The sequence below is a fragment of the Quercus lobata genome, chromosome 1, assembly GCF_001633185.2.
Source record: "Quercus lobata isolate SW786 chromosome 1, ValleyOak3.0 Primary Assembly, whole genome shotgun sequence".
Taxonomy (NCBI): Eukaryota; Viridiplantae; Streptophyta; class Magnoliopsida; order Fagales; family Fagaceae; genus Quercus; species Quercus lobata.
The window spans coordinates 27,851,480-27,923,568 of NC_044904.1; the positions used below are offsets into that span (position 1 = coordinate 27,851,480).

The following is a 72,089-nucleotide window of genomic DNA, read 5'->3' on the forward strand; positions in this document are numbered from 1 at the left end:
CTGAATTCATTCACGATGCGCTCCTGCCATTTCAGTATTTGAGACGCGTCTTTAATGATTTTCCTTTACGAGACCATTTAAATCCAACGGTTATTGACGATGTGGGAAAGTGGAGTGGGTATATTCTCGTTTACAGATTTTCTTGAAATTTGGATAGATTAAACGCCTCCCGTTTTGCCCTTCATATAAGAAGAAAGGCAAGAGGTTACTTCTCTTACACGGAGACCTTTTAATCCTTTTAAAGTCTAAAACCCTTAGCCTCCCCTAGAGTTTCCCTTATCCGCTCGCTTACACCTTGAATTGTGATACGTCCGAGATAGGAGCGGGAATGAAGAGACCATACCCTTCCCAGAAATGCCATGTTCTTCTGAAGCTCAAAATGGCTTGGTCAGGGCAAGGATGGCAGAGACTCAAGATACCTCTCATCCTCCCTTCACCCAAAATCTGAAGTAGGGGCTCGTCTTTTCAAACTTTTGGTGCGACTGAGCTGGGGTCACCCATTATCAGTACCAGCCGCTCTCTTATGAGCATAGCTAACATGACACCAGCGTGTTAGGAGTCAGGACTGACGCAGAGACAAAGTATCCCTGCTTCTTCCTCTCTTCCTTCACTGGTGCCTCATTTTGCCTCCCCTTCTTCTTCTTTCCCATCACCAGATCCATCCTAGTGCTTTTCCTTCTTCCTCTTCTTCTCCTCTTCCACCAAGGGAGGTCCTCCTCTCAATATGGGTGCTACTGGGGCAAAATTTGGAAAGACTTCGGAGCAGAGCTTAAAAAGACTTCTGGTTGTTTGTTTGTTTGTTTTTTTATTATTATTTTTGCAATTCGTTTTCTGTATAGGCTTGTTTAAGCCCTTCATTGTACGCTGTAATACCTCTTTATATTAATAAAAGTCAACATTACTTTATTTTGTATATTCTACCTCTTCTTCCTGAAATGGTTATGCCGTGAATAGACGTACTACCATATGACTTCTTTTTTATTTTTATATTCTGAACGATGCTTAGGGCCGAAATCCCAGTTAATAAAAAGACCTTGCTCTATGCTTATTGAAACTATCCGGCACAATAATGCCGACTTGAACAAATGATATTTAGGGAAAAAACCTTTGTTTGAAAGAAAGATGTAATTCTGTACTTATCGGGCTATTCGGCTTGATAATGCCGTCCTAAAAAAAAAAAAAAACAATACTTAGGGCTGAAACCCCTGCTAAGGAAAAGATGTTAAGAAAAAGATGTTATTACGAACTTATTAAAGCTGTTCGGCACAACAATGCCGACCTGAGAAAGCGGTACATACCCCAAAATAGTCGAGATGACAGCTGAATGCTCGGTGCGGTGTAGGAGGTAACCATCCGAGGATGGGTGGTTCAAAGGTGGACCGTCCATGTGGGCCGCCAAGTACTTAGAGTGTTTCGCCGCCTTCCTAATGGCTTTTGTAGCCTTGGTCCTTTTTTGGTATCCAATTCGAGGACCGAGGTACGATCATGCCGAGCTCAAACGCTCGTTTACATCAATTCCCTTAGAGCTGAGGCTCTAAGGACAGATCGGGATCTTCATTATGCCTAGAACTTAATCCGACTTTTAGTAAATGATCTTCCTGTAGGTCTGAGTAACCTAACATTCTTCTTAAGTAGTTGGTTTCCCCATAAGTTTGAGTCCGAGGACCATGAAATACCTTGGTTCTGTCCAAAACTTAGATTTATTAAGTAGTTGGTTTCCCCATAGGTTTGAGTCCGAGGACCATGCAATACCTTGGTTCTATCAAAAACTCGATTTTTAAGTAGTTGGTTTCCCCATAGGTTTGAGTCCGAGGACCATGCAATACCTTGGTTCTGTCAAAAACTCGATTTTTAAGTAGTTGGTTTCCCCATAGGTTTGAGTCCGAGGACCATGCAATACCTTGGTTCTGTCCAAAACTTGATTTTTAAGTAGTTGGTTTCCCCATAGGTTTGAGTCCGAGGACCATGTAATACCTTGGTTCTGTCCAAAACTCGATTTTTAAGTAGTTGGTTTCCCCATAGGTTTGAGTCCAAGGACCATGCAATACCTTGGTTCTGTCCAAAACTTGATTTTTAAATAGTTGGTTTCCCCATAGGTTTGAGTCCGAGGACCATGCAATACTTTGGTTCTGTCTAAAACTCGATTTTTAAGTAGTTGGTTTCCCTATAGGTTTGAGTCCGAAGACCATGCAATACTTTGGTAATGTCCAAAACTTGATTTTTAAGTAGTTGATTTCCCCATAAGTTTGAGTCCGAGGACCATGCAATACCTTGGTTCTGTCAAAAACTCGATTTTTAAGTAGTTGGTTTCCCCATAGGTTTGAGTCCGAGGACCATGCAATACCTTGGTTCTGTCCAAAACTTGATTTTTAAGTAGTTGGGGGACTTAACCCCTCGGCTATGGCGTGGGACCTTGGTTTAGGGGGATTACCTCCTCGGCCAAGCCCCTAGAACCATCTGTGCTGCTGATGCTATGAAGCGCAGCCCCTAGTGAAGAAATGTAGCTCTTAGTGGAACTTTACGCTAGAACACTACAACTAGCTATTGGAAATGACAAGGGGACTGTCTCAACCTACCGCCTGTGCCAACACACAAGCCTTCCCCACAGACGGCGCCAATTGTAAGGACTCAATTTGTAACGACCCAAAATGATATTGGGTTCGCATGTAAAAAGGCCCAAACAATATCACTTATAGAGCGTGGGTCTGAAAGGTTAGGCCTTGGTCACCGGACGGTAGTTCGGATTGGCTCTGGTCAGTGAATCTCGTCCGAGGAGTTTGGGGAGCTCTATGCTCTTCTTATTCTCCTTGTTTCTAGGACACCATGGCTGGGAGGACGAGTTGTCCCCCCACCCCCCCTTTTTTCACACTGCCTCTCTTATCCTTTTATACGGGCATTTACCCTCTTTCCAGCGTCCATGTGTAAGCTCAATTTCCTAGAACTTAAGAGTTGTCCTGTCAGCCCATACCTAGAGTGGTTGGGGGGAGGTTGCAAAAGTTGAAGAGTATGGTCCTGTCAGGTGCAGAATACTTTATTGCAGTACTGGCAGCCTTTTACTTGTGCTGTTTCCGCACTGTGATCACTCTTCCTTTTAGGGGCATTTATGGCATGCCAAGTAGGAGCTCGTCCTCGGCCATTTCCTTAGGCCGTCCTCGACTCTCATGGTGCGTCCTTGGCCCTGTATCTCCTCGGCACAAGCCTTGGGCTTTAACATGAAATGGGCTGGGGTCACAAACTCTCTGGCCCCACAATATATATATATATATATATATACATATAAAAGGTAAAGATTATCACATACTAGTTATTGCACATTCACCATATAAGCTAAAAATTTGTTTTGAAAATACGATTTTAGTTAATATTGTTAAATCATGTTTTCAAAATACAATTTCACAATTTCATTATTTTATTTGAAAATGTGTTTTGAAAATATGATTTCATAGAAGATATATACGAAGTGTGCAATAAATAGTGTGTAACAAGATATATATATATATATATATACATATATATATATATATATATATATATAGGATTGGAGTCTTAAAGCAAGTATCACTAAATCTAGGGACTACTACATATACAATTGTAACACTTTAGCGCCCCCACACCCCCCCCCCCCCCAAAAAAAAAAAAAAAAAAAAGAAAAAGAAAAAGCTATAGTACAATTGGCCTTAGTTTACTTATGGATTTGGGTTGATATAACTCTGATACCAAAATTTCACATAACAAAAGTTAAAACAAAAACTTCTTTTTAAGTGTAAAATAGAGGAATTAAACTGGATACAAGATTCTCCACACACACACACACACACACAACTCTGGATAGAAATAGGGCTGAATGCTATTATGTTGTTAAATTATTGGCCAAACCGAAGGTATAACAAAGATCCTTCCTAATAACCGGTTGGATATAACAGCCTTTGCAAAGGGGCACAACCCCATCCACCATGGAAGAGTATAGCCATTAGCCACCATCATTGACGTCAAAAAATAAATAAATAAACAACCAGGCTTTAATTAGAGCTACAAAACCAAATATAATGAGGTGGCCTTTTTCCTCTGTTGGTTTTTGTTCGCATCAACTTTTTATTTTATTTTAAATTGTTACTATAAATGTCACTTTAAAGTGGCCATTTATCCATGTTTAGAAATATTCAATAAGAATGCAATTTAGAGGGAGGAAAAAAAAGAAGAAAAAAGTAATAGGCAGAGAAAGAACCCGATTCCTTTGGTTCCACCGGTAACAAGAGCGGTCATTCCTTGAAGAGACCACCTGCTTTCTCTGGTACCCATTTCTTGCCCTGCCATTTATATATCTCTCTTTGTCGCTGCAATGTTTTCTGTGTAACTAGTGGTGTTTTCCACTTCTCCGAATGGGTTATATTTATATTGCCTGAAGTAGATCAACACCTAATGGTCCATAGATGATAAGGCCTATTAGGACTTTAATGACTATTTTGTGGCACCGAGAGAAAAAAATAAAGTGGGCATTATAGTCGTCTCTCATCAGATGGTGAAAGATTAAAAAATTTGTCAGTATTTACATATTTTTGTACAAAAGAGTTAAAATTGTTTAGAAATCTGTATTGTTATTATCATGTAAATTTACATTAATACAATTTATTTTTTATTTTTTCTTTACCTATCTTGTGAATGAATAAAGAAAGAGAGTAAATAATTGTTATTTTGAGTGAAAAAAGAATTAAAATTAAAACTTTAATAAAATATAGTGTAATATAAAGATTATAGTGTATTTTAAAATATAACTTATATTTTAAGTATGTAAAATTTTTTTTTTCTTTTTTAAATCTACTCTTATAGATAAAAAATATCTGCACTAAGTAACTTCGCACTAAATAGTGCATAGTAACTTCGCACTAAGTAGCACACTAAGCAAATAGTGACATCTATTGTCATCATGTAACTTTACACTAAGAATTTGTTTGGAAATAGATTATTTAGTTGAAACTGAAAATTTTTTGCTGAAAATATTATTGATAAATGTAAAATGTAGTTGAAATAGTACAGTAAAACTCATTAATAGTACCAAAAAGTGCAGTGAGACCTATAAATAATAGCAAAAATATATTGAAAAGTAAAATAAGTCGGCAAAAATAATAATACCAAACACATAATAAATTTTGATTTTTTTGGTTTTGTGCTTAGACATGGTGGATGGGCAACCCAGTTCTCTGAACCACACTTTTTTCCAACAAAGTTTCATTTTACGAATTTACATTATTATTGGATCTTTCGGGGAGATATACGAGGAATCAAAATGGAAGATACCATGAAACACTTTAGACTTTTATGTCTCGGCTCAATATTAAATAATAATGGTAAATAAGTCGAACCTGGCGGCTTGGGTAGAAGACATGTTGTGATGGCGATACATCGCAACGTACGTGTGCACTGGACCAACTTTTCCATTTAACGTGCAATTTGGATCTCACATTCTTTCAGCACTTGCGACTTTTGCATTTGTTCCATCTTAAGCATGAAAGGGCCACGTCTCCCTAGAATGCATAAGGCCAACATAAGTTCCATCTACAAATTTGGTAAGTACTAAGTAAGGGATAAGTACCATTTTAGTCCCTTATATTATCCGCAAATTTTCATTTTGGTTCCCAAAAAATTTTCATTTCCCATTCTTTGTGTCTAAAATCGAAAAATCGTTTTCATTTAATCACTAGTGTCATCTTAATAACAAAAATAGTCTATAGGGAAAACAAACTGCACCACTGGCAAACTTGAAGCCACATTATAATTAGTATAAAAATTTTTACTTGGCATTTAAAAAAATGTCACATTATTATCCACATCAGTTTTTAAATTTAAAATAATTTCTTCGAATTTTTTTTAAAAATGTTTTCATTTTCCATTTAATTTTTTTTAGAAACAAACATAAAATTAAACACAAACAAACCAAAAAATAAAAATCACACGCAACATCACAACTTTAGAATTTTTCATTTTCTATACCACACGGCCACAAACTTTCATTCCCCTCTCTTTGTCTCTCTCTCTCTCTCTCTCTCTCTCTCTAAGTTCAAGTTGTATTTTTGAGATATGGGTATTAGTGATTTTGAAATATGGACATTCTATTTGAGAATAGACATATGTCCACATAAATAGATGTAATTAGTAGGATTTGCGAAACAAATATATTTCGACAGCTCATTGTTTTATGCCATAAATAAAACAATAAAAACCATATGACCCATTGTAAGTGTTTCATTTTATATTCTATCAACAACAATATGTCACTATAATAGTTTTGATATAGCTTTGTACCATGCATATAGGGTTTTTTTGATTGCATGAACGATTTTCCTTTGTATGCATAGAACAAGTGGATGGAATCAATTGAGAGATATGTTTAGGATAGCATGCCTCTATCATGGGCCAGTGGGGGAATGTTGGCATTAGGCCATATGATTGCCCCAAAAGGCGCCCATGTGAGACAGGGAAAAAAAAATCATAACTCTAGGGTTTAGAGCAAATAACTATTTGATTATCTTATCCTAGACAAATAAATAAATAAAAATAGGGTTGAGAAAAAGAGTAACCTCCCTTATAACCAACCACTCATAGAGAAAAAACCTTAACATTCTCTCTCTCTCTCTCTCTCTCTCTCTCTCTCTCTCTCTCTCTCTCTCTCTCTCTCTCTTTGAAGTGCTCTCCTTATTTTCAAGTTCCATCAAACATTAGGCCTTGATTTGGTCTATGCACAGGGGCAGAGCCACATATGTTTTCTCATTCAAAATTTTTCAAAAAAACCCTCTAGCAGTAGGTTAATACACTCAATTTTTTAAAGAGCTAAGCTCCCCTAAAAACAAAGCTCCCCCCCCCCCCCCCCTTCCCCCCATCTCCAACACATTGACCAAATTTGGTTTATCCAATACATTTTTATGCTTTTTTCATTCTTCAATATCTCTTCCCCCCCCCCCCCCCAAAAAAAAGAAAAAAAGATGTATTTTTGCAAATAAAAAAAGTGTGTAATGTCATTTATAAAATAGGAAAATTCCAATTGAGTTTCTTTTTTACAAAATTTTTCCAAAATCTACCTTCCACATGAATGAATCCCCCTTTATATATATATATATACTATTGATGATGCAGGAATTTGCCTTGTCGGTATGTCCCTTGTCACTATGATGGACAACTTGTAAAACCTATGTCACAGAAAGCACTCAACAGATAAGGGCATCGATTTGGGGCCTGCCAATGACCTTTTGATGCTTAAGTTACCTTATTCTTTCTGGAAAAACTGTAATTTATATAGCAGTTGTGTGTTCATGTCTTTTTACCTGTCTTTCTGGGCTTTATATAGCCTCAAGCTGAGTTAATACTTAGTATACCATTATGTTGCAGTTGGAGTAATTAATGCTTATTGATTGCAAATTAACTCCAACGTTTTCTGTTAGTAACCGGTCCTTAATTCTGCATTATTGGACGATGGTAACAATTTTTTGCTATTCATTGCTTGATCATTGACCGCTGCCTGGAATTAATGCACTTACACTCATCCATACTCTTACTTGTCACTGAAGTGGAGGGTTTGCAAGTAACAAATGACCATTTGTATGCTATTCGTCAATTGTCCCCCTTATTCCTTTATCGTCTATTGCCTAGACAAGCTAAGGAATATGGAAAGTCAGTCTTTGGCGGATCGCCTTGTTTATGCCCCGAGATTCTCGTCCCATCATATTTATTATGGGGCGACATCTCCGTCAGCTAATTGCCACGTTCCTTATTTGTGTTAGCCGCATGTGTGTGTTTTCCTTGAGTTTCCCACGCATTGAATTCATTTCCTTTTTTATCAAAAAACCTTCTCATATTCTTCTTCTTCGTTATACACTGAGCTTGGAGTTTGAAACTAAAAGAAAGTTCCTACACCTTCCGTATGGTAAGACTCATTTTCCTCCCGTAATGGTTGATTTTGATTTCATTAAGAAGGAAATTCCCTCCATTTCATTCTTATTCGCTAGGCTAGGAGTGTTTCTTGAGTCTTCTGGTGGGCGTTGTCCCCACATTGGTTTATTTGTACCTCAAGATTGTGGGGCTTTTAGGCCTATTTTGATTAGCCTTTACCCTTTGATTCGTCACTCTTTAATTGCCCATCATCTAGAGATGACTGTCATAGAGTACAGAGATAGCAACATTAGGTCTAGTGAGTTAGAAACTGGTTTGTCATCAAGTGGTGAGTCCATCGATAAAGATTTCGAGATTGTAATGTCAAAACCCCAATCATATTCAATGTTAGGACATATGCGATTCACTTGTTAGGAACATATGTCACTACTTTATGTAATTGGCTAATCCTTTGACAAAACGCACTTTACTTATAATTGGATAGATCTAGGATGTGTTTAATACTTCAAAAAACCGTGTTTCATGATCAAGTGTTAAAGCCATGCAAGTTTGTCCAAGATTCAAGTACCAAAAGTGTTGTTTATTAAAGCTCGATAGCTAGCCATCTATCGAGACTTGAAGAGCTGTTGAAGCCTGTATCTCAATAGCAGCTTGATAGATAGGCATCTGTTGAGGTTTATGAAAAACAGAATTTCAATTTTGTTTTGACTCTAATCCATGATTGTATGTTTAGGATTTCTTTTCTCACAACCCTAGACATATAAAAGGATTATTTTAAGGGCCGTCAAAGTGGACACAAGTTGCACAAGTGTTGAGCAAAATTTGTTCAAGCAAATTGTGACCGAAGATAGAATTTGCCCTAATTCATCTTTCTTATGAAGAAATTACTGTGTTTATGCACCGTTGGGTTTTGTGACCAAGCATCTTATTGATCTTCATCGTTTGGATAAACTGAAGAAATTTGCAGCTAACAACCTTCTCTAGTTGGTTATTGAAGTCACATACTGAGATTCGCGCAATTAGTTAGTCACGTACTGGGAGCCGCGCATTGAAAGGAAAAATTGTCACTACAGAACAAGTCCAATTGGGTATTGGGGTAAGGGTTCAATTATAGGTTGGTATAAGGTACTGGATTCCCTTACTTGTAACCGCTTGTTGTGATAATAGTGAATTCTCGGGAGTGGTAACCTTAAAATCACCCGGTAAGGTTTTTGCCGTGTTGGTTTTCCCCATTCATAAACAAATCACCGTGTCAATTTATTTTCTGCTGCATACTTAGTTTATTGGTGATTTGTTTGTACTACCACGTATTTGCATGTTAATTTGATAAATTAATAAACTTAGCTAATTAATCAATTAATCTATCACAAGGGGTCAATTTGTTTTTGGCCTATCATTCGAAACCCTTCTCTTCTTCAAAAACTCCTTTTTCTTCAATCCTTTTTCATGCTTTCTCCGAGTCTTGCCTTTTAGAGTTAAGGCATTTGAAATCTATCTATAAGAGGTTTCAATTCCCTGAAAGGGGTAGCTATAAGATTACCTCGTCCAAATGAAAAAGCATGCACCTTTGCTCATAGCGAGGTGAGTTTTTATGAAGCTACCTTTTCATGTGGCCTTCATTTTCCTGTCCATCCTTTTATTATGCAACTCCTTTCTACTCTCAATGTTACACCTGGTCAGCTCTTCCCTAACGTACGGAGGACAATCATTGGTTGTATATCGATCTAGGTATCTATCCATGATGGGGACATGATTACCCTAAATGAATTTCTTTACATGTACCATTTGAAACCTTCCACCCATTATGGATGTTTTGACTTCTACCTTGGGATAAGGAGTCTAGAATTGTCTGTAGCTTCCCTACTACCTTTTGTGACAAGAAGTGACGATATTTCTTCATTTTTGGATTTGGATGGAAAATCATGCTTGACGACCTATGGGGTGAGGTCCCGTGCTTGCTACGGAATGGGAAATCCCTTCTCTTGGTGTGTCTCTCTTCCTTTTCATTAAACTAGCTGTTTTAAGTTTAAAATATTCTCTGACCCTTTTTTTTTTTTTTTTTTTTTTGTAGTTTCTGATCATCCCTTGTTGGAGGAACATTACCAAGGATGAATTAAGGTTGCCCTTGATTTGCCTTCACAGTTGACAATTTCTACGAGCTAGTTGATCCTCGTCGTCTGTACAAGTGTTGTCTTGGACCCAAGCCTTCCACGTAAATTTTGAGGAAAATTGGATAGGAAGAGAAAAGTAGGTTTGAATTCTTTGTCCTTTCTTATTTTACCTTACATGATTTCACCTTTCTAACCTTCTTCTTGCAGAAATGGCCACCAGGTATAGTAAAGACAAATACGCCCGTGTGAAGAACTTGAAGAATGAACCTCTGTCTCATATTACCCTTGGATCAAAGAAATGTAAGCTTGACGACAACTCCTGCCCCCCTGTCACTTTTTGTTACTCAGTCCTCTCCCACGCCTTCTCTTGAGATGATGACCTTCAGACCTCTAACCACACGTTCTAAAGGGAAAGCCAAGGTTGGAAGGAGTGTTTGGGAGGACCCTGCTACTACCTTTGGACAAGCTCACAATGTCATTACTGACGATGAGCTTAAGGGTCTCTCGTCCATCCCTTCCCACGAACTGGTCAACCGCCATATTCACAAACTAGTGCAGGTATTTTACTTAGTGTTTCTTTATTACTCGTTAAGTATTTACACCTGTTAAAAATTACTAACCCTTCTTTCGTTTTTTCAAGTTCTTAGTGAGTCTCTTCATTTGACGATGGACTACTTGAACAGTGAGGAGAAGGTAGTAGTGGCCAAGTCAAAAGTTGATTCCATTAGGGTCGAGAGCTCAAAGTTAAACAAGGATTCGATTGAAGCTACGGACCAATCGACAAAGGCCAAGAAGAGGGTAAAGGAACTGAAGGAAGCACTGAAGGTTGAGAAAATGCTCGTCATTCAGAAAGACGAGGAAGTTCAAGCTGCCCTCCTGAAAATAGATGAGGAACGTGAGAAAGTGATTGCTATGTTCATGAAGTCCGATTGCTTCTCCGACATTTAGTTCAAGCAGTACTTCAAGGGCTTCGAGCTTCTTTATAGGTGGATGATGAAGCACCATAGCCATGTAGCGGATTTTGCAAATCTATTCTTTGAAGCTATTGATACTGAGATCCTTGCTGATGAGGCCAATAAGAACGAAGGTGAAACCATTGTCGAAGCTACTGACGTTGTTGAAGGAGAGGGTGCTGCTACAGGAGGAGTTACTGATGAGGCTCAGAAAGATGCGGGCCATGTTGAGGAGATCACCAGTGCTCCTTAAAGTAAAAATTTAAATAATTTTATTTTGTTTTATTTCAAAGACAAATGGGTGCCTCCTGTTATGAGGCTTTTGTTTGAGAAACAATGGGTGCTCATCTTGTTTTGAACTTTGAAATTCTCCTACTTATGATTCATGCTTGCTCTTTTATTACCTTGCTTAAGATTTTAACTTAACATTTAAGTTTTCACCATGTTCTGTGATTTCAGCTCATTGTTAGAGTCATTACCACGTGTATGATTTTTACTCATCATTTTGAGTTTTTACCCTATTTTGTGATTTTAACTCATCTTGTGAGTTGTTACCACATTTATGATTTTCAACTCGTCATTTTGAGTGTTTACCATATGTTGTGATTTTAAATCATTTTCTAAGTTTTCTCCACATTTATGATTTTAATTCATCATTTTGAGTTTTTACCATATTTTGTGATTTTGACTCATCTTTTGAGTTTTTACCACACTTATGATTTTCACTCATCATTCGAGCTTTTACCGTTCGGGTTCTTATCATGTTTGTGATTTGAACTTGTTGCTAGATTTCAAGTACTTCCTTTTTGTCATTGAACTTAGCTTTGACACTTTGTCAAACTTTCTTGAAAAAAAGATGGCTGAACAAGCTTTATTATTTCATGCATTCCTTATATACGGGGGAATTACAAGGAAATAGCAAGCTGAAAATAGCTTTATCAAAATACTTGAAGGAAAAGAAATACTTAGAAAAAACAATGATGAGGAAGTGGATTTCCTTACAAATCCTTCAAGTAATAGCTTCCTCGTAGGGAGTAACAAACGACCTTGTATAGGTCTTCCTAAGTAGGCCCTAACTTTCCTTGCACTGGCTAGTAGCTTGTGAGACTTTCCGTAACACCATGTCGTCGAGGTTGAACCTTCTGAGCTTTACCCTCTGATTATAGTAATTCTGCATTTTTTGTTGGTACCGAGCCATTCTCAAGGTTGCCTCATCTCTAGCTTCAGCCAAACAATCCAAGCTGAGCCTCAGTTCATCATTGTTTGTACCTTCATCGTACTGAGGTCGCCCAAGACTAGAGACTTCTATCTTAACTGGGATAACTGCTTCAGTGCCGAAGGCTAACTTGAATGGAGTTTCTCATGTTGGTGTTCTTGTTGTTGTCTTGTAAGCCCATAATACCCCAAGCAACTCTTCAGGCCATGCACCCTTTGCCCCCTCAAGTTGTGCTTTGATGAGTTTAAGCAAAATATGATTTGTTACTTCTGTTTGCCCATTAGCTTGTGGGTGCTTGGGTGACAAATAGTGATTTTGTATCCCTAGCTCTACGCAAAACTCCCTGAATTTTCAACTATCAAACTGTCGACCATTATCAAATATAATCATCCTAGGGATCCTAAACCTACAAACAATGTTCTTCCAAATGAAGGTTTGTATCTTGTCTTCAATGATTACCGCTAGTGGTTCTGTTTCAACCTATTTGGTGAAGTAAGTAATGGCTATGAGTAGAAACTTTACTCTTCTCTTTCCCAAAGGGAATGGAATGACGATGTCTATACCCCATGTGGAAAATGGCCATGGAGAGGAGATGCTCGTCAGTAATTCCCCAAGTATATGCTGCACGTTGCCAAACCGTTGACACTTATCGCATTTCTTCACAAGTTCAGTTGCATCCTTTTGCGTAGTTGGCCAAAAGTAGCCTGCCCTAACTGTCTTTCCCACCAAAGATCAAGGTCTGAAATGGTTACCACATACACCTTCGTGTATTTCTTATAGCATGTACGTCGCCTCATTAAGGGTCAAGCATTTTAGGTACGGCATCGAGAATCCTCTTTTGTAGAGTTCTCTATTCAAAACAGTGAACCTTGCTGCTCATACTCTGACCTTCTTTGCTTTTGACAAGTCAAATGGGAGTTGGCCTTCTCTGATGTAGGATAGGATCAGTTCCATCCAATTACTTGGTTGCTGAATCGAAAGGGCCTGCTATCTGTCAATACTAGGGATTGTCTGAACCTCCATGAGTAAGCATGCCGTTGCTGAAGCATCTTCAATTGATGCAAGTCTAGCAATCTTTAGCAGCTAAGTTTTCTTCCCTTAGGATTAGCTCAAGTTTGACGCTATCAAATTCATCAATGAGCTGACTCGTCAGCTGTAGGTATTTCTTCATTCTTTCTTTCTTCGCTTCATATTCATTGGTTATTTTCCCAACAATCAGCTTAGAATCAGTTCTTAATCTAGAATTCTTGATTCCTAACGCTCTTGCAATCCTTAAGCTGACAAGGATTGCCTCATACTCTACCTCATTGTTTATTGCTGGAAACTGGAGTTGAACCCTATACTTAAGGACATCTTTCTCTGGTGACGTCATTATGATACCGACGCCTCCAAGTCTTATAATAGACAAGCCATCTGAGCAAACTGTCTAGTACTCTGCTTCTTGATTAGGGTCTAGAAGAGTGAATTCTGCAATGAAATCTGCTAAACCTTAAGCTTTGATTGCTGCTCTTGGCCTGTACTCAATGTCAAACTAGCTTAGCTCAACTGCCTATTGGACCATACGACCTACAGCATTTGGTTTGCTCATTACTTTTTGGGTTGGTTGGTTTGTCATAACTATAATGGTATGAGCCTGGAAGTATGGACGAAGCTTTCTCGAAAGCCATAATCAATGAGAAATTCATCTTCTCCATGCGTGGATACTTTGCTTCGACACCCTCAAAAGCCTAACTTGTGTAATACACTAGCCATCGTATCTTGGATTCTTCGCGGATCAAGGCTGAACTGACGGTTGTTTGTGATACAGCTAAGTATAAAAATAGATCTTCTACTTCTACTGACAAGCTCAGTAATGGAGGCTTGGCCAGATACTCCTTCAGGTTTTGAAAAGCTGCCTCACACTCGTCCGTCCACTAAAAGGCCTATTTAAGAACTTTAAAGAAGGGGAAGCATTTGTCAGTGGCCTTCGAGACAAACCTGTTTAATGCTGCTACCCGCCCCGTCAATCTTTGCCCCTCCTTGATTGTCTTGGGAGAAACCATGTCAAGTATGGCTCTGACCTTCTCTGGGTTCGCCTCAATTCCTTACTGAGATACCATGAAGCATAGGAATTTTCCTAATGAGACACCAAAAAGGCACTTCTCAGGGTTAAGCTTCATTCTGTTCCTTCTCAAAGTATCAAATGCCTCTTGAAGGTCTGCAAGATGGGTTTTAGTTTCCTTGCTTTTTATGAGCATATCATCTACATAGACTTCCATATTCCTCCCTATTTGCTTGCTGAACATCTGATTCACCAATCTTTGATAAGTGGCACCTACGTTCTTCCGCCCGAACAGCATGACTTTGTAGCAATATAGGCCCTGGCTAGCAATCTTGGATAGTAGACTTCTCTAATGAATCCAGCATTTAAAAGCTTCTCCACCTCTTCCATGATTGCTTTATTTAGCTATGGAGCGAATACTCGCCTCTTCTATTGAATAGACTTCTTTGTTGGGTTGACGTTAAGACTGTGCTCTATCACTTTTCTGTCGAACCATGGCATGTCCTTATGGCTCCATGCAAAGATATCCAAGTTCTTTTTCAAAAACTTCACTAATTTGTTCTTCAAAGTCTATTGAAGCTCTTTCCCTACCTTGATGGTTTTGGATGGGTCTCCTTCCACTAGCACAACATTTTCCACCTCCTCCATGGGTTTGGGTGGTTCTTCTTCTACCATCCAAGTGTGATTTTTCCTAGATGCCAGGGCTGCTTGGTAACATTCCTGAGCCAAAAGTTAGTCCCCTGTGATTTCTCTAGTTCCGTAGGGGGTTAGGAATTTTACTTTCAAGTAATATATGGAAGTTACCGCCTTAAGGCGATTAAGGGTTGGTTGCCCAAGAATCACATTGTAAGACGAAGGGCAGTCGACAATCAAGAAGTCTACCATCCTCGTCACTTAAGCGGGGTAGGTCCCTACTGTAATCTGTAATGAAATGATGCCCTTTGGATAAACACGGTCTCCGCTGAAGCTAACTAATGGAGATCTTAAAGGCTTGAGGTGTTTTGGATCCAACTTCATTTACTGGAAAGCCGTCATGTACATCACATTTGCCGAGCTTTCATTATCCGCCATCACTCTTTAGGTGTTGAACCCTTCAATGGTTAGCATAATGACTAAGGGGTCATCATAGGGCTACCTGATCCCCTTCACATCTTGCTCGGAGAAGACAATGTCGTCATTTCCAGTACGACAATGTTTTGCCATTAGGTGCTAGACATGAATGCTTTTCACCTACCTTTGAACCGCCTTCCTCAAGGACTTGTATGATCCTTTAACGACTGGTCCCCTAGTGATCGTCCTTATTTCTCCCACAGTTGGTTTGAGATTGTCCCGATCTTCCTCTCTTTGGTCGTTAGTGGGCTTCTCCTCTGTTTGCTGGCAAGCTTGATAGTCCTTCTTAACAAACTTTTGGAGTTTCCTCCTTTGGATCAACTCCTCTATCTGCTCTTTCAAATCCCGACATTCGTCTGTATAATGACCATGATCTTTATGGAAACAGTAGTACTTCTTCATATCTTTCCACTTTGAGGATGAGCTCAATGGTTTAGGCCATTTCAAGGTAAGGTCGTCCTTTATCTGCATGAGAATCTTGTCCACGGGCAATATCAAAGGGGTGAAATTCAGCTTCTTCTTTGATGATGCGTCCAAACCACTTTTGCTAGCCTTGGATTCCGTAAGATTATCTTTGTGCTCCTTCTTCTTGCTTTGGGACTTTGTGCCTTCATCTTTCTTTCACTTGCCCGTCAGTCCCTTTGTAGTTAACGCGTCTTCCCCATTCATGTATTTTGTGCTTAAAATAACAGATCCGTCATCGAGGTCAGAGGAGTTTTCCCTAGGGAGAAAACAAGGTCAAGGTTGATTAGCCTAACCTAGAAGGTCGTCATTATCACTTGCTCGTCAGCCTCCTTGATTTCTAGAACTGCTTTGTTGAATCGCTTCTCATATTCCCTCAGGGTCTCTCCTTCTTGATGTTTCACAATCAGCAGATAGGAAGTGGGCCTCTTATGGCATTGGCCTCCAATGAAGTGACGGACGAAGAAGTCACTCAACTGATCAAAGTTTTCAATGGATGCTACAGGCAATTTACTGAACCATACCCGTGCCGCTCCCTTAAGGGTTGCTAGGAATGTTCTGCAAATAACTTCATCTGGGTCTACTGGAGGCTCAGAATTGTTTTGAATGCCCTTATATGGTCTAGAGGATCCTTAGTGCCATTGTAAACCTCTAGCTGAGGGAGACAAAATTTGGGAGGCAAGGGACACTCCAGAACACTAGCTGTAAAAGGTGAGTTAGTCCTCTTGATCATGCCATCCAGGTTTATTGTTGTCTTCCTTTTCATGGCGTTCTTGACCTCGTCCAACTCCTTTCTCATGTCTTTCATCATTTGGTCACTACCATGAGTTGACTACGCGGTATGTTCTGAAGTATCCCTTTTGCTATTCTCTGAACTCTGGACCTCATCATCGTTGTCATTGCGATTACGTCGAGACTGTGACATAGTCGGAGTCCCAAGGCGCGCCTTCCGCTTCAGTTCTTCGTTTTGTTTCATCAACTCTTGCATATTAGCAATGAGTGCTTGAATCTGTTGGGCCATTACAACTGGATCCAGCAGTGTGGTCGAAGCTAAGTCCATCGGCCTTGAGGAGCTTAATCGATGGAGAATTCAACAGCTTATTGTCTTTTTTCCACAGACGGCGCCAAACTAATGATGTAGGAATTTGCCTCGTCAGTATGTCCTTCGTCACTATGATGGACGACCTATAAAATCTGTGTCACAAAAAGCACTTAACAGATAAGGGCACTGGTTTGGGGCCTGCCAAGGAACCTTCAATGCTTAAGTTAGCTTATTCTCTCTGGAAAAACTGTAATTTGTATAGCAGTTGTGTGTTCATGTATTTTTACTTGTCTTTCTAGGCTTTATATAGCCTCAAGATGAGTTAATACTCAGTATATCGTTATGTTGCAACTCGAGTAATTAATGCTTACTGATTTCAAATTAACTCCAACATTTTCTATTCCTAACTGGTCCTCAATTCTGCATTATTGGACGATGGTAATGGTTTTCTACTATTAATTGCTTGATCATTGATTGCTGCCTGGAATTAATGCATCTAGGCTCGTCCATCGCAGACTAAACCAGTGACTCGAAATCCCTTTTTCTTCCATTCAAGTAAGCATACATTGAGCTGGGCCTCATCTCAAGGACATGTGTGTATGGAAGCCCCTAGGCTTGCTAATTCCTCGACAACAGCATATCTAATCACAACATGTAGCTCTAAGTTATAATAGAATTTCAAAAAACAAAAGTAAATAAATAAATAAAATTTCATGTGAAAAAAAAAATTCTAGTTGACAATTAGTATAATTTTTAAAACATATAACAATATTAGCAAGAAATAGAGAAAATATAAGAGAGATAGAACATAAAACACTTAACTTGGTTCGGTTTTAGGTCCAACATTCACAACATAAAGATTTAATTGAATGATATTGTATATTGACTTTATATGTATTACAATTTTTTTTTTTTTACTCAAAGGTATACATGTACTACACTAATCCTATGTTAATCCATGATTTACTGAAAGGCAACTACATGATTTTCTAGGCGAAAATGCACTTTTCGTCCCTATATTTTGCCCCAATTACCATTTTGGTCCCTACATTTTATTTTTACTATATTTAGTTCCTATTAAGAAAAAAGCCGTCCATTTTAGTCCTTTCCGTCAGTGCCCTAATGGCAATATCCTACGTGGCTAACGGAGTGCACTATTGGCACTTAGAACACCTATGTGGCCATTAAAATAATACTAAAAATGCCACATCAACAACCAACTATTTTTTTTATTTTTCAATTTTAACAAATTCAAAAAAAAAAAACAAAATTAAATTCAAAAAATAAATCAATTTAGATCTATGTTCATCTTCAACAAGAACACTAAAGAACACAAACCCAAATTTTAAACATACGAACACATGCCCAAATTTTCTCACATTTTCTTGCCCTTTCTTGTCAACCAAACATAAGAACACAAACACAAACACAAACCGATCTCCAGCAAAAATGCAAACACAAAACCAGCAGCAGATCTTCTTAGATTTTCTCAAACCACAAAACCTAGATATACAAAATCACAACTCAAACCCAGATTTTCTCATCTTTCCAAGAAACCAACACAAAATCAACTTAAACCAAACACAAACCGATCTCCAGCAAGAACACAAACATAAACCCAATAGCAAATCTAGAGCAAACCCACAAATATCAAACCTAGAAAACAAATTAACCCATAAATTTCAGAACTAGAAAAAATCCAAAACAAACAAAGACCATTAGAGCAAAATCCCATCAAACCCAACCGATCCTTGCAACTTCCCAATACAAACAAACCCATATGAAAATGAGAACCCAAACCCATATAAAACTAAAACCATGACCAAAGATCTGAGATTTTGAACCTGAGAAGCCGAGTCTTCGAGTGGAGGTGTTGAAGTCTTCGATTTCGACGTGGTTGGCTGCCTTCACTAGTCCATAAAGCTCCATTGTTGAAGTAAGCCTAAGTTTGAGATTCGATCTAGACAAAGGCCCATTCTCAAGCACTCAATTAGCTAAGGAAAAGAGAAAGATCAAAGACCCATAAATCCGTAAACTCGAACCAACCACCAAAAAACAAACCCTGAAAACTAAAATTCCATAAATAAAAATCAGCTTCTATGAGAGAGAGAGAGAGAGAGAGAGAGAGAGAGAGAACATATGAATGTTCTTTGGGAAGAACTTATTCTTCCAAAAAATCTAATTAAAAACCTACATGTGGCATCCAACCCATCTATTAATGCTTGGCAATTGAGAATTGGGAGACGTACCCATGCATGGCAGCCATTTGTTTTAATTTTGGGTGTGTTAATATTGATTAATATTGTGGTTGTAAATCGGTTTGGTATTTTGTTCATATTTGGGTATTTTGAGTTTGTTAACATTTGGGTATGTGCTAGGTTTACTAATGATATTGAATTGAGTTTGTGTTCTTGTTATTCTTGTTCAAGTTAAATTCAGATCTTAATTCATGTTACTTTTAATTTTTAATTCTATTTTTATTTTCTTAAATTGATAAATTATTATTTTTTAATTATATGCTGATGTGGATGCTAAATAATTTTTTTTAATATTATTTTAATGGCCACGTAAGTGTTCTAAGTGTCAACAGTATACTCCATTAGCCACGTAAGATATTGCAATAGGCACTGATGGAAAGGACTAAAATGAATGACGTTTTTCTAAATAAAGACTAAATATGGTGAAAATAAAATATAGGGACCAAAATAGAAATCAGGGCAAAATATAAGGACAAAAAGTGCATTTATGCCAATTTTCTAAACAAAAAAAGGGTGGCAATAGCCAAATACCACGTTTTGGCAAAATTTGTGGCAAACTAATACTCTTCTAGAAATATTTAGTAATGTACCACTTTTTCAGTACTCAATTTCCTATTGAGTTGCCAACGTCGCACTACTGACCTGAAATTTGTGTAATTAAAAAAAAAATGTGGTACTTGATATTACTGAAATCGATTATCTCTTTATAGTACTCGAGTTTTGTGTAGTCGAGTACCTTGTTTTTCTTTTTTCTTTTTTTTTTTCTTTTTTTTTTCCTTTTCTACTTTTTGTTTCTGTTGGAATGGCTTGATTAGTCAAACTTAGTGGCTTGACATTAGCCAACAAACCATTAAATAGCTTGCATGCCCATGTCAAGAAGATGCATGATATTCAAGAAGTTTCATGCATGAAGAGATGCAAGAGCTTGCATTAAATGTTCTTCATGAATTGTCAAAGAAGATGGCCAGAAACAACACCTGACATGCAAACCAAATTCATGCTTCTTTTCTTTTGGCCAAAATGGATGACACTTTGACCATAAATGTTTGCCATTTTCTTTGACTTGACAAGTTTCATATCGATGTAACTATTGATATTTCGGTTGAACTTTGGCTATAAATAGATAGTGAATTTGAGAGAAGATGCAAGAGTGAGTAGGAGATATTAAAAAAAAAAAAAAAAGTTACTCGATTGTTTGAAGCTCAAGTATTATAAAGAACTACTCGATTTCAATAATATTGAGTATTATATTAATTTTTTTATTTTACAAATTTCAGATCAAAAGTGCCACATTAGTGACTCACTAAGTACTTGAGTTCAACTCAAGTACCGTTGAGAACTTGATTTTGTGAAATTCGAATATTATTGTTAAATATTTTCAAAACAGTACTAATTTATCACAAATTTTACCAAAATATGATATTTGGCTATTTTTACCCCAAAAAAAAAAAAAAAAAGTCACTTTACATACCCAGGTTATTCCAATTCACTAGTAAATTACTTTTCTCTGTATTGATCATCACGCTCACGTAAATAACATCCATGTCGGGACCACCACTAACGTGTGGACGACAAAATTGAAGCCCTTATCCATTATATGTATGAAATTATGTAGTCGACATAATTTGCCCCCCCAAAAAAAAAAGGTTGTGGACATTAATTAGAAAAGACAATTTACTGTATGAGAGCTACAGGTTCACAATAAATTTTCATATCACAGGCTGAGGCCATAATACCCAGTTTGCTTGTTTCTCCTTCATCAAAAAAAAGTTTGCTTGTTTCTCCGGGTGGCACAGAGGTTTTGACCATTTTAGGCCTTAGAGGCTTATAGCAAACATTAGTGATAGATTGACGGAGATAAATGGCGGAGGCAGAAATCGGAAACAGAGAAAGCAGATGGTCACTTCAAGGAATGACTGCTCTTGTTACTGGTGGCACCAAAGGAATCGGGTTCTTTCTCTGCCTAATACTCTTTTCTTCTTCTCAAGATTTCTAAATATAGATAAACTTGTCACTAACTTGTGCTGATATAAGGAAAGGCTATTGAAAATAAAATTTTAAAAAGAATATTCTACTAATTTTGTTTATATTGCATCTTATTTATGTTAGTTTAAATGATTAGTTCATACATAAGTAAGCTTGTACAGAGTCAAACTCAATTCCCACCAGCAGCGTCACTTTTTTGGTTTAGGGGTTGCGGGGATCCTTCCTCAAAAGTGTGTCAAATACCACAGAACTCAAACTATTGCTTTATCATCCACTCATTTTAACTCTTTTGAGTCTTGCTTTTCCTTTGCCTTTTGAATCTTCAAAACCTTTTTCACAATCTTTTGCTCTTCAACCAAGAAGGCTCAGATTGTCCTACAAAAACAAAGAAATTAACTTAGAACATGTCTATTGAATCTTAAAAAGAATAAAGCCAGCTTGTTATGGCGACATATCTCTCCCTAACAGCACCTCCAGACAGCACACCACCATATGCCCGATTCACAGTCCTAAGGTTTCTAGGCAATCTAGACCTTTTGTATTCAGCAGGTCTCAAGTGAGGAATCTGCAGAGAGACCAACATTGAATTAGATTTGACTTAATCACAGGAAAATTTAAATATAAAAAATTAAAAATTAAAAAAATCCTCAAGAGTTACCTCTCATCAAGAATATGAGGATAAAAATCTTTTAAGTAGAGCAAACAGGCAACTATGTTAATAATGACAATCAGGATACCTCTCTCTCTCTCTCGCTCACACAAAAACGCAAATCAACAAAAAAGCGCAATAAATGCTTTTTGAACCCTCCAATAAGGACCCATATGAATCCCCCTGACTGTTTCTCAAACAAAAAATATATATATGAATCCCCCTGACTCAAAACCAACTTCAGCCATATAGATTGCATGGTCTTAAAAGGAATATGTATCTTGGCAAACACAAGGGCATTTTTGGAATTTATTATTTAAAATTACCTACGCATACGCATAATTATGTAATAAAATCAGAATTGGTTCATACATAAGTAAGCTTGTTCAGAGTCAAGCTCAATTCCCACCAGCAGTATCACTTTTTTGATTTAGGGGTTGGGGGATCCAGCTCAGATATAATTACACTTTCCAATGTCTAAATCGACTTCAAAATATGCAATGCAACTGTTGATCCATACATCCTCGTTCCTCAAAAGTGTGTCAAATGCTACAGACATTACAGTTACAATATAATTCAGGGCACAACACTACATATTAACCATCATAACACCATGCAGACACTGATTGATCAATAATGAAGTTCAAATAAATGTTTGATGTGAGTCCCAAGACATTTGGTAAAATGCAATGTAAAAGTACAGCATCAATATTACAATCCTCTGCGCTGAGCATATTACCTCACTTAGGAACCACATATATCCACATTTCCAAGATTGAGACATATTATCACCGACATGGACTCCTGTCTTTCTCACATCAATTACTATACCACTCACCAACACATTACCACAAATTAGGTTCCTATAATCAGCCAAAACAAAAAGGAAACCATAACCATAATAACTACAATGCACTCATATATTATATCATCCATCACAACACAAGTTATAGATTCACAAATAGCAAAATTACAATCACAAATTGACATAGCATATAACTATAAATCAAAGATATGTTTTCAAATTTAGCAAAAGACCCAATACACCAAAACACAAATATATATATATATATATATACACACACACGACATACCCCTTGGATTCTCTTGCCAATGACAGAGCACTTGGATCCACTTGCCCTCTTCTTAGTGGTCTGACACACCAACTTCTCACCTTAAAAATCCACACAAAAACACAAACATTAACACAACCCCTTACCAAAAAATCAAACCAAAAAACAGGCTTTCAACACAAAAACAAAAAATCCAATATTAAAAATTTAAGATTTTTAAGTAAAGTTCAGTGGTTTTTACCTGGGTCTTGACAACCCAGTGCTGGTTGGACTTGCTAGCGTAGCTGTAGCACTTACGATAGGTGAGCCGCTGCACCATTTTCAGGGCACCCTTTGCTTGAGGCTCTCTCTGATCTGAAAGGGTCAAAATTTTACGGTTGACCGTATTTTCTGATCCATCCAAACACCCTGACGGGTGTAAAATATTTTCCGTAAAAATCAAGGTAGAAATTGAGGTTGGCACCCACAAACCATCCCAAAACCCATATCAGGGAGAAAAAAAAATTGATTGATGGCGAAGAGTGTCAGACTTGGTTGGCAGTGCGAAAAGTGAGAGGGGGAAAAACTGTCATGAGTGAGAGATGGGTGAAACCGACGAAGGTGGTACCAGAGATGGGTGGTGCCGGAGAAGGCTTCGGTTTTATAGTATGTATAGATAAATGGTCACATGAAGTGACTTTTTTTTTGTTTAGAAAATTATGCAGTTGCCTTTCAATAAATCATGGATTAACCTAGGATTAGTGTACTAAATGTATACCTTTGAGTAAAAAAAAATTGTAATACATATAAAGTCAATATGCAATACCATTTAATTAAATCTTTACGTTGTGAATGTTGGACGAAAAACCGAACCAAGTTAAGCGTTTTAAGTTCTATCTCTCTTATATTTTCTCTATTTCTTGTTAATATTGTCATATATTTTAAAAATTGTACTAATTGTCAACTAGAAATTTTTTTTTTTCACGTGAAATTTTTTTTTTAATTTATTTACTTTTGTTTTCTGAAATTCTATTATAACTTAGAGTTACATGTTGTGATTAGGTATGCTGTTGTTGAGGAATTAGCAAGCCTAGGGGCTTCTGTACACACATGTTCTCGAGATGAGGCCCAACTCAATGTATGCTTACATGAATGGAAGACAAAGGGATTTCGAGTCACTGGTTCAGTCTGCGATGTAGCATCACAAGCCCAACGAGAGGAGCTAATCAGCACAGTTTCCTCCCTATTTAATGGCAAACTCAACATCCTTGTAAGTCCTCTATTTCCTCACCATTTTTGCTTTGCATGGCATTTTATACCATACACAAAAGTTGGTATAGTGTAAAGGATCGATCACCCTATTTTCTAACTCCTAACCGTCAAAAGTTTTACTTCAGGAATCTGTATTCTTTCATTCATAAAAATGTTCTTTTATGTGCTATAACCATTGGCTTCCATTTGATTTAGAAAAGCATGTTCATTTTTTTGAGATCAATGATAAAAACAACTTAATTTGTATTGGAAGAATATTTTTATAGAAAAGAATCTCTGCACTTATTTCCTTAAGAGGCCATACGGTCATTACCATATTTGGGATACTCTAGCTCAATTATTTTAGTTATAATGACACCACTTAACCTAAAAACTTAAATCTATGAATTTAGACCCAATTGTATTATATTAATTCCTCAAAAAAAAAAAAAAAAAAAAAAAAAAAATTCTATGTGAGACTTTCACACACACACTTATATATCATTCAGGTAGCATCTAAGCTAATTCTTTTCTTGAAATGGACTTTCTTCGTTTTAAACTAAAGGGAGAGGGTTTTTTTTTTTTTTTTTTCAAACAGCTATGAGGTTGCAATTTACAATATTCAATATACTATTTACATTCATTTTTATGGAAAATTCTTAAATACTTCCGAAACACTGAGAAATTGTACTCCTTCCCACCATTCATAGTGATCCCTATCATAAATATGAGATGAGTGAGTATTATTCTTTGTACTCCAGGAATACCTAAGAATTACTTCATTTTCATATACGAGAGCTTTGATTAGTAATTACTATAGCCTTATTGGGCTATTGCCCTTATTAATATCTGGTTCCAGATAAACAACGTGGGAACCAACACGCCAAAACAAACCATAGAGTACACAGTTGAAGATTTCTCATTTCTCATGTGTACCAATCTCGAATCTGCTTATCACATGTGCCAACTTGCTTATCCTCTTCTGAAAGCTTCAAGAGTAGGAAGCATTGTTTTCGTTTCTTCCGTTGCTGGTGTAGTAGGCCTAACTCTTCCAGTATCTATTTATGCTGCAGCTAAAGGTAATTCTCTTTTGATATTTTTCTTTTAATTTTATTGCAAGCTTCTAAATGTTAGTTAAATGGTACGATTAACTTTTGCCAAGAATTATTTGTAGGAGGGTTGAATCAACTAGCAAAAAATTTGGCATGTGAGTGGGCAAAGGATAACATAAGAAGTAACTCTATTGCACCATGGGTTATCAAAACCCGCCTGGCTGAAACTGTAAGATTACTTTCCTTGTGTATGATACCACTTGACCACGAAGTTGGACATATTTATTTTAGTGGGTCAAAATGAGAAATAATCCTGTACAATATATATATATATATATATATATATATGTTTTTATTGAAAGAACTACTAATGAAACCCAAAAATTACAACTCGAAAGCAGGACAATTCCCCCTTTCCCTTAGTTCCTATTTCTACCATGTTTGTTCGTTTAGACTCCTCAAACCAAATTGTTTAACCTAACTTATTAACCAAGTGATTACATAGATTAATTTTCAGATTTAGGTTAACCACAAATAAATCATATTATTCAAAGATGCAGAAATGTAAATAACACCATGATATGATAACCCAAGAAAATCAATGAAACTAACCATTTCAAGGTAAAAACCTGGGGAAAATTTGACCTAACTATTCTCAAGATAAACCAAATTCACTATAAGAGAATTGAAGTTTTTACAAAAGATTTAACACTAAATCTAATACTACCTCCAGTAGTAACTAACACGACCACGTGCAAGTTTCAAATCCACGAATTCCTTCTCTTCCTAGATTTATAGCAACACAAGCTGTCTTGCTTATAACTTTAAGATTCCACTCAAAGGTTTCAGATAACACTCAGTAATGATCTTGATGTAGTAACTATGTTCTACCAATGCTTGATTATAGTATTGGCTTCGGTAAATTCTTGTGTAGTTAAAAGGTACAAAACCTCTCAAACCTCACAAAGAGTAATACACAAGTCTTCTCCAGCACCTTCAAAACGTGGCTAGAGTTTTCCTTTTATATGTGAAGAAATTTAGATGAAACCCTAAACCTTTTCGTTAGCTTAGGCCTGTTTTAAAATTTTGCAGAAAAAATTAGACCTGCAATTTTTGATCGGTTAAGCCTAATTCTCAATTAGTTGAGCAAGGCAAAACCACACTCCTTTTTTTGAACTCAGCTGGACTTAAACCTTGAAACACACACATTTAAGCATTGCCTAAACACTTAGACTAGACATGTTTTGTTCTCGGTTTGCCAAAACAATACAACAATGATTCTAAATATTTAAATCTAAATCTTTAGAACCTAACAATCTCTCCTTTTGGCAATCCGTGACAAAACACGCATACAACATGTAATGCTTAAATCAATTACCAGCCAAAATACAAAATATTTCCCTAATACAATTCTCACACAACTACTAACTATTAGTTGTTAGTATAGACAGCAGTTGTAGAAAGAATTAACATGTAAATTCCTAAAATACTAAAAACAAACCAAAAACACATGTATGGAAAATACAATATAACAATCTAAATCTAAATCTAAACTTTGAATTCACTAAACACATAAATAGACAATGAACACATCAATATGAATGACCTCATCATCATCAACTATCATAATCAATAACCACATCACATCAATGTGTGTGAATCAAAGACATAAACAAATATAGACATAGAAATATAAACACAAAACCAAAAAGAATATCAAAATACATCAAACTCCCCCTAAATACAATAAGTATACTCCCCCTATGTACAAAAAGTCCTAAAATCTACTCCCCTTTTTTGTTACGTATTGCCAAAGGCAAAATCAGTCCTCAAAGGGTGGAGGAGGTGGAAAAGCACTCCTATACTCCGCAAAATACGCTCTCAAAAAGGCAACCTCTGTCAACAACTCATCAAGAAGCTGACCATTAGCAGCCCGTGTAGTCATGAAGGACTGCATCATAACACGGAGTGATAAAGGAGGAGCAATCGTAGGATCAACATCCTCAGCATCACCAGCAGGATCCACAGCAGTAGTCGAATCCATAAACACCTCGTCAACAGCAGGCATAGCACCAGATGTAGTAGAAGCATCTCCTCGTGATCTCTTAGAAGTCCCAATGCTTGGCTCAGCACTCTTCATCTGTGCCTATCGTTGTCTAAGATAGATGGCTCCTATAGGGGCAATAATATGCACTAACTCTAAGGGAGGAAAGTTTGACAAACCTAAGAACCTCAAAATCCTAAAAATAAACATAGAAAAGAACAACTTTGGACTCTTACTCTTACTCTTATAGATGTCTACAATGGTTTGCATAAACATGGAAGGAAAACACATAGAATCATCAGTAATAAAAGTATAAAGGAAAGCACATCTGTCTATGGGAACAGTATGAACATGGGAAATGGGATAAATGTTATGACAAGCAATTAGTAAATACAAAGAATTAATCTCAGTGAATTCACAAGAGTTAATTCTTGGGTCAGTACCCCAAGTAACAGGATGATCACAAAGAAATGACATCATGTCATCAACAGCAAGAAACTCAGAGTATGGATATGTGGGTTTACGAACTAAGGGTACAACTAAGGCTTCAGGGATAGTTTGTTTAGTGATTGTTAACTATTGACCTGTAATCTAGGAAGTTAGGTAATGACTACCTATGACCTTAGAGTACACAGAAAGATTAGAGTAAAACTCTCTAATCAAAGTTGTAAGAGGAGGATCAGACACCTCACACAACGAAACCCAGTTCCTAGACACAAAGTTCCTACGAATAGAAGGATCTAGCTCACTCAACACTATTTCTCTTTCACCCCAAATAGAGCTATACTTAGTTAAGGTCTCATACGTTTCCTCACACTTAGCAGATAGAAAACGCTTTCTATCACCTAGGGCCAAACCTAAAGAGGAAGACCCAGGGTTCCTATTGGCTCTCGTTTTGAACTTCCTACCAACCTTAGGAGCCATGACTAAAAACCAAAAAAAAAAAAAAAAAAACTAAGGGCAGACTGCATAAGAAAGGTTAGAGACAAGCTAACATGCAATTTGAAAAACCATATGATGCATGACATTTAAACTCATATGATGCATGATCTAACACATTTAAACAGTCTAATTTCATCACAATTTTGAAAAATGACAAAGGAAATTTAAGAATTTTATAAAATCCCCAATTTTGAAAAACCTGAATCTCAAAAATCCTTATATTGATCAATTGAACAACACAACAAGTATAAAACAAGTTATAATCACTCAATCCATCGACAACAAATGCCAATTTCACAAAATCCCCAATTTCTCAAGAACTTAGAACCCTAATTTTGAAATTTTCAATTATTCACAAAAATTTTGATATTAAAGCATGTGAAACATGTTTATATGATGCATGAACAAAAACCCATGGTTCAGATTCAATCAAAAACCCTATGACATCAAAAACCCCAAATTTTGAAATATGCAGAAATCCCTAAAAAATGCATGAAAAATGTAAAAAGATGAAAAATAAAGGTTCAAAGAGTCTTACCTTAAGTGTATTAAGAAAACCTTTGAATCTTTGACCAAGAAAATGACAAAAAAAAAAAATTGAGAGAAGGGATCGAGAGAGGAATTGAAGAGATAGACAAAAAGCTTCTTTGAAAAAGTTAGATCTGATTCCTATTTGTTCTTAAATTCGAAATTCGATCGGTCGAGAGGAATCGAGCAGGAATCGAATTTCACAAGAAAACAGGCTCAACTGATCAAAAGAAATCAAGCAGGAATCGAAGGGACCTGAAACTTTTAAAAGAAATAGCTGTTTTTCTTCTTCACATTTCGATCAGTCAAAAAACATACTCAATCAGTTGAATTACAAAGAACCATAAATTTTGAAAAATCATGGAAAAATTTTCTGCAAAATCATTTGAAAAACCGTTTTTATGATAGGACATGAATGTTCATGATTTCAAATGATTTTCAAAACCAAATTTTTCAAAGAAAAATTCAACTTTATCAAATTTCCTCACTCTTTTCTTTTCTCACTCTCCAAAAATGCATTAAACACATCAATAAGTTTAATTTTGGAATGCCACAAAGCTTAATACACAATCACATTTACCAAATTTAACAAAATTTTGCTTGTGGTGTGTGCAACTGGCAAGTGCATAAGATACTCACAAGGTGATATGTAAATAGTGAACAAACACACTTTCTATATTATTCATCACATAAATTTGAAAGTGTCTATCACCTAAAGAGTTACATCATATAAATCTCACATCTCCTAGAACATACGCTTGCAACCATGCAATTTTTTTTTTTTTTTTTTTAAGCATATTTCCCTTTGTTTTTTTTTTTTTTTTTTTTTTGCTTCTTTTAACTAATGTACAATAACACCTTAAGAATTTTATTGTGAACACATTTCCGAACACGGCTTTTATGATTTGCACACAAGTGTTCATGATTGGCGAGTAAAAGTAGTGAGATGGTTATTTATATCTTTCTCCTTGGATTTTTTAGTCTTTACAATAAAAAGAATGTGACTTCAAAATCAAGAGCATGTGATTGAAAACCATAAACAACTCACACAATATGAGCACTATATAGCACAAACTAGCGAAGTGCAAAAAATAAAACTCATCAAAGCTAAACAAGGTACACAGTCATGAAATGCAAATAAATTTCATAAGTCAACCTCAATTACACATCATGAAGATGTATAATACAAATTTTTTTTTTTCTTTAAAAAAAAAAAAAAAAACTGAAAAACAACACAAAACAAACCTAGAATGCAACGTATGAATATTATGCAAATGCAATCCCAAAGAAAAAACAATTTTGGTTACAAGAGATAGAAAGAATTAACACAAGGACCATGTTAGACAGACTCACTGAGGCTGAGTCTTTTACATCCAGACTCTGTTAGATGCAAACTTGGAGTTGGGATTTCTATTAGGATTTGCCCTAATTTTAGCTCCAGTATTGGTATATAGGTTAAGAACCTTTACCAGCTCATGAATAAGTGCTACAATATCTTGTACTTTTGGCACAGACACTTTTTGTTTGGAAGATTGCCTTAAAGCTTGCAACTTAAAGCAATTTGGTTTAGTATGCTCAGCTCTACCACAAAAGTGACAAAACCACTAAGGTTTGTGGTTTTTCTTTCTTCCAAATTGATTAGGATTTTTAGTTTCAAACTCACTCAAATCTACCCTAGTTTTTCTAGAAGCAAGAGCTACTTCCTTATGAACCTTAACTTCAGAAAGAGTTGGATGAACAACAGAAGATGATGTAGTAGGTACAAACTTAGGAGGATTCACTACAATAGTAGATCCACTCTCAACAAAACCTAAACTTGTTTTATCAGAAACAGACTTTTGAACATGTAACATCTCATCTAGTTTAGAGGTAGAAGTTCCATCTATTTGTTCTCTAGTAACAGACAATTCTAATTCTAAACCTTTAACTTTTTCAAGCAAAGACATGTTCTCAATCTTAACAAAGTTCAATAGCATCAAACAATTTTAATAGCAAATTTTTCTTTTCTTGATCAAGAGTGTTTATCTTTTTCAACCCTAATTCAACACTTCTAGCATCTTTAGCTGCTATCTTGCAAAGCTCATTGTAAGCTCCTTGCAAATTAGCATTCTCAGAGAGTTCCCCATCAGAAGGGTTCTCAACAGTAGTTTCAATTTCACTTACTACAGCAGTAATAGTAAAAGTTATGAAGTTTCCTTCTTGATCATTTTCAAACTCATGATCAGAAACTTCATCATCACTCAAAGTAACAGTCATAGTTTTACCTTTTGACCTCAACAAAGTTGGACACTCAGATTTTAGATGACCATAACCCTAACAACCATAACACTGTTGTCCTAAAGAACTATTGGAAGATTGACCTACTTTATCTTTTGATTTTTTAGCATTGTTGTTTTTGGCTTAGTCATTCTTCTTTACATTCCTAGTATCAACATTGTTTCTATTTCTTGTCCTCCTATTATTATTTTTCAGAAAATTTCCACAGTTCTTAGCAAGAAAAGTAATCTCAGTAGATGAGATTTCATCATCAAATCCACAATTATCAACAGATTTTAAAGCCATAGCTTTGGATTTATTAGTCTTTGGTAGATCAGATTTATAGGACTGAAGAGATTTTACAAGTTCATCTACAGGGATAGAATCAACATCTTTACTTTCAATTATAGTAGTCACTTTAGATCTAAAATCCTCAGTCAATGATCTAAGAATTTTCCTAACAATTTTAGGTTAATCATATACTTCACCCAAATTAAAAGCAAAATTGACAGTAGTATTCAACTTAGCATAGAATTCATCAAAAGATTCATCATCAGACATTCTAATACTTTTAAATCTAGATGTTAACTGCTACAGTTTATTGATTTTTACTGCCTTAGTGCTTTCATGCATTGTTTGCAAGATGTTCCATACAGTGTGAGCAATCTCCACATTTAAGATTCTTTTAAATTCTGCCATATAAACAGCATTAATTATCGCGTTCATAGCCTTACTATTAGAGCTTGTTGCTTCCTTTTGGGTAGTAGTCCATTCACCAATAGCAGTGGTTGGTCATTCCTAACCATTCTTAACAGACGGCCACACTCTCTCATCAATGGATATCAACAAGGCTTTCATCCTAGCCTTCTAGTAAGTATAGTTATTTCCATTAAAGTGTGGGGGGATCACAATAAAGTGACCGTGTTCCATGACAGCAGTGGTCAAGGATCAACTCTAGGTTAAGAACTTATAAACAAGAGCTAACCCGCTCTGATACCACTTGTTTGTTCGTTTAGATCCCTCAAACTAGATTGTTTAACCTAATTTATTAAGCAAGTGATTACGTAGAATAATTTTCAAATCTAGGTTAAATCATATCATACAAAGATGCGGAAAAGTAAATAACACTACAATATGGTGACCTAGAAAAACTAATAAAACTAACTGTTTCAGGATAAAAACATAGGGAGAATTTGACCTAACTATCCTCAAGGTAAACCAAATCCACTATAAGATAATTGAAATTTTTACAAAAGATTTAACTCTAAATCTAATACTACCTCTAGTAGTAACTTACTAACATAATCACGTGCGAGCTCTTAATCCATAGATTCCTTCTTTTCTTGGATTTACAGCAATACAAGTCACCTTACTTGTGACTTTGAGATCCCACTCAAAAGTTTCAGATCATCCGCAGTAATGATTTTGATGCAACAACTATGTTTTACCAATGCTTGATTATAATATTGGCTTCGATAAATTCTTGTGTGGTTAGAAGGTACAAAATTTCTCAAACCTCGTAAAGAGTAACACATAAGTCTTCTCCAACACCTTCAAAACATGGATAGGGTTTTCCTTTTATATGTGGAGAAGTTCAGATGAAACCCTAAAAGTTTTCACAGGCTTGGGCATGTTTAAAATTCTGTAGAAAAAACTAGACCTGCGATTTTCGATCGGTCGAGCCTAATTCTCGATCGGTCGAGCAAGGCAGAACCACTCTTCTTAGCTAGAGTTGAATCTTGAAACACGCACATTTAAGCATTGCCTAAACACTTAGACTAGGCATGTTTTGTTCTCAGTTAGCCAACATAATACAACAATGATTCTAAATATTTAAATCTAAATCTTTAGAACCTAACGTACCCAATGTGCCATTAAGCCCGAATAGCTTAAGACCGGCTCAGTTAGAGAATTCAAACAAACACTGAAAACAGTCAGCCCAAAAAAATATATGTTTGGTAGCAAAGTGTGTTCCTAATTCTACCCAATGTGCCCCTAAGCCCAAAAAGCTTAAGGCCAGTTCAGTCAGAGAGTTCAAACAAACACTGAAAATAGTAAGCCCCAAAAACAATATATATGTTTGGTAGCAAAGTTTAACAAAGAGTGTCTGAATCACAGTTCTCAATTTAGAGTGTTTAAATACCATATTTTAAAAACACCTCAAGGGAAGTTTTCAGTTTTCAAGTAACAATTTTGAGTAATATTGTTTTAATTATTTTGAAAACAATGGGACTTATATTATGTTGACAACACATAAAACATACATTTTTAATATTTAAAAAAAAAAAAAAAACCTAGTCATACCGAACAGTCAATTTTGTTTTTTCACTTTTGAAAATATGTTTTTTAAAACATAATACCAAACACATTTTTTGCATTATGAGTACTTTAAACACTTGTTTTTACAAAAATTTTCAAACCACAGTAATCCCCTCAATTTAAAAACCAATACATAAACTCTCTTATCAAACAGGGACTAATGACTCTCTACTTTTCTTATGCTTTCTACCTCCTCTCCTGGGATGAGAAGCAGAAGTATTTATAAGCATAATTGTCTCGCTCCCATGAGAACAGAGGATAGTGATAGTGACTTAGTGAGCTCTTGACTAATCATATATATCGTCATTAGGCTAGCTAAGAGCGTATAGGCTAAAATCTATCCCCATTTCTATTCAAACAGGTCACTCAACATTTAATGTTGAGTTGTTGTTAGTAAGTGGTAGCATTACTGTGGAGTTGATAGATCCCTTCCCTTTAAAGTTATATTTTCTTGATCAGTTGGTTCTCTCCTCGGAAAATAGTGATTTATATTTTCCGCATACTAAGTACTCATGTTGAGTTATAAATTGACCTCAATTAATTAATTCAATTACCCAAGTTGATTAATTAGGTTAAATTACATGCAAATCTTGGAGACATAAACAAATCACCAAATAAACTAAAGTGTGCCGGAAATTAAATTTGACACTGTGATTTGTTGAAAATAGGGAAAACCTCTCACAGGGCAAAAACCCAACTGGGTAATTTTCAAGTCTCCACTTTCAAGAATTACTAATCAAGAATCAAGCGGTTACAAGTATAAGGAATTTTACCACTACCCTAGAGTATCCTAAAGTACCAACATAGAGTTGAACCTTCCCTCTAATCCCCAATTGGACTTATTCTTGTGGAGACTTCTTCCTTTACATGAATCCCAGTACATGAATAACTTTCCAGCAACCGATGTTTGTTGTTGAATACAAAGTTCTTCACTTCAATACACATCAAAGATCTAGAAGCACTTGGCTAACCTTAAGTCACATAAGAATACAGTAACTTCTCTAGTTGAGTCACTCTGTCTTGTGATGACTTTAAAATAAAGCTTTTATAGCCCCTACGAGTTTTGTGAACGAAGCCCTAGTAATCCAAGTTATCATGGGCCGAAAAACAGATCTGAGAATTCTAGATTTGCGAAACTCGATATATCGTGAGGAATCGAGACTAGTATCAAGGTACTTCATTTATTCTCGATAGATGCTAGTATCGAAACTACTGTTGAGATTCTCCTTTTCAATTTTTCTTTACTTGTTTCGTAGTGCAATCTTCATGTTTTCAATAATACCACTTATCTTATTTATTGAACACACTTCATGATATTCTAAAAACCACTTAGAACTACCCAATTATAAGTAAGGTGTGTTTTGTCAAAGGATATGTCAACACATGAAAACTATGACCCTAACAACTTGAATTGAGGGACCCATTGCCTAAAGGCTCTCAAGGACCTTTGACTCAATCTTTAAAATGGCTCAATCCAAACAAATATCCGAGGGGTTCCAAGGAGGGAACTCAAGCTGGGAAACATGTCGGGCCTAATAAGCAAGATAGTCTATCAAGATTTACTAATGGTGGACCTATTAGGGAAAATGGGTCCATCCCCCCCCCCCCCCCCAAAACATTATAATTGTTAAATGTGCTAAGTGATGAGATTTATTGTTACAGAAGTTTTGTTAGCCTAAATTTAACACTCGGGAAGAAAGTATATATTTTCAAATACTTTGTAATAAATCTTGTTGGGTTACATGTGTGAGTAAAATCCCACATTGAATAATGATAAAAAGAATGAGTAGTTAATATAACATAATTGAGTATATACCCATTGGGGTTTAGGCCTTTTGGGTTAAAATGTCTTTATATGTTATATTAATTACTCAAGGAGTCTCCCCAAAGTGTTTATCTCCCCCAAAAAATGGTATCAAAACCCATGATGATGTAGGGAAAATTTTTCAAAGTTATCGAGGTTCATTTCACAGTTGGAGCGTGAACGAGGTATGCGTACTTAATGCCCTTTTGCAAATGGAGCAAGGCGGGTCCTTTTCGCAGTTATAGCGGGGCCAATATATTGCAATAAGAAAGCCCATAAGCCCACACAAACGATCTTAGAAAAGGCCCAACAAAGGAGTATTATTGCCAATGGTGCTAGACAATGATGAAGTGTGAGGTTCCCATGAAGGATAAAAGACATGCAGGGTTGACACGTAGAGGCCCATAGATGATGCCCTAGTAAAGGAAAAAAAAAAAAAAAAAAAACCTCATTAGGTGAAGGAGAGCAAGTAAGACTTGTTCATGGCTCATGGAGAGGTCTTGAAACCTACAGAGAAACAGAGACTTACACGTAAGGGGAAGATTGCTGGGTTACACATGTAAGTGAAGTTTTACATTGAATAATGATGAAAAGAATGAATAGTTAATATAACATAATTAAACACATACCTATTGGAGTTTAGACCTTTCGGGTTAAAGTGTGTCTCTATATATTATATGAATTACTCAAGAAGCTTCCCAAAGTGTCTATCTCCCCCAACAAATCTCACCACACTAAAGTAGAAAATACAAATGAGTTCTTAATAATAATTTATCCTTATTTGTAACTTTGCTAATTTGTATCCAAATTGGTGAATACCTCATACAACATATCCAGGTACGTACGTAGTATGAATGATACTTAAATTACTTTCACAAGGAGAAAGGTTCTTTTTTTTTTTTTTTTAAATAATAATAATAATTTGAATCATAAATGTCCTTGAAAATATCAACAAATAGCCATTGAGCGACAGAACTCAACTCAAATGAAAGATAGAAAATTTAATTATTATTATTATTATTATTATTATTATTATTATGTACACACGTTTGTGTATATGCCTCTAAACATGCAACAAGACTTGTATTTTAATCACTGCAAGATCTGTCAAATTCTGTAATATGTTTGACACTTTTTTAAATTGATTTTTCTTTGCTCAAACTTGTAAGCTATATGGGTATTCTATGGATCATGTTTGAAGATGGCCAATGTGGGATTGAAATGTAACATGCTTAGTTTGAATGGTTTTATGGAATTTATTACTACTTAAAACTTTTAATTACTACTTGAATGGTTGATCTAACTTTTGCCCTTTCCAATTTTTTGACTTGATGATTCTTTTGCTGTTCAGAAGGCTTATAATAGAAAAGAGGCTGCCAATGCAGTCATATTGATTTCATCTTAGAATATCATATTACTAACATAGCTTAGTTACTAAGACCACAATGATAATGATAATTCTATATCAATACAATCGATGGCCCTTTTTTTTGTTCTAATTTCAAGCTTTATATTGGGATCTTTCCGCATTTTGTCTTCTATCTAAAGGGGAACTATTTTAAATCCCAAATATAATGTAAGGCAAGATAACCGCACAAAAGATCAAATGTTCCTATTGTCTTCTTTGTTACTGATACATTTGTGTCCTGGATGATAGTTTCTGCTAACTTTCTTGTCCTCTTTCAAACATGATGAGATAGGCATAGATCGGTTGGCGAAAACATGGGCTACCTAGAATAGGCTCACGCTTTATCATTTCCCCCCACTTTTTTCTTTCTTTGTCTAGTTATACTTACTATTAATTTGGTTTTTTTGGTTCCCAGATAAAAACCAAGATTAAGATTGCAGAAATTAGTACTCTTCTTGTTTCATTATGGATTATTATTATTATTATTATTATGTACACACGTGTGTATATGCCTCTAAACATGCAAAAAGACTAGTATTTTAATCACTATACTCACATATGTTAACAGGATAGCCATATTTAATTTCTGTCAGAATTAGTATGCCTCTTCCATTAATTAACACATCTACAGGAGATTACAGACTAATGGGCACTAATACATGACATCCTCAGTATACAAATATTTGTAACAAATACTGATTGAAGTTTATTCATGTACTAAGAACTATGAACAATTTACCAGATTTAACCTTAATTAGTACGGTACTCTAGTATCTTGCACAGGAGCGGCTTGATGCATTTAGGGACCTAAAGTGAAAATTGATTATCATGTTTTAGATGTAAAATTACTACTAATTAACAAGAACTACGTAAAAATTTTTCTTTTTTTAGAAATTTTATAGACAGAAAAAATTTCACAAAATTTTTCATACTTGTTGATGTGGCAAATTGATAGTGGTAACTAGTAAGTAAAAGAGTAGTGTTGGTGCTAAACTTAAATGAGAACTAATAAAAGTTTGCTAACTAAACTTTTATTATTTTTCTTTTTTAGAAGTACAACATTTACGATATTTTTTACAACAAATCCTACGTTTTAAGTTGCTTTTTGTTTCCTATTTAAAAATATCACTATAATTATTTTTTTGCCATCAATAACAGGCTGTAACAACCTGCTACTTAGAATTAGTTGTAAAAATATTGTGAAAAATATTATGAACATTATATTTTTCTCTATTTTTTATTTGTTTTTCATCTGGTAAAAAAATATTATTTTATTTATTGATTATAAATAACCTTATTGGTTAAAATTTGGAGCTTTTTTTTTACTTAGGGCCTTATGCGGCCGCATCTCTTGCTCTACCATTCAGCCAGCCTTGATCTTGCATATAGTAGTCATTTTTCTGAGTTAGGCATGCCAACCAAAAACTGGAAAAGTATAGAAAAGAAACAAATAATGATAATAATAATAATAATAATAATTCGAGACTAACCTTACAAAATCATTTTAATGGTTAAAGGATTAAAATTCACTATTTTCTAACTGTTTAATATTTTGAGAAAATCAGTAATTTTTCATGGAGTATTGGGAGATCATTAATAATTTTTTATTTGTATATTATCTTCTTTGCAGTATATGAGCAATGAAAAGTTTTTGGAGGCTGTTAACTGTCAAACCCCTCTTGGACGAGCTGGAGAGCCAAAGGAGGTTTCTTCCTTGGTGGCATTCCTATGCCTACCAGCAGCTTCATACATAACCGGTCAGACCATTTGTGTTGACGGAGGGATTACTGTGAATGGCTTCTGCTTTCCCTGAGCATACTTTGAAGCAGCAAAAACAATGATGGACACACCCCTACTGCAATATGTGAAAATAAATTAATGTAATAATTCATTGTAGAAACAAGATTTATTTGACCAAAAATTAAAACCGAAAAACTCGAAAGTTATCATATCTGAAAAATAAATGAATGTCATAAGTGGGATTTTTGAAAAGTGGACTTGGCTTGGTCACTTGTCATCATTGTGACAGGTCCAATATACTGAGCATAAGTCTAATAAGTATTATTATTTACTAAAAAAAAAAAAAAAAGGCCTTAGGCCAAAGTTTTTCCCTCAAAACATATATATAATTAGAGCAACGTGTGTAGTTGTCTCATTTGAAAAATAAATGAATAAGAGGTATTTGTTACACTCTACACTGTTTCACTTTTTTTCACCAACTGCATTAATATGCCATGCATTTGGATTATTTTTTTTCATTTTAAAATGGTTATTTTACAAAGGAAAAAAAATGATGTGTGGTATTTTGTGATTGGTAAAGCATAAAATGGAGCAAGCACTCAAAGTGAAACAAATTAAAGGATTTTATTCAAAATAAAACCATTTTCTTATAAAATTTGACACATATGTTGTGAGGACTTTCCAAATTTTGATGGACATGGCAAAATAGTTCAAAATTTTCTAACCCGACTCGATTTACCCGCAACACAATTGACCCGTTTAAAAATGACCCATTTTGACCTGCAACCCATTTGACCCACAAACCCGATTGATCCGACCCACCCGTTTTGCCACATCTACCAACGTTGAGTAGATTGTGATTGAGATATAATTCTTATAAAATATTTACTTATTCTTCTTTACTTAATATGTTATGCACTCCATTATAGTTTGTCATTCTTTACTTGCCACCTTTATTTTCTCTTCCTACTTTAAACAAATTGAAGGTTATACCAAGATTAGCTTCTAGAGAGCTGGAACAAGAATTGCATCAAATTTAGATATCAAGTGTTTAGTGGTAATTGGTAAGTAGTAACAGTATCACCAGTGAGAATCTAATCATAGTTAAAAAACTCATAAACAATTGACAGATTACATCTGTGGGGCCTGAAAATTGGAATCCCGGCCCACTTCACATTAAGGGCCCAAAGCCCAGGCCGAGGAGCCCTATCCTCAAGGACACACAATAAAAGCTCCTTGAAAGGCTCAAGGATGTGGCCGAGGACGACTCTATGCCCGACATCTCACAAAGCGCTCGAAGGAAATGACAGATTCAGCACAGGAGCAGCACAGGGGAAAAGGCTGCCAACACCTTAATGTGGAGCCCATCGCCTGACAAACCCATACTCACACCCTGCTATCCAGCTCTTTCCCAACCACTCCGACGTGAGGGTTGATAAGACGAGTAACCACCCCAAGTAAGGAGAAACTGACACGTATCTGAGGAACGGGAGAAAATACCAATATAAAAGGAGGGGGGATGCCTAAAAGTGAAGGGGCTGGCAGACACTGCTACCCACGGGGAAGGATGAGAAGCTACTCGGACTAAGTCCGAGGAGACGAACCTTTCAAACCCCATCCATGTAAGATAGGATCCTTCAGGCCAAATTCACCTACGCATGGGTCTCCATAAAAATCCGGATCAAACCACCGCCCAGCGCCCAATGTCATGCCTTTCTAATCCTACTTTCTACAAATCATATTGTTTGGGCCCTTTATACACGAGCCCAACGCTGCCCTTGGGTCGTAAAAATCGTGTCCTTACAATTGGCGCCTTCTGTGGGAAAGGCTTGCGCGTTGGCACGGGTGGCGGGGGAGTCAACTCTCCAGCAAGTAGAGGTTCGGAAGGTTTCCTACGTCTCCGGCGACATACAGCCGTTGCTCCGACATAAACTTCTACTAGGGGCTACGCCTTAAAGCGCCAAGGGCGCGGGCATCTCCAGGGGCTTCCAGCCTCAAGCCAACTCTCCCCGCCCTAGTATAGGGGCTTAGGGTTGAAAAATAAACCAAGTTTTGGACAGAACCAAGGCCTTGCATAGTCCTCGGACTCAAGCCTATGGGGAAACCAAGTACAAAAGAGAAATCTTACAAGTTTTGGACAGAACCAAGGCCTTGCATGGTCCTTGGACTCAAGCCTATGGGGAAACCAAGTACAAAGGAGAAATCTTACAAGTTTTGGACAGAACCAAGGCCTTGCATGGTCCTCGGACTCAAGCCTATGGGGAAACCAAGTACAAGAGAAATCTTACAAGTTTTGGACAGAACCAAGGCCTTGCATGGTCTCGGACTCAAGCCTATGGGGAAACCAAGTACAAAAGAGAAATCTTACAAGTTTTGGACAGAACCAAGGCCTTGCATGGTCCTCGGACTCAAGCCTATGGGGAAACCAAGTACAAAAGAAAAATTACAAGTTTTGGACAGAACCAAGGCCTTGCATGGTCCTCGGACTCAAGCCTATGGGGAAACCAAGTACAAAAGAAAATCTTACAAGTTTTGGACAGAACCAAGGCCTTGCATGGTCCTCGGACTCAAGCCTATGGGGAAACCAAGTACAAAAGAGAAATCTTACAAGTTTTGGACAGAACCAAGGCCTTGCATGGTCCTCGGACTCAAATGGTCCTCGGCCTATGGGGAAACCAAGTACAAAAGAGAAATCTTACAAGTTTTGGACAGAACCAAGGCCTTGCATGGTCCTCGGACTCAAGCCTATGGGAAAACCAAGTACAAAAGAGAAATCTTACAAGTTTTGGACAGAACCAAGGCCTTGCATGGTCATCGGACTCAAGCCTATGGGGAAACCAAGTACAAAAAAGAAATCTCTCAAGTTTGGGACAGAACCAAGGCCTTGTATGGTCCTCGGACTCACGCCTATGGGGAAACCAAGTACTTGAAAGAAAAACTATGTTACATAAAACCCATCCGAGAAGAACTCCCCGTTAACAGTTGGGTTAATCCCTATACTAAACGGATTCCCCAGTCTACCCTCGGATCCTCAGTACTAAAGGGATTAATGCAACATAGAGCAATATGTTACCAAAAACACGATTGAAGTCCCTTACTGCTCGGCTACCTTCTCGGATGAATTATTTAGAAGTTTATCGTTCTCGGACATTTGTCTAGCATGCATCGCACAGCGCTCGGCCATTATCCCGGTTAGTTCCAAGAGTTTAATTTATTGAGGATTGCCATCGTTATACTTAATAGCGTCTGTAGGTTTAAACTAGTAGGAATCTGTATTAAGGCATTTTTCTGCTCTGAGTATTATTAAAGGCAAGCTTATATTTAACATTCATGCACAAAGTAGATGTTGCAGGAAAGAAAAGTATTTAGAAAGAAATAAACTCATTTTTTATTAAGACAAAGGAATGGTACAGTATACAATGAAAAGCTGAAACAAGCTTACATTACAACTAACTACGTAAGTAAAAAGAAAAAATACAAGGGAGTAAAGATAACGCCGAAGGAGAAGCACAGAGGAGAGGTTGGCTGCCGTGCCAAGACATTGAGTAAGGGAACCATTCCGCAATACTTTTACATGCCCATAACTCAAGCAGCCAAAGAACCCCACGTGGGGCCTGCAGTGTTGAAGAAAAGGTGCAGAGAGCACCTGGCTTCGGGCTGACGCCGCTGAAGAAAAGGTGCAGGGAAACCAACTTGAGGCCTACACCATTGAAAAAAAGGTGTAGAGAGCTGGAAGTTGAGGAGCCCCCGCAAAAATTTGCCTGCTACAAGGCAGACGGCACTGATGGCGGAAATTCCTTCTTCTGACATACCAAAAATCTGGCATGACCAGAACCTGCTTCGGATTTTGACTAAAAGAGGGAGGAATACCATCTTCCTCCTGTCAAAACGGGGGACTGGCTTGAATCTGTGCCATCCTTGCCCGTACCATATCACCTTGAAAATTCGGTGCCTCTGAAGCGCACGAAGACCTTTCATCCCCATCCACGCTTCAAACACCTTATTTTGAGGCAAAAAGGGCACCAGAAATGGAGATCGTGGATATGGAAGAAGTATGATTCTGAAGGGAACAGGAGAGTTCATGTGTAAGGGGAGTGACCCCTACCCTATTTATACACAGAAGCGAACCGGTGGCATTTAATTCATGCAAGTTTCCAAGGAATGCTATGGACAAAGCCAACTCGGCTCAATTTCCAACCTCATCCTCAGCTGTAGGATCTGAAGATCCTCGTGAAGGCGCGCCTCGAGTACCGAAATATCAGAGGACTCTGCAGGAATGAAAAATAAAGGAGCGTCCCCTGTTTTGACACGACTCCCATGTAAATGGAAAAACGTAAAAAGTAATAGAGTAAAGGATGAGAGCAAGTCACGAGGTGGGCTCAGCATCACCAAAACCCTCCTTCCCAACTAAAAGTCGGGAAGCAAGATTTTGAGGGGCTATTGTGGGGCCTGAAAATTGGAATCCCGGCCCACTTCACATTAAGGGCCCAAAGCCCAGGCCGAGGAGCCCTATCCTCAGGGACACACAATAAAAGCTCCTTGAAAGGCCCAAGGATGTGGCCGAGGATGACTCTATGCCCGACATCTCACAAACCGCCCGAAGGAAAGGACAGATTCAGCATAGGAGCAGCACAGGGGAAAAGGCTGCCAACACCTTAATGTGGAGCCCATCGCCTGACAAACCCATACTCACACCCTGCTATCCAGCTCTTTCCCAACCACTCCGACGTGAGGGTTGATAAGACGAGTAACCACCCTAAGTAAGGAGAAACTGACACGTATCTGAGGAACGGGAGAAAATACCAATATAAAAGGAGGAGGGATGCCTAAAAGTGAAGGGGCTGGCAGACACTACTACCCACGGGGAAGGATGAGAAGCTACTCGGACTAAGTCCGAGGAGACGAACCTTTCAAACCCCATCCATGTAAGATAGGATCCTTCAGGCCAAATTCACCTACGCATGGGTCTCCATAAAAATCCGGATCAAACCACCGCCCAGCGCCCAATGTCATGCCTTTCTAATCCCACTCTCTACAAATCATATTGTTTGGGCCCTTTACACACGAGCCCAACGCTGCCCTTGGGTCGTAAAAATCGTGTGCTTACAGCATCTATTTAAAAAAAATAAAAATAAAATAAAACTTGTTTGAAAAATACGGCTCAGTCAACTCAACCCGTCCCGCGACCCACGACCCGATTGACCCCTTTAAAAATGACATGTTTTGACCTGCGACCCGATTGACCCGCAAATCCAATTGACCGACCCAAACCCGACCCGACCCGCTTGCTTGCCACGTCTAAATTTTGACACATGATATTTAAGACCCACACATGAGAAAGTGTACATGTTGAAATTATGGTTAAATATTTAAATTCACTATTTAATAATTTAACCTTTTAGGATTTGAACCATCTATAAATTTTCTTAAGCATCGAATTCATATATACCACACATTTTTTGATTTGTAACTAAATAAGAATAAAATTTTAAATATTTGAGGATAGTTTCCTCGGCAAATGTGCATTTGTTAGAAGTATTACTTTTTTAATGAAGTTTTTCTTCTATGGATAGAAATAAGTGTAGTACAACTCTTCGTTCTTTTGTGTTTGAATTGGATACTCATTCTTGTGTGCTAAATATGTAATTGTGCTGTTCACCGTTTGTGCCACAAGTCTCGACAATAGTTACAAAGGGTCTAAAAGACTCAAAAGAATGTGTGAAAATGCTCGAGATCAGAAGAAGAAAAAGAAGCAAATGCAGAAGTAACAAGTTAAACGACAGAGAAGATGGTTAAACTACAAGTAGTTTAGATAAGTTATTCTTTATCTGTTGTAAATAACACACGTGTATATGACACGTGCAGTAACTAACACCCTGATAGTTTGGTAGTTATTTTTTCTCTTTCTGTTACTGATATATAGATATAGGATCTTGTACAGTCTTAATCAATTCAATACAATCTAGAAGTTTCTCAATCTTTCTCTCTAGTTTTCTCTCTAGCTTTCAAGCTTTCCTCTCAGGTTTACAAATCTTACATGGTATTAGAGCTCAAGCTTCTTTCAATGGCATTTTACACTAAATCAACCTCCTCTACTCTTCAGCATGAGCTTTCACCTATGGAAGATCCTCGAAGTCCATTTTTTCTGCATCACGGTGAAACACCTAGTGCGATTTTGGTTTCTCAGCCTTTGACTAGGGATAATTACCCTACTTGGGCTAGGGCTTTGAGAATGGTCTTGGACGCAAAGAGCAAGCTCGGATTTGTTGATGGAAGCATCAATGCTTCAATGGCAGTCATTCCACTTGAGAAGCAAGCCTGGTTGAAATGCAATTCAAAGATTTCCTCTTGGATCTTGAATTTTGTTTCACCTCACATCATTGCTAGTATGATTTACAGAGACACAGCATTTGAGGTGTGGAATGCACTCAAGAATCGTTTTTCTCAAGCTAATGGACTGAGAATTTCACAGCTTCAAAAGCAAATTTCCACTGTGATGCAAGGAGATTCAACAGTGTCGACATTTTTCACGGGTCTTCAAGCTTCATGGAATCAATTGCTAAATTTTAGGCCTTTACCACGTTGCACCTGTGGAAAATGGACTTGTGGTGTGAATGACTAGATAGCTAATTTTCAGCATTAAGATTCACTAATGCAGTTCCTCAATGGACTGAATGATTCCTACTCACAAGTGAGAACTCAGATTCTTATGATGGAGTCTATTCCTTCAATTGATAAGGCTTTCTTATTGGTGATTCAAGAGGAAAGGCAAAGATCTTCAGGATTCAACATAACTCCATCAGTTGAAACTACTGCTCTTGTTGTGAAGAATCAATGATTCAATCAAAGTTCTGGTTTTTCAGGCAACAATGGTAAGAATTCCAAAGCAAACACTAGGAAAGGAAGGCCTTTGTGCAATCATTATGGCAAGCTTGGTCACATTATGGAGAAATGCTATAAGCTGGTTGGTTATCCACCAAGCTACAAGCAAAAAGGAAAGACTGCAATGGCAAAACAGATCAGTGTTGAAGGTGGTCAATGCTAATCTGAAGTTGTAAAACAAAACAATTCATTTCCTTTTACTTCTGAGTAGTGTCAACAACTGATTTCCATGCTGAATTCCCATGCCTTTTCATCCGGTTCTAATGATAATATTCATTCAGCTAACTCTGCCATCAATCCTAATGCACTCTCAAGTATTTCTTGTGATTTCTTCTAAGATTCCATGTCTTTGAATATGCAACATTCTGTATTTGTTGTTAATCCTGCAAATAAGACTGCTTTTGATAGTGAAACTTGGGTTCTTGGCAATGGGGCTACAAATCATATCATTCATTCCATCACCTTGTTCACTAAAATCATTGGTTCTATTTCTACCTTTGTCCAATTCCCTAATGGTGAAAGAGTTTCTATTATGCATATAGGAACAATTCAAGTAACATCCACTTTAGTTCTTGAAAATGTCCTATGTGTTCCTTCTTTCTCATTCAATCTTATTTCTATGAGTAAATTGACTAAATCCCTATCATGTTGCCTTGTTTTTCTTTCCAATTTTTGTTTCATACAAGACCATTCATGTTTGAACATGATTGGAGTGGGTAAATTGCACAACAACCTTTACTTGCTGCAAGCTTCAACAGATTGCAAAACTATTTCAAAAGCTTCTTCCATTCTGCAGTCAGTTTTTAGTTCATTTGTTCATTCTGTTTATAATATTCCTATTGTTTCTATGCCATACCTTTGGCATCTTAGACTTGGGCATGTATCTGATAATAAGCTTAATGCTTTGCACAATGCTTTTCCTGATGTAATTCAATTTCATAGCAACAAAGATTGCATTCTTTGTCCTATTGCTAAGCAAAATAAACTTTTGTTTCCTTAGTTTAATCATTTGTCTGATCATCCTTTTGATGTTATGCATTGTGATGTCTGGGGTTCATTTGCTAAGTCTACTTAGGAAGGCCTTAAGTATTTCCTCACTATTGTGGATGATGCCACTAGGTCAACTTAGGTTTATCTGATGAAATCTAAATTAAACACTAGATCATTTCTGATTTCCTTTTACAATATGGTATGTACTCAGTTTCACACCAAGATCAAGGTTTTTAGGATTGACAATGCTCCTGAATTTTTCTTAAAAGATTTTTATGCTGCTAATGGTATTATTCATCAGCATTCATGTGTTGCCACTCCACATTAGAATTCAGTTGTGGAGAGGAAACACCAACACATTTTGAGCATAGCTAGAGCATTGAAATTTCAGTATAATATACCTCTTTATCTATGGGGTGATTGCGTTCTTACTTCTGTACACATCATCAATCGATTACCTTCTCCCATTTTGCAATATAAATCTCCTTTTGAGAAGCTTTATGAAAAACCTCCAACCTATAATCATTTATGGGTTTTTGGTTTTCTCTGTTTTTCTTCCACTATAGTTCATAACAGGTCTAAATTTGGTCATAGGTTTGTTCATTGTGTTTTTCTTGGATATCCTTTTGGGGTTAAGGGTTATAAACTCCTTAATCTAAATTCAAAAAGAGTTTTGTTTCTAAGGATGTGATTTTTCATGAAATTGTTTTTCCCTTTATTTCTTCTTCTTATTCTTCCTCACCTTATTCTAATATCTCTTTATCTCACCTTTTTTCCCCATGTGGCATCACCCCTTAACCCTTTGGTTCCTTTTCAATCTCCAACAATTTAACAAGTTCCTACAATTGATCATGTTCCTGCAGTTGAACGGGTTCCTACATTTGAACGGGTTGCTACAGTTGAACCTGTTCCTACATTTGAATAGGTTCCTATAATTGAAAAAGCTCCTATAGTTGAACATGTTCCTGTTGTTCTTGAGCTCATTCCCACAACAGTATCTTCTATTCCATCTGCAAAACCATCTACAAATAGTCCTATACCTCCAGCCAATACTGATGCTGTTCCTATTCCTCAAAAACCTAATTTAAGAAGATCACAGAAATCTTCCAAACCCCCCTTCTTATTTGCAATCATATAAATGCAATTCTATAGTTTGTGATCAGTCTGCCCACTTCACTCAATCCATCAAGTTAGGTTCTTCAACTTCATCAAGTACCAAATATCCTTTGTCTAACTATCTTGATTCATCCAAATAACCACCTTCATATGCCCATTTCTACTCTTCCATTACTAACATTTCTTGGCCCAAGTCCTATCATAAGGCTGTCAAAGACCTTAAGTGGCAGGAGGCAATGGATGCTGACATAGCTGCTTTGAAGTCTAACCACACTTAGACCCTCACTTCTTTACCTCCAACTAAGAAGGTCATTGGTTGTAAATGGGTATATAGGGTGAAGTACAAATCAAATGGCTCTGTTGAAAGATACAAGGCTAGGTTGGTTACTTAGGGTTTTACACAACAACAAGAGGGTCTTGATTTTATAGAGACCTTTTCCCCAGTTGCCAAGATGACTAATGTCAAAACTTTGCTTGCCATTTCTATTGTGAGAGGTTGGCACTTGACTCAACTTGATGTCATCAATGCCTTTCTCAATGGCAATCTTCATGAAGATGTTCACATGCAGTTTCCACCAAGCTTTCATAGCAAGGGGGAGTTGGTTTGCAAGCTCAACAAGTCCTAATATAGACTTAAGCAAGCTTCAAGGCAGTGATATTCAAAATTTTCAACCACTATTTTGAAGCATGGTTTTTGGTAGTCTAGGTCAGATTACTTTTTATTCACCAAGAAGTTCCAGAATTCATTCATAGCTTTGCTAGTCTATATTGATGACATTCTCATTGCAAGCAATGATGTCAAGGCCGTTGAAGAACTTAAAGTGTTTTTAGACCTGCAGTTCAAGCTCAAAGACCTTGGAGATTTGAAGTACTTCCTTGGTCTTGAAGTAGCTACATCAAATAAGGGAATAACCTTATGTCAAAGAAACTATGCACTAGAGGTGCTAAAGGATGCAAGGATTATAGCTAGTAAGCCTAGTAGAGTTCCAATGGAACAAAATCTAAAATTGAGTAAATTTCATGGAGAACTACTACCAAATCCAGAGGTTTATAGAAGACTAGTTGGTAGATTGCTATACCTTATTATTACCAAACCTGACATAACATACTTAGTGCATAAACTTAGCCAATTTATGTCTAAGCCCAGAAAACCCCATTTAGATGTAGTCTATAAAGTTTTGCAATATATCAAAGGCTGTCCTAGTTAAGGGATTTTGCTATCTTCCACATCAAATTTTCATTTGAAAGCCTTTACGAATGCAGAATGGGCAGCATGTATTGACACCATAAGATCAACTACTCGTTACTGTGTTTTCTTGGGAGAGTCTCTGATTTCACGGAAGTCTAAAAAACAATCCATATTCTCTAGATCATCTACAGAGGCAGAATACAAAGCTATGGCTGTGAGTGTGTGTGAAATTACTTGGTTGTTAGCATTATTGAAAGAACTAAATATATCGAGGTAGATTGTCATTTGGTTAGAGATAAGGTACAGGATAAAGTGTTCAAGTTATTTTAAACTCCTACACATACACAATTGGCAGACTTGCTTACAAAAGCACTTAGTGCTCAACAGCTTGCTACTTTACTTACCAAGATGAGCATCATTAACATTCACAGTTCTAGCTCTCATATTGAGGGGAAGCGTGAAAATGCTCGAGATTAGTAGAAGAAAAAGAAGCAAATGCAGAAGTAGCAAGTTAAACGATAGAAAAGATGGTTAAACTACAAGTAGTCTAGATAAGCTATTCTTTATCTGTCGTAAATTACACACGTGTATATGACACGTGCAGCAACCTACTCCCTGATATTTTGGTAGTTTGCTTTTCTCTTTCTGCTACTGATATATAGATATAGGATCTTGCACAGTCTCAATCAATTCAATAAAATCTAAAAGTTTCTCAATCTCTCTCTAGCTTTCAAGCTTTCCTCTCTAGGTTTACAAATCTTACAGAATGGCTCAGCCTGATAACAGTAGATGGTCTCTTCAGGGCATGACCGCTCTTGTTACCGGTGGAAGCAAAGGAATAGGGTCCCTACTTTCTTTCCCTTTTGTGTTCCCTTTTTTGCTATTGTTTTTAACTAGAAAGCTTCATCAATAACTTATTCTTACTACTTATTCTTGCAAATATTTTCAATCATAATACTTTCATGCTAGTAGCTCTCCTTTATGCATGATAGTATATATGTATCGTCAGTTCAATTATATTAAGTGATTCACCTCATAATAGTATATTTATTCAAAAGAAGCTTAAGCAATGTTCTCAACAAGTTGATTCGCTAAAACAACTGATCCCCTTTTATTATTTTGTGATTAGGCATGCTATTGTGGAGGAACTAGCAGGTTTTGGAGCAACTGTGCATACATGCTCTCGAAACGAAGTCGACCTTAATGAGTGTTTATGTGAATGTAGAAAGAAGGGTCTCCAAGTCACTGGCTCAGTGTGCGATGTATCCTCTAGAGCTGAAAGAGAGAATCTAATTAGCACTGCCTCTAATCTCTTTAATGGGAAACTTAACATCCTTGTAAGTCACCCCTTGGTTATGCTTATTTTTTGGTTAATCCCTCCCTTAGGATTAAGGTTGTATTTTAGCCCATATTTTTATGTATGTATTTGTATAACTACTTTGAAATAGTGATGCAAATAAGCTTTTAAAAACAAATCATCCAGAAATTTATTTATTATGTTAATTTATTAATAACACTAGCTTTTAATAGAATTTTTTATATATTTCCTAATTGGTGCTGTTGTTCAATAATTGCATGGATATAGATAAACAATGTGGGGACAAACAAAACAAAACCGACCTTGGAGTATACGGCCCAAGATTTCTCATTTATCATAGCCACAAATTTTGAATCAGCTTATCACTTGTGCCAACTTGCCCATCCTCTATTGAAAGCTTCGTCAGCAGGAAGCATTGTCTTTGTGTCTTCAGTTTGTGGGGTCGTATCAGTCAGTACGGGCTCCATATACGGAGCAAGTAAAGGTAACCTAACCTTGTCCCATCATTTATTGGATTGTATTATTACTACTTTGAGCTACAATATTGAAGGTTTTTATAAGTATGCAGGGGCAATGAACCAGCTGACAAAAAATTTGGCATGCGAGTGGGCAAAAGATAATATAAGGACCAATTGTGTGGCCCCTTGGTACATCAAGACCCCTTTAGTCCAACCTGTAATGACCATTTCATCACACCCGTGTGCTTTAATTTTTTTTTTTTTTTAAGATATGGTAGAATTTTAATCTATCAACCTATCAAATTCAATTACTAGCTTATTAAATTATGTCTTAATTATTATTTTCCTTTTTTATTGCAGTATATGGATGATGAAAACTTTTTCAATGCTGTTATCTCTCGAACACCTATGGGACGCGTTGGAGAGCCCAAAGAGGTGTCTTCCTTGGTAGCATTCCTATGCCTACCGGCGGCCTCGTACATAACCGGGCAAACTATATGCGTTGATGGAGGTATGACGGTGAATGGCTTCATGTTCCCATAAGCATATATGGTTCAGAATTAGCGCAAAAAAATGCCAGTTTCCGTACTTTGTAGTGTTGCATAATAAGGCAATTTCAATTTGATCTCTTTTGCATGTCCCTAATCAGTTTTGTTAGATTATGATGTATGCATGTAATCACCAATAAACTATTATATACTATTGCGTGCATAGATATGAGTCTTTTGGCAAGTGAAATTGATTTATTTCATGATTTAGTTAATGTTGAAGGGTGGTTATTTTTGTGATCATAACACGTAGCACTCTGTTACTTATTGGACCATTTGATTTGGATTCGTGAGAAGGATCTTAGGTTGCGTTTGGAATTTGAGAAAAACTTAGCTTATTTTTCTTTTTAGCTTATTTTTACTCTTAAAGTGAATCCCATTTCACTGTTAAGTGAGTCACACTGCTCCAAAAGTCAGGTTTTAGCTTTTTTCTACATATATCAAAATAAGCAGTTTTCAGTTTTCAGTTTTCAGTTTTAGCAAAATAAGCGGTTCCCAAACAAACCCATAATCTTAAATTTCTTCCTTGTTAGGTGCTTCAAGTAGGTTACCATTTTGTTCTCTAATAAAACTATGGTTGGTATTAGTGAACGTACGATAATCCTGGTTAAGCAATGTAGGGAAAGTAACATGACAAACCGTTGGTTTTTTCTTTTTACACTAAAAGCTAAAGATTTCTATTAGCTTTGAGATGGGTATTTAAAGAACAAATCCAATCTTGGGAATTCGTCTTTGTCTGGCCCCTTTTTCACTTAGCGAACGGCCTCAACTTGGCCTCGAGTATTCGTGTAATTCTAATTTCAAGCTTTACTTTTGAGTGGCCAAAACCCATGTCTTCTAACCTATGTGATTAGGCCTTTGGCAGTTTTTTGAATCCGAATTAGTGAAGTTTATTTTTCTAGGCTTGTTGTGATAAGCTTTAAAAAAAAACATATAAATTTATATCAGCCTCAAGCTGTGTACATGACACATTATTTTAAATTTTAGATGAGATATTATTAGATACAATTATAAATTTATAATATTTAATTTAAACTATTAAATTGGTCCATTTCAAATAGAGAGAATTTTTTACAAGAAGCACTTTCACTTCTGCAAATTAGCCGTACTCATGTTTTTTGTTATTTGTAATTTGGTATATATAATTGGAATTAATGACTCTTTGTTGTCCATCTTTATCTATTTCTCAAAAACACAAATTAAGAAAGAAAAAAAAAGGTATTTTGACAAATTTTTACTTTACATAGTCAAATTAAAATAAATCGTAAATATATCAAACTTCATACTTTACATTGTATCCATTTTTTTTTTTTTTTCTTAATAGACGTTGTGTCCATATTTTTAACTGTAGAAACTTTCAAAACTTCATTCACATCTCAATTAAATTTATTTTGAATAGAAAAATTATTATACAATGGAATTTTTAAAAAGTTTTGAAATACAACATGCATAAAGCTAATTATTTGTTTAGTTGAAGTGTATTTTCCGTTCTTAAAGTTTGGGGTTGTTTTCATTTTAACCCTTAATGATTCAAAAAGTTTCATTTTGACCATAAAGGTTTGTTTCTATTTTTAAAGAGTTCTTTTAGTACAACAAACAAACTCGCAACTTTACCATGACTCTTTTACGTGGCATATTATGGCTGATTGCATATCACATTCATATGGATTCACTACTTTTTCACTATCGATCACAATCAGTCACATGGAGAATTGTGACAAAAATTAAATTGCTCATTTTTTCACTGTACTACATAAAAATTAGAAAATTTTATTTGTGCTTACTCCAAAATCTAAACACCCCATAATTGAAATTCAAGAACCTAACAAACAAAATTCAAAATCAAACAAAATCTATTACTAAGAAGCTCGAAAATAACGTACCCTTAAGTTTGCACGAGGCGTCTACTGTGCTGTGGTGCATATGGGTTGGGCTTCTAGGGCGGTCTCCTGAAAACGCCCGTCGTTTTCAAATTGTTGATATGGGCCCTATATTTGGAACAATGGGTACAACTCAAAAGACCTAGCGGTGCGAGTGGGGCGATGAGTCCTAGACTCCTAGAGGTTATGGTCTTGGGAGAGAATCTTGACCCTTTTTTATTTTTTTATTTTTTCCTGATGTCAAGGTCAGCTACATCATTAAGTGACCCGAGACACTTGAAATTATGTTTTCAATTATAATTTTTTACCATTTCAACTATATATATATATATATAAAAGTAAAGTATAAAGAAAATTCAATTAAAATTTAAAATTAAAATTCAATTTTACACAATGTGTCTAAATTTATGTGAGATTACACCATAATTATCCACTTAAATTTATGCAATGTGAGTTAATATCTACATATATATATATATATATATATATATATTTATTTAATAGGTAAACCTAAGAGAAAATCTAATTAGGTTTTTAAATTGGATTCTAATTGTTGTCTAATTTTGCGTCATATGTCCTATTTAAGGTTTTTTTTTTTTTTTTTTTTTTTAGGCGAGTTAATGTGGTGCAAAGGACAAAGGGTCTAATATAAAAAAATCATCAAAAACTCAATAATAAAAAAAGTAAGCTCATGTCTATATCCCAAAGAAATTAAAATAAAAAAATAAAAGAGAGAGAGAGAGAGAGAGAGAGAGAGAGAGAGAAAGAGAGAGAGAATACAATTTGAATCCATATATGTGTGTAATTGTTTTTTTTTTTTTTTTTAAATTTTACCGTGCATATGCACAAATTATATACTAATATATATTAATAGGTAAAACTTAGAAAAATTTCCATTAGAATTTGAAATTAGAATCCAATTTTGCGTCATGTGTCTTGTTAGGACATATATGATTCAATGTTAGGAACATATGTCAACATTTTATATAATTGGCTAATCCTTTTACAAAATGCACTTTACTTGTAATTAGGTAGATCTAAGATATGTTTAATGCTTCAAGAAATAAGGTTTCAAGTTCAAGTGTTAAAGTCATGCAAGTCTGTCCAAGAATCAAGTGAAAAGTGCAGAATTTTAAAGCTCGACAACTAGCTCAACAACTAGCATCTATCAAGGTTTAAAAGCTACTGAAACCCGTAGCTTGATAGTTAGCTCAATAAATGGCTATCTATCGAGGTTTATGAAACTCAATTTTTCTGAGCTGTTTTTCATCCAATCCGTGAGTATGTGTTTAAGTCTTCTTTTCTCACAACCCTAAACATATATAAGGATTATTTTGAAAGCCGTCAAAGGTTACGCATAGTTGCATAAGTGTGAAGCAAAGTCTTGTTCATGCAAATTGTGATCGGAGATAGAATTTGCCCTAATTCATCTTTCTTTTGAAGAAACTGCTGTGTTTGTACACCGTAGAATTTTGTGATCAAGGACCTTCTTGATCTTTATTGTGTGATGAACTAAAGAATTTTGTAGCCAACATTCTTCTCAAGTTAGTGATTAAGTCACGTACTAGGATCCTCACAATTGGTTAGTCACGTACTGGGAGACATGTATTGAAATGAGAGATTATCACTACAGAACAAGTCTAATTGGGTATTGGGGTAAGGGTTCAACTACAGATTGGTATAAGGTACTAGAATTCCTTTACTTGTAACCGCTTGTTTTGATAATAGTGGATTCTAGGAAGTGGTGACCTTAAAATCACCCGATGGGATTTTTGCTGTGTAGGTTTTTCCCATTCGTAAACAAATCACCATTTCAATTTATTTTCCGCTGCATATTTAGTTTAATTGGTGATTTGTTTGTGCTACCACGCATCTTGCGTGTTAATTTGATTAATTAATAAACTTGGCTAATTAATCAATTAATTCATCATAAGGGGTCAATACATTCTTAGCTTATCAAGTGGTATCAAAGCAGACACACTTTGATTAGGGTTAATCTTTATTGTGTGATCTATTGACCCCTGTTTTTTATGGATAGAGGACAGTCTCTTATTATACCTGTTTTATTTGATGGCACTGATTATGCATACTGAAAAGTACGCATGAGAACTTTCTTGCAATCTTTAGATGAGAAAGTGTGGCAAGCTGTGGAGATAGGCTGGACTAAGCCTATGGAAGCGTCGGCCGATTGGGATGATGCTAAGATCAAGACTGCAAACTTTAACAATAGGGCACTGAATGCTCTATTCAGTGCAGTCACTATTGAGGAATTCAAGAAGATATCCTCCACTGAAACTGCTAAGGAAGAATGAACCATTCTCCAAACAATCTATAAAGGAACTAAAACTGTCAAGGATTCAAAGTTTCAAAAGCTTACTACGAGCTTTGAAGAGATCAAGATGGAGGAGGATGAGTCATTTGATAAGTTCTATACCAAGCTTAAGGGCATAGTAAACTCAGCATTTAATCTTGGGGGAACCATTCCTGAACCCAAGATTGTGAGAAAGGTATTCAGATCTCTACCCAAGAGATTTCATGCCAAGATCACCGTGATTGAGGAATCAAAGGATATTGACAAAATTCCTTTCACAGAGTTGGTTGACAATCTGCAGACCTATAAGTTGGGTTTGACAAGGATCGGGAAATCGAGCAAGAGCAAAAGTATGGCATTGAAGACCAAAAGCAATGATACTAATGAGTCTTCAGACGATGAAGATTCTAAAATGGAGTCCTACATTACAGGGCAATTCAAGAAGTTCAAAAAATGCCAATGGGAAAGGCTTCGACAAGGACCGTAGGTAATCCAGTTCCTCACAGTTCAAAAGCCAAGATAAAGGGAAAAAGGATGCTAAGGATGGCAATCAGTACACTGTTCCCTTAGGACCAAAGTGCTTTGGGTGTCAAGGTTTCAGTCATATGAAATAAGAATGCCCTACTTATCTCAATACCATCGAAAAAAGCAAGGCACTTGCAGCTACCTTGAGCGACACTGAGCCTGAGGATGACTCCGATAATGAGGATGATGGAATCCTAAATGCCTTCACTACCACTGTAAATCCTACTGAGGGGATTGTTGAAGATGTGAATGAAAAAGAGGAATTGGTGGAGTCTAAGTTTAAGAAGATGGATGAACAAAATGACATCCACATAGCCATTGCAAAGTTATACAAGGTTTCCGAAAAGTATGAGAAGTTGTATAGGTTGGCCACCAAGAAGTTTAGTGATGTGAAGCTTAAGCGAGAGAAATCTCTACAAAATTTGATAAAGCCAATCAAACTATTAGAGCACTGAGATTTAAGAATAATTTCTTGGCTGAGAAGACTAAGAAGCTTGAGGTAGAGGGCAATATGGTGACTCGAAGGACAATGAAGATGGAAAGGTTCATCCCCAATGCACGCCTATCAACCTAACAGCAACAGGCCCTAGGTAGAGAACAACATCCTCCAATCACCTGAACCCGGAAAAGGCAGCGCACTGCAGACCCTCCTCGAGTACAAGAAAAAGTCCCTACGAGGACTCCCCTGGTCACCATGACTGGCGGTGTGGTTATTCAGGAGCCCTTTGGCAGAGCTCACCCTACCCGGCAACTCGAATCCAACGTGGCGTCTTCCTCCACACACCCGACAGTAGGATGGCAAACCATTTTTAGGCTTGGGAACGAGCCTTTCCCCATGACTGCCAGTGTGAGAACTTGGGCTCAGGGTAAGGGTGCTCGAGTTACTAGAAGCTTGGGCTATGGCCTACAACTTTCGGAAGACGTGCACTTGTTCTCGGGTGGTGTAGATGAATCCTTGTCCTCCTGGCTTCAGTGGCACACTATAGCAGTAATGCACTTTAGTTTTCTTCTGATTCACGGGTAACTATTTGTACTTTTCTCTCACACTTGCTGACACATTGTGATTACAGATAGCACAACTGGCTTACATGATAGAGAATCGGCTAAAAGAGGCTGTCGAGGTTGCTAACCGAAAGCGAGCTTTGAAAGATGTTGCAGTGGCCACGGCAAAGGACAAGGGTAAGGCGGCCGAGGATGCTGAAAAAAGAGCGAGGGAAGCTGAGAAGGCCCAGGCGTTGGTCGAGCAGAGCCTAACAGAGGCAGGTGAGAAACTGAGGGAGATGGAGCTTAAGTTGGCCGAGACGGAGAGCCTAAGTCTGGCATAGGCCACCGAGATAACAGAGCTAAAGGAAGCCCTTACAGCGGCTGAGGACAAATGGTACAATGCAAGCTTCACAGATGCTGAAAATTCCGTGGAGCCCATCATCTACCATTCGCAGCGTCATGGGTTCAGTGAAGGGTGGGTGGCTTCTTTACAAGCGATGGGGGTGCTAGATGATTCATTATTGAGAAACCCCAAGCAAATACCTTAACCTGAGCCTCCTCCCCCCACAGTTCAAAATCTTACAAACGCTGAGAAAGAAGGAGACACCCCTAGCATGAGGGTGCTGGTGGAGGCAATTGATTCTCACGTGGAGTTAGTTGATCTCAAGATTACTAGTAACCCTGATGCCCTACTGCACAACACCCCATCCTTAACTCCAAATCCTGCCCCTCAACCCACCGAAGATGCCCAAGCCGAGCAAGGTGTTGACACATTTTCCCCACCAACCTGATGATCCTGCCATTTAAAAGATTTTACTTATTCCTTTGTCTATTTTTATGGTCATTTCGTTTGATTCGCATATGGTCACTGGGATGTGGTGACAAAACATTTGCCTTACTTTATCCTATGCCTATCTTATTTAGCTTTTATATTCAGTTTGGTTGATTTGCCTATGGTAACCGAGATGTGGTGATAGAACACTTTGTTTTAAATATGCGGACAACTTTATTGATGTTTGCCACGATGAATGCTTCTTATTAATATATTTGGAGCTAAGCTATTTCAGCTATGTTTTTCTTCACTTAACTGAATTATGATGCTATTTTGACTGACAATCAAGGTTAATAGGCTTATGCTTTTAGATTAAATAGAGATCAGGATTAGGTTTCCACCTATCCAGTCTTGAGAGTCATATCGGGAACAAGTTTGTATACTAAAAAAAATCGACTAGGTTTCTACCTGCCCGGTGATAAGGATCAAACCGAGGACAGGCTTTTGTCCTTAGATAAAATAGAAACTAGGTTTCCACTTGCCCGGTGATAAGGATCAAATTGAGGATAGGCTTCTGTCTTTAGATAAAATAAAGACTAGGTTTCCACCTGCCGGGTGATAAGGATCAAGCCGGGGACTAGCTTCTGTCCTTAGATAAAATAGAGACTAGGTTTCCACCTACTCACTAATAAGGATCGAACCGAGGGCAGGTTTATGTCCTTAGATAAAATAGAGACCAGGTTTCCACCTGCCCGGCGATAGGGATTGAACCGGGGACTAGCTTCTGTCCTTAGATAAAATAGAGACTAGGTTTTCACCTATCCGGTGATAAGGATCGAACCGAGGATAGGCTTCTGTCCTTAGATAAAATAATGACTAGTCAACAAATTAATAATGCCAATGTTGAGAATGTGGATACACATGCATTCATATACATTGTTCACATATTACATTGCATTCAACTCGAGTTACTACATTCCAACGGTTAGTGGTAAAATTTTTTCAAATTGTATACATTCCATGGCCAAGGAAGTGGTCTTGCATCCAAATCCTCCAGATAGTAAGCTCCTGCTCCAGCAATGGTAGTAATTCTATATGGCCCCTCCCAGGTTGGGGCTAATTTTCTCGTGCCAGCGTCCCTCGCATTTCCTACTACTTTCCGTAGCAACAAGTCCCCACTAAATTCCCTCCTCTTCACATCCCTATTATATCGCCAGGCAAGCTTCTGTTGATACTCAGCTAGCCGTATGGTTGCTGATTCTTGGCATTCCTCTAACAGGTCCAGCTATTTCACCATTAATTCACCATTCTTGGTAGGGACAAATCTTGTAACCTGAGCATTGCATAGGTTTAACTCGGCCGATATGATTGCTTCCACTCCATACGTTAAAGAAAATGGAGTTTCTCCCGTGGACCTTCTGGGGGTTGTATGGTATGCTCACAAAACATTGGGTAACTCCTCAGCCCATTTACCTTTGGCACCCTCCAACCTTTTTTTTAATCCGTTTACAATCACTTTGTTAGTGATTTCAGCTTGGCCGTTACTTTGCGGACATGCCAGGGTGGAGTACCTGTTCTTGATATCAAAATCGCTACAAAACTTGCGAAAGGGTTTGCTATCAAACTGCAACCCATTGTCAGAAACTAGGGACTCTAGTACTCCAAATCTCATTACTATGTTCCTCCACACAAACTTCTTAACATTTATGTCCCGAATATTAGCCAATGCCTCAACCTCCGCTCACTTAGTAAAGTAGTCCACGGCCACTAGAAAAAACCTGAGAATGCTTGTTGCCCAGGGGAACAGACTAACAATGTCCAGCCCCTACTGTGCAAAAGGCCATGGGCTACTGACGGGATTCAAACTTCTCGCTTGCTGACGGATCAATGAGGCATGCTTATGACATTATTCACACTTTCGCACGTATTCAGCAGCATCTTTCTACATCTGTGGCCACCAAAATCCTTGGGTCATTGCTTGGTGTGCCAATGTGCGTCCCCCAAACTGACTGCCACACACTCCCTCATGGAGTTCGGTTAAGAGCTCATTAACTTTATCGGGGTGCAAGCATAGAAGATACAACCCCACAAAAGACCTCTGGTACAGCTTACGGTCCGCTAATAACCAGTTCCAAACAGCTACACTGCGCACCTTGCCTGCTTCTTTTTCATCATCCAGCACTCGATCCTCAACCAAAAAGTTAATGATTAGGTCCATCCAGCACAGCTCGGATATTGCTATCACTAAAACACCTACCATTGCGTTAATACTTAGTTTTGCCACCAGCTCTACTTTGATTAACCGAGGTACCTCCTCGATCAATGATGACGCTAAAGTGGCTAGAGAGTCTGTATGTCGATTCTACCCCCTGGCCACTTGAACCGCCTTTGCCTTACAAACTAGTTCATAACCTACCTTACCAACCGCAAGTACCCCACATTTGGGGATCCCTAGCTTCAAAACTGCCTTGCACCTGATTAACCACCAACCAGGAATCCGAATAAACCTCAACTTCCCGAGCACCCATATCTGGAACAGCCCTCAATCTAGCAAGCAAGGCTTCATACTCGGCTTCATCGTTGGAAGCCCTAAAACCCAACCTAAAAGAATGTTCCAATCTTATCCCTTCCGAGATAATGATGACAATTCCAGCCCCAGGCCCCATTGCGCTAGATTCGCCGTCCACAAATACTTTCCATGGGTGAACCTCCATATGGCAAACCACCTCCATCTCCCTTCTTGAGGAAAATTCTGCTGTAAAATTGGCAAGAACCTAGCCCTTCACTGAACTTCTAGTTCTATACCTAACGTCAAAAGAGACTAGATGAGTTCCCCACTTAGCTATTCTACCCGTGAAGTTGGATCTCTTTAACAACAACTGCCAAGGATACTAGGTTAATACATAGACAGTGTGAGCTTGGAAATAATGAAGCAACTTCCGTGTAGCATGTACTAGTGCTAATACCAACTTTTTTAGAGGCAAATACCTCATCTCAGCATTAACCAAGGTTTTGCTAACATAATAGATTGGCCGTTGTACTCCTTAATCTCTAAATAGCACGACACTTACGACATGCTCAGACACCAACAGATACATGAATAAATCTTCTCCGAGTTTTGGGGCTGTCAACATAGGCACCCGTACCAAATATTCCTTCAAATCTTGAAAGGCTTTCTCACACTCCTCGTTCCACTAGAGTCCCTCCCACTTCTTTAAAAGATGGTAAATGGAAAACATTGATCGACAAACTTGGAAATAAAACAGTTGAGGGCAGCTAGCATTCCGGTCAGCACTTGAACTTCCTTTGGATTGCTCGGAGGCTTAAGGTGCTCTACAAGCTTCAATCTGATCGGGGTTAACTTCTATTCCTTGGTTAGTGATCATATACCCTAGGAACTTGCCAACCCCTACTCCAAAAGCACACTTGTCAACACTGAGGCGCAGCTTGTGTCACTAGAGCACTTCGAACACATCTTTAAGATCATCAATATGCTGTGCCTCCCATTTGCTATTAACCACCATATGGTCAATGTACACCTCCATCGTATGCCTAATCTTATCTTTAAACATCCTCATCATCATCATCCATTGATAAGTAGCCCCAGCATTCTTTAGCCCAAACGGCATTATGGTATAGTGGTAATTAGCATTAAGGGAGATGAAAGTCGTCTTCTCCTGATCCTCAGTGACTAAGGCAATTCGATGATAACCCTAAAAAGTATCTAGAAAGCTCATTCTCGGATGCCCATACGTGGCATCCACTAATTGATCAATCTTCAGCATGGGGAATGGGTCTTTTGGGCATGCTTGGTTCAAATTAGTAAAATCAACACAAACCCTCCATTTGCCATTCTTCTTCTTTACTACCATGGTATTCGCAAGCCACGCGGGAAAGAAAACCTCCGTTATTGCCCCTGCCTCCATCAACCTATTGACCTCTTGCCTAATGGCTTCAATGTGCTCCTTAGCCGATCTCCTTGGTTTCTACATTTTAGGAGGGAATAATGGGTCCACGTTAAGCTTGTGAACTATGAACTCAAGGTCTACCCCGGGCACCTCATATAGGCCCCATGCAAATACGTTCACGTTCCGTATAAGAAATAGTAGCATCCCCACCCTATCTTTATCCTTCATACTTGCTCCTATTTGGAAACTCCTATCATCGTTCGACAGTATCCTTACTCTTATTAAGTCCTCAGCATAACTAGTCCTCCTTCCTTCCTAGGGTTCCTATAATTGCTATAAAGGTACCTCCATGGCCGGTTCCTTTTGTTTGATCTCCCGATTTACAGCGGCCACCAAACACTGCCTAGTCACTTGCTGGTTTCCCCTTACTATAGCAATACCTTACTCGGTTCAGAATTTAATCTTTACATGCAAAGTGGACGGGACTGCCTTCATTGCATGAATCCCAAGGTAGACGGATCCAATTAATAGAGTTAGTCATAAGTGATGGTATTGTCAAAAGAGACAGTCTAGATGGCCTAACAATCAATGAACTGGTAGAGGAAATCGTGTCTCGAACAAAAAGGCAGAGAGACAAATAGACTCTTTGAAGTGGACGGACTCAAGTAAGACAGACAAATTCTTCGTAGTGGACCGATTCCAATGAGACAGAAGAGCGCAAGGGAGACAGGTAGCAAAGCCACGTGGCACTTATGTGGCCCAAGTGTTCTCCAAGAAACCTAGTATGGAAATGTCTTGCATTTCACATTCAACCATAATCAGAGGAATCCCTACAAGGAAAAAATCCCATAATATATAAAGCATTGAAGAGGATCTTTTCTACAAGGAAATACGTTCTCCATCCAAAAACTGAGGTCAGCTCTATACTACTATAAAAACCCCCCAAATTCCTCACAAATCGAGGTGCGCTTAATTTTTTCAACTCTAGCACTCTAAAATTGTAGAAATTTTCTCTAACTTAACCTTCGGAGGGTATTTGGCCGATACCACACCAGTACTCTCTGTAGGGTTTTCTTTGTTTCTGTTTCGCAGGTTTTGTCTAGAGCACGTGAGGATTGCGCAACTTACTAACGATTTTTGCATCATCAATGAAAAACTGATTTTTTTTTTTTAAGCTAAACATAAAGAAAATGATTTATAGTCTAAATCTCATAACTAAAATAATTTTTGGGTAAAATTTAAAAACAACCCTGAACTTTAGGTTAAAATTAAATTGCCCTCACGAGCTTCTAATTTAAAATTATAAATCCTTGAACTTTAAGAAATACTCAAATTGATCATTTTGTCTTCTTCTATTTGCGAAATAGCATAACAAAAATAAATGTTTCAAGTAAATTTTAGTTTATACAGGTTTTTTTGTTAAAACCTTATCCCTATATGTAATTAGGGGGGGAAATTAAGAATAATTTCATTAAATAATATCAATTATATATGAACCAAATCAGGCACAAAATTGTCAATCTGACAAATGACCTACCAGTTTATTTGAATAAGTTGGCAAGTGTTGAAATCAAATTTCAAAAAAAAAAAAAAAAAAGGCTTGGAAGCCCAAAAAACCTACCATTCATTAATAATGGGAAAAAATTGCCAAACAGACTATTCTTGGAAAAAAATTAGACGCGTGGCACATGTTCAAAGTTATTTAGTAAGTTAGACTGTTTTTGAAAGTCGAGTTTGGCAAACTCGACTTTGGGCTTGAAAATAAACACTATAGTGGCGTTTTTTTAGCGGCTATAGCAGCGTTTATAGAAAACGCCACTATAGGGAACCTATAGTGGCGTTTCTAACAAACGCCACTAAAAAAAACGTCACTATTGTGTATTTATTCCAGCCCAAAGTCGAGTTTGCCAAACTCGACTTTCAAAAACAGTCTAACTAACTAAATAAGTTTGAACGCGTGCTGTCCAGCTAAAATTTTTCAGAATTTTCACTTTTTGGCAAATTTTGCCTTAATAATGAAAGGAGAATGACGTTTACGCAAAAACGAACCTCCTTCTCTTCTCTTCCAGTCTCCTTCAAATTCAATGGCTCCTTTTGGCTCTTTGACTTTTATTTTCTGGCGAAAATGGGTAATTACCCATCAAAATCGAACTATTTAGTTAATAGGGTCCGTTTGGAAACATATTGGCAAACTAGCAACTCGAGCCTTAGAGGCTCGATTTTGGGCCCCTAAATCGAGTTTCTAAGGCTCGATTTTCATGCGTCGTTCCTCTCTGATATGGCGCTTTGTCCAGGTGGCGTCCACATGAAAATCGAGTCTCTAAGACTCGATTTCCACCGAAAAATAAAATATTAATCACCCAAAATGCAACCCAAAATGCAGAAACAGCGGAAAGAAAATGCAGAAAGAAAGAAAAAAAAAAAGAAAGAGAAGAAGAAGAAGAAGAAGAAGAAGAAGAAGAAGGAATGGCAACACACACAGGCCGCGCGCGACCAGGTCGCCGCGCGACAGATCCAGGCCGCGCGCGACCCAGGTCTCCGCGCTCGACCCAGGTCGCCGCGCGCGACCCAGGTCGCCGCGCTCGACCCAGGTCGCCGCGCGCGACCCAGGTCGCCGCGCGCGACCCAGGTCGCCTCGCCGCGCGACTGTTTCTGGGTTTTTTTTTTTTTTTTTTTTTTTTTCTTTCTTCTCTGATGAACGCGTTGTGGTTTTCTGGCTTTCTTCTCTGTTTCTGGGTTTTCTTTTCCTCTGGTTTTCTTCTCTGTTTCTGGGCTTTCTTTTCCTGCTGCCCTTTAGTTTTTTTTTTTGTTTTCGTTTTAAATGTAAATCGAGTCTTAGAGACTCGATTTCCATGTAGATGCCACCTGGACAAAGCGCCACAACGGAGAGGAACGACGCATGAAAATTGAGCCTTAGAAACTCGATTTAGGGGCCCAAAATCGAGCCTCTGAGGCTCGAGTTGCTAGTTTGCCAATATGTTTCCAAACGGACCCTATTAACTAAATAGTTCGATTTTGATGGGTAATTACCCATTTTCGCCACTATAATTTTATTTTAATGAAAAACTTGCTACCGTTCAAGCGGGTTGAGTATAAAAGCCCAAAAAAAAAAACACACACACACAAAGTCACATACTTTTTCATCTGAGTCCTCGACTCTCTCGCGTTTCTCTCAAACCGCTTCTCTTCTCTCACTTGGGTGATCTCCATCTCTGTCTCGTGGCTTTACTCACCAGTGAAGGTTTCTCAAAAAGATCAAAATCACTTTGATAAAGTGGAACTAGAAGGTTAGGATCAAAACCCTAATTCCATAAAATATGCGAAATCTCTTAATTGCCACGTTTGTTTTGTTTCCCCAAATTCTTTGTTTGTTTTTTCGAAAGCGACACAGGAATCGAAGATGGTAGACATTGAGAGTTCATGTATTATCTACACTTCATAAATTTGAACCGATTTGCTCTCTTCTTGTTTGTTTTTTCAGATGGCTAGTCATGTTTATTATATTTGGATTTTTTAGGATTGGCGTCAAATATGTTGATCATGTAGAAATTAAACTTTGCAAGCTCAATTTTGTGCTTGGCAATAACATTAATTACCTCTCCATCACAGAGGAAATATAATTATGGCTAATAGGATGGGTTTCTAATGGTTAATTAGGAGTACATATTTGTTAGTATTGTTATCTTTTCAGTATAATGCTTCTCCCCCCATCTTTTCACATCACCTTAAATCTAGTCACCATTATTGTAGCTGATTTGTTTGGGTACTGTATGTTAGAGCCTCAGTTTGTTTTTTCTACGTACAACTATAATTTTAGTCCTTATTTTTTAGAAGAGTAGATTTCATCTTAAATTGGGTTTGACTTCTAAATGGGAATATATATATATATATATATATATATATATATTTATATAGAGTTCAGTTGGACAAGTCATGCTTCAATGTAAAATTATGCTTCAGGCTATATTTGGTGCAACGTGCTTTTATGTTGGTCAATGAAATGAATTTCTTTAGGTAATGATTGTTTATTAAGAACCTAGTTTAATCTTTTGGATCTTATTTGATACAAATAGGTTTTTTTTGGCTTGAAATTGTTGTCTATATGTGCTATTGAATTCTTGATAATTAAGCAGGTGGCAGAACAATTGATGATTATGCATGAAGAATACTTGCATAGAAATCGATAGGTCTCAGCTGTAAGTTAAAAGATTTTTTCTCAAAGCAGATAGGTAACCATAGTTATAGCCATCAGACTGAAATATTCTTTACGTCATGTCTTGGCTATGCATCTTCTCATGTCATATGGAGTAACATTTCATTCTTTAAGGTTTCTTTTTGTTGAAAATTAAAAAAGTTTTGATGCCATGTTAGAAGATTCAAGTTACAATGTAAAATAAGAGGTTGAGACTGATTATGTTTTCAAAGTATTGAATTTCTTATGGAAACAAGGTCGATTGGGTTACACACATATTTGGCAGCTAAGTCCAACTTTTTTGATGTCTTAACGATTAATTACATGTGTTTCTTGATTAATTGTCCTAGTTTAGTTGATATGTTTTTCATCATCCTCTCATTCTACTTTTTTTTTCCTCTTTTTTTGTTGTATACAATTTTCATTAGAAAACACTAGTATTTATAGAGGTAGAGAGTTAATATACACTAAAGTTTCATACTGTTGAACCAATTTTTAGGTTCATTTTGATGATAGTAGGTTCTAAAATAAATTTGCTATAGGCCACCTATAAGGACTGAATTTGGATTGGTTCCAAAACAGTATTGGGCTCAAACCCAAACGGCCCAAACAATAAATTTGCAGAGCGTGGATGGAAGAATTAAATCTATCCTAGAAGAAAAACGATTAGATTTAGTGGTTTCAGACTGTAAGACACAATTCAAATTAGAAAATCTATCCTCAGAATAGCCCAAGTAGTTTGTATCATATGGTTTTGTTGAATAATAAAATTGTACAAGAGTTACAGTCCTGATCTTTGATTTTTTTTCTCCCTCCTCCACCTTTAGTACATCTTTCCATGTTATATATTCCAGCCTTGGTATCGTCCCTACCACACACGTGTAGGTTAGATTCAGAGAACTCGTTCCTGTCCCATCTAGCACTTCCCAGAACTATCAACTAGTAGCTGTAAGACTGCTTAATCACTGTTCAGGCGTCACTTCTACATTAATGTGGCTAGAGAGTTGGTTGGGAGTCATGCGGAGGTAGCAGCTTTATGAAGATATTTGTTGTCCTTCTCCTTTGTTATCCCTTGTCCGACGTCTAACCCTTAGTGATGATGTAACTCCGAAGTAAGTCTGTGATGATATGGCACTCAGATCGACCTCGGACACATGTTGTCGAGAGGGCTTTTGTCCTCGGACGCTTGTTGGATCTATCTCATATTGTCTCTACTCCTCTCTTCATTCTGTTCTCCTTATAATCTTATCTAGACCTCCTCGGATGGTCTAACATCCTTGGATCGAGCCATAGGCCCAGTTAACACTATCTTAACAGTACTTCCTAATTAATTGGCCCCCACACCACCTTTAGTTCATAATTTGGTATATCCTATGTCACTATGAAACTTGATTATTGGAAGGCCAAAGTTAAGTTTTACTTTGTGTTTTTGTTCTTGCAAATAAACTAGTTATACTATTTTTTTTTTTTTTAAAGAAGAAAAAAGAAAAAGGGGCTAGTTATATTTGTCCTCTATGGCAGGAGAGGTAAGTTTGATTCTTTATTATGCTATGTTGTTCATTATTTGTGTGTGGGCTGCTGTAATATCCCAACAAAATATATTGTTAATTAATGAGGATTATGTAGTTATTCAATCTTTGGAAATCTGATCTACTTATTTTTATACATAATTCCTTGTTTTAAGTTTAAAGTTTAACCCTAAATGACTACACGAAATTGTAATTGCAATGACTAAGTTCTATACTGCCTTATGGTTGCCCAAGGGTATTTTGGTTACTTAATTAAGAATGTTAATGCAAGTAAGAAAATCAAAGAATGGCTTGTTAATACTCTGCCATTTGGTTATTTAGAAAATGTCATTTTGGAAAAAATCATTTACTTTGCATTTGGTAGACAAGCTGTAAAAACCTAATGAATTATTAAACCCTTGTAATTGAATTGAATGTGTTTCCTTCGTTATATGATTGAATATGAACGTGAATATAATGATTTTTCTTTGGTTATGTGAATCATGTTTTTTGATATATGTATCTTGTGTTTGGAGAACGTTTTTGAGGTAGGATTAGGATTTCCTTGATTTTGAGAGCTAGGTTTTCAAAATGTATGTATAAGTTTATGCTAAGGTAGAATTAATAGTAATAAACTTTGATATTTGGTATAGGTATTACCAGCGCCCAAGTTTGAGCTCCTTCAACCTTAGACTCTTGGTTCCTTTGCTTTCAGATAAGGGATAAGTGATATGAGCATTTGGTAAGTCATGAGGTTATTTTAAAAAGATTATTATGCACTAAAAGGTTTTGAATATAGATACTGCATACAATCATGTTTTAGACAAAGATATATTTGTGATGCTTACAAAATTTAAAGTATATAAAATAATATGCATGAAATTAAAAAGATGTTCTCCTATTTGAATATCCATAAAATGAAATGCTTTGATTTACATGCATTCTTATTAAATTCTCATGTAACTTACCCTTATTAAGCTAATTAGTTCACCCTTTCCACTCTTTCAATCAACAAGTTTTATTCTGGAGCAGAGGAAGCCTTAGTCGAGTTTTGGGAGGAATTGGTTTTAATTTTAAAAGTATAGTCCCTGTTTTGGAAGTTTGATGCTTAACTTTATAGTATTGTGTATTTTAGGATCTAATGAAAGTTGTGTACTTTAATATATTAAGAGATGTATTATGTGAAATTCCAAAATTGAATAACTGGTGGATTAAGTTATCCCTTGGAGTACAATGTAGATGTTTTGAATATTAAGTGAAAAATTATATATTAAAGTAAAGAAATAACAATGAAAAGAAAGAGGAAAATTTTTGTTTAAAATTTTATGATGGTTTTTAGAACCCTTAAAACACAATTGAATTAACCTAGGTAATTAACCAAGTTGTTACTTAGTCCAATTCAACAAATCTAGGTTATCACAATCACAGAGATCATATCATGCAAAGCAGCGGAAAGATAAATAACACAAAGATATGATCACCCAGGAAACCAAACCGGTAAAAACCTGGGGAGGATTTGACCTAGCTATCCTCAAGGTAAACTTCAATCCACTATCTTGAAAGAATCGAAGTTCATACAATAAGACTTATAAGGCCTCACACTCGACTTCTTATTGCTACTCACCAGTAGAACTTACTAACACGACCACATGTAAGCTCTGAATCCATGGATTCCTTCTTTCTTGGATTTACCACTAGATACAAGCACACCCGCTTGTGTTTCTTTAAGGTTCAATGGTAGCAACTGAGTTGATCATCAAGGTGTAAATAAAATCTCCTCCTTGAAAACCCTAAATTTGTGTAAAGGAAAACTCCTCTAGATCTCACAAGAGATTTACACAAACAGCAATATGAGCAATATTAAAACATGGCTAGGGTTTGCCTTTTGTACTTAGGACAAATTAGAAAACCCTAAACGTCTTAAACAATTAGGGCTGAGTTGGAAATCTGTAGAAAAATGCATTCTGCCCGAGATTCGATCGATCGAGCCTAAGCTTCGATCGATCAAGTCAGGCCGAAATGCACAGTAACTTCTGCATTAGCTCGATTCCAACCTTACATAAAAGATACAACTTTGAACAAGACAAAACACTTCTAAACATATTGTTTTGATCATGGTTTGCTAAAAATACACATTAGAATTCTAAATACATAAATACCTAAGTCTTTAGAACCTAACAAACTTCCCATTTGGCAATCTGTGACAAAACACAACTAAAAGCTCAAAGTTTACAAATAAAAGCCCTTTACAAACCAAATGCTCATAAAACAAACCCAATCCTAACTACTATTCATCAGTTGCAAGTGTAGACAGTGACTCAATTGAATCAACCTGTATATTTCCTGAAACACTAAACAAAATGCATAACCGCATGTGTGGAAAAATACAAGTAAACAAAAATAAATTCTTGATTTCAAACAACACACAATACAGACATATATCAATGAAAAACTCATAAATAAGAATCAATAAACAGTTGAAAACAAGAAACATATAAAGCAAAAAAAAAATGACTCCCCCTAACATGAATATCTCAACAAAAATATGGCAAGAGCTAAAAAGATTTTAAAAAGAAAAATACAGTGTGAAGCACCTAGATATAATCTAAACTTCACAAGCTCCAACCAACAAAAATACTCACCCCCTGAAGACAAAAAAACTCTACAAGCTCAAATATGTACTCCTCCTTTTTGTGACGGAATGACAAAGGGCAAACAAAATCCATCATCAAAAGGGAGGTGGTTGTGAAGATCGTCTAAACTGTGCCAACTCTGCACGCAAAGCACGGATCTCATCGGCACGTTCACCAAAATTTGTCCATGAGTCGCCTGAACGGTCAAGACATGAGCCAACGTACGTCGAGTGTCTGAATCATCCGAAGCAATCGGTGGAGGAACATCAGCATCAGCATCAGTAGCAGCAGCACTAGACGTCTCAGTAGCATCAACACCTATAGAAGAGGGAGGAGGGGGAACAACACCAGATGACACACTTCTAAGATGCGAAGAAGCAACTCTCAAGTGAGCAGCCCCTACCTAAGAAAGATGGCACCTATGGGAGCAACAACATGAATAGGCTCACTAGAAGGAAAACCATCTAGACCTAGAAATAGCAAAATCTTATGAATGAAAATAGGATGGATAAGTGCATGCCCTATGGCAGAACTCCTAAAGATGGATAAGTGAGGAAAACTGATAGACGCACCAGAAACAAACGCATAAAAAACACACATCGCTCTAGAGGGTTGGTGTGGAGATGAGAAATAGGTCACAACGAATGACATGCTATCCTAAAGAAAAGATAGGCAGTCTCAGTAAGCTCAGCAGACGTGATCCGAGGATCAGAACCCCACTGGATAGAAGACCCAGTGATGTATGACATGACAACATCTAAAGGAGGAGACTCATCATAGGGATAGTTAGGCTCTCGAACAATTGGAACCCCAAGAGCGTCAACCACTACCTGAGGGGTAATGGTGAACTCAACATATCGTATCCAACTCTTAACAAGGGTGTTGGAATCATAGACATTGCTAGAGATATTCGAAAAAGAACTATCTAATCAGGGCGGTCGGGGGTGGATGATCTATCTTTAAGAGAGACAACCAACCTCTAGACTCAAAGATAACCCTAATGGCTGGATCAATCTCATCTAAAATCATAGCACGCTCAACCCAAATCTTACGCTTACAGTTCAAGGTCTCAAAGGCCTCTCTGCTTTTATCATTCCTAAACACCTCACTCCTAGAGGGAGACTCAGAGGAAGTGGAAGGAGTCCTATGGGCTCTAGTTTTCCTAGGCATGGTGCTAGGATAAGGACCAAGACACAAAGCAAAGGAACAAAAAAAAAAAAAAAAAAAAAAAAAAAAAAAACACCAAGGGCAGACTGCAAGTTAGCACAAAAAAATATAGAACAAAAATTTATATGATGCATAAATAAATTAAATGGCATGATGCACATCCTAATGCAGTGCAAGTAAGTTCAAATTCACAAAATTGGCTTGAGCATAGAGTTTCTAACACAAAAACCCCAAAATTTTGAAAAACCACTTGATCAATTTGAAAGAAATGGACTAATTGATCATCATACAAGATAGATTTCAGAAAATAATGACCAATTACATCAAATCAACAAGCCAATTTCATCAATTTAACCAAATTTGAACAAAATTCCCAATTCAGGTTAATTACAAGCCCTAGAATTTGCAGTTCCTCAAAAACCACAAAATTGATCAAATTAAACCACAAGGATTATGATTATAACATCCTAGAACAAAAACCTAATGATCAATTTCACAAAATATAGTTTGAATCATCAAAATCCCCAGAATATGCTAAGTCCGAAAATAAACCTTCAATGCATGGAAAAATGCATGTAAAACAGAAAATAAATGAAAAAGAGAGGGTAATATGGACATACCGGCTTAGGGAGAGAGATTCCTTGCAAGAAAAATGGAAGAAAACAACAAAAAAATTCTCAGTGGAGCCTTGCCAAGTTGGAGAGAGAGAGAGAGAAAGTTATGAAAAAGTTTTGAAAAAGTGAGAGGAACAAGTCAAAAATGATATTTTTAAAAACCTGATTCACAAGTTTCGATTGATCAAAAATCAGTTTCGATCGATCGAAACAGACAGAGCCTCTTTAAAAAATTTAAAACAATTTTGATTAATCGAAAATTAGGTTGGATCAATTGAAATGGACAAAGGCTCACAAAATTTGAGAAAAAAAAAAACACATTTTTTGAAAAGACATTTAGGAACAACTCACAGCATTGACATAAGAAACAATATGCATGAGTATGTGATGATATGATTTTCAAAAACAGGAATTTAAGCCCAAAATTCCGAAAATTAAAATTTCTTGCATTCTCCATAAATTTTCAAGCATCAATTCAATTCTGCACAAAATTCAAAGTATTTGGAAAATTTGATTGGTCAGACCATAAACACACACAATAACATGTACAATGTTTAGCAAAAACAACTTGTGTAATGTGTGCAACTAACAAAAACTTGAGATACATGTGAGGTGATATGTGAATAGCAATCAACCACAAAGTCTACAAAATTCATCACATAGAATTTAAAAGAGACTATCACCCAAAGAGTTACATCATACAACTCCCACATCTCTTAGATCATAAGCTTGCAATCATGTAAGTTTCTTGAATTATGCCTCATAATATACACACAAATTTTAACTCATTCAGAAACTTATTAAAAGGCCAGGATACTGTACACACCAATTTTAATTATTAAGCAATTAAACCAAAGCTACACCTTATGTTCTTTTTGTCCATATGCTGCACTTTCTCGAGCACAAAATTTTACGATATGCACTAAGATGTTCATGATTGGTGAACAGTGGTGAGATAATTATTTATGCCTTTCTCTAAAATTTCAAGC

The 72,089-nt window shown here is 36.9% G+C and overlaps 4 protein-coding genes and 1 long non-coding RNA gene across 7 annotated transcripts in view; 4 read left to right on the plus strand and 1 right to left on the minus strand.

The window, feature by feature from the left end:
- The window catches only part of LOC115985483 (tropinone reductase homolog At2g29170-like), a 13,243-nt gene extending 8,826 nt beyond the window's left edge, over window positions 1-4,417 (minus strand). The window contains exon 1 of the mRNA XM_031108427.1: window positions 4,226-4,417. Coding sequence (XP_030964287.1) covers window positions 4,226-4,314 — 89 coding nt within the window. The 5' untranslated portion in view covers window positions 4,315-4,417. The remainder of the gene's footprint in view (window positions 1-4,225) is intronic.
- A 16,309-nt stretch (window positions 4,418-20,726) lies between these two features.
- On the plus strand, window positions 20,727-38,357 carry LOC115985525 (tropinone reductase homolog At5g06060-like). Of its 2 annotated transcripts, none has more exons than XM_031108468.1 (5): window positions 20,727-21,024; window positions 23,824-24,031; window positions 24,872-25,091; window positions 25,175-25,293; window positions 37,996-38,357. In XM_031108468.1, the coding sequence occupies exons 1-5, from the start codon at window positions 20,936-20,938 to the stop codon at window positions 38,176-38,178; spliced, it is 819 nt and encodes a 272-aa protein (XP_030964328.1). In that variant the 5' UTR covers window positions 20,727-20,935; the 3' UTR covers window positions 38,179-38,357. The 2 variants fall into 2 exon arrangements, with proteins under 2 accessions (XP_030964328.1, XP_030964333.1); XM_031108473.1 differs by having other exon boundaries at window positions 20,730-21,024; window positions 25,187-25,293.
- A 10,595-nt stretch (window positions 38,358-48,952) lies between these two features.
- LOC115985514 (tropinone reductase homolog At5g06060-like) lies at window positions 48,953-50,821 on the plus strand. Of its 2 annotated transcripts, XM_031108462.1 has the most exons (5): window positions 48,958-49,125; window positions 49,412-49,619; window positions 49,868-50,084; window positions 50,169-50,275; window positions 50,419-50,821. In XM_031108462.1, exons 1-5 carry the CDS (start codon window positions 49,049-49,051, stop codon window positions 50,599-50,601), a joined length of 792 nt encoding a protein of 263 aa, XP_030964322.1. In that variant the 5' UTR covers window positions 48,958-49,048; the 3' UTR covers window positions 50,602-50,821. The 2 variants fall into 2 exon arrangements, with proteins under 2 accessions (XP_030964316.1, XP_030964322.1); XM_031108456.1 differs by having other exon boundaries at window positions 48,953-49,125; window positions 49,868-50,275.
- Window positions 50,822-55,600: 4,779 nt separating this feature from the next.
- Window positions 55,601-57,169, plus strand: LOC115985537. Its single transcript, XM_031108480.1, has 2 exons — window positions 55,601-56,310; window positions 56,393-57,169. The coding sequence occupies exons 1-2, from the start codon at window positions 56,017-56,019 to the stop codon at window positions 56,645-56,647; spliced, it is 549 nt and encodes a 182-aa protein (XP_030964340.1). The 5' UTR covers window positions 55,601-56,016; the 3' UTR covers window positions 56,648-57,169.
- A 6,958-nt stretch (window positions 57,170-64,127) lies between these two features.
- Window positions 64,128-67,903, plus strand: LOC115992523. The gene is made up of 4 exons (XR_004092553.1): window positions 64,128-64,273; window positions 65,120-65,182; window positions 67,340-67,428; window positions 67,703-67,903. It is a non-coding gene; the product is annotated as an uncharacterized LOC115992523 (long non-coding RNA).
- The last annotated feature ends 4,186 nt before the right edge of the window (window positions 67,904-72,089 follow it).

Bases quoted from the DNA above. Each gene is read 5' to 3' on its own strand.
- LOC115985525 (XM_031108468.1), top strand. From the start codon at position 20,936: ATGGCGGAGGCAGAAATCGGAAACAGAGAAAGCAGATGGTCACTTCAA. The intron at 21,025-23,823 runs GTTCTTTCTCTG...TGTTGTGATTAG, and splicing joins GGTGGCACCAAAGGAATCGG to GTATGCTGTTGTTGAGGAAT. The intron at 25,294-37,995 runs GTAAGATTACTT...TCTTCTTTGCAG, and splicing joins AAACCCGCCTGGCTGAAACT to TATATGAGCAATGAAAAGTT.
- LOC115985514 (XM_031108456.1), top strand. From the start codon at position 49,049: ATGGCTCAGCCTGATAACAGTAGATGGTCTCTTCAGGGCATGACCGCT. The intron at 49,126-49,411 runs GTCCCTACTTTC...TTTTGTGATTAG, and splicing joins GGTGGAAGCAAAGGAATAGG to GCATGCTATTGTGGAGGAAC. The intron at 50,276-50,418 runs GTAATGACCATT...TTTTTATTGCAG, and splicing joins AGACCCCTTTAGTCCAACCT to TATATGGATGATGAAAACTT.
- LOC115985537 (XM_031108480.1), top strand. From the start codon at position 56,017: ATGACTGGCGGTGTGGTTATTCAGGAGCCCTTTGGCAGAGCTCACCCT. The intron at 56,311-56,392 runs GTAATGCACTTT...TTGTGATTACAG, and splicing joins TTCAGTGGCACACTATAGCA to ATAGCACAACTGGCTTACAT.